Source organism: Lepeophtheirus salmonis, chromosome Z (assembly GCF_016086655.4).
Source record: "Lepeophtheirus salmonis chromosome Z, UVic_Lsal_1.4, whole genome shotgun sequence".
Lineage (NCBI taxonomy): Eukaryota > Metazoa > Arthropoda > Copepoda > Siphonostomatoida > Caligidae > Lepeophtheirus > Lepeophtheirus salmonis.
Window position 1 is genome coordinate 15,490,882 of NC_092584.1, and position 72,089 is coordinate 15,562,970.

The window sequence follows — 72,089 nt, forward strand, 5'->3', positions numbered from 1 at the left end:
AACTCGCCAAATGCGCTCATTTCTCCTTCTCTAATAATAAGAATCCCATTACTCATTAGAGGAGATGGGATTTTTCAAGGTTGTCCCTTTAATGGCCTAGGGAATCGAACAGTTCAAGTGGTTTCGGTTCTTAAACTGCTAATACTGAAAACGACCAAGACGAACCAAGGCTGCAATCGGTCTAGGTGTTTGTACTTATTTCATTTTTTGTATTTTTTGGTATATTTATAAACTTTTAATATTCCATCTACATAATTTTATGTAAATGAAACACATCGTTACCTCACTTGTATCACGCAACCTTTCCCCCCAAAAATGTTGAATCATTTTGTAGTTAGCCAAATAAGTCAACCATCTTCCTCCACTACCCCCCATCGACCTAGCCTACCTTCACGTCCACATTTTGAAAACCATTGTCTTAAGCAACCTGGTTAAGTTTTCGGGACTCCTGCCGGAACTTAGGGCACTTTGCACTCTGCGTATAAGGTAGTTGCAGCCCTATATGTATTTAATATAATATCCTGGGCCTGAATTTTCTTACACCGCTCCTTGTTTCAAGTGCCTCTTACCAATCCGTGCCTTGTATAAAAAATAACCGAGACCGGAGTCGAGACCGATAAAGCTGAAACGAAACCAAGACAAAAACTGTTGAAATGAAAGAACCGAGATCCGGACCGATATAACTGCTTAATCTGAATCAGGCTCAACCTCGGATTTTTCTAAGAGTGTATTGAGAAGGTGGGAGTGAGACATTTAGTATCACTAAATTAAGACCCCTGTAAATATTTACAGCTGTCTGTTATAGGGAGAAAATGAATTATTGTCATAAAAAAAGACAACCTTTTACATTTAAAGTAGGTTGAGGCGAGGGAAAACATTGTAATTAAATTTAAATTCACATATATTTTTTTTATTGCGGATTTTTAAATCAATTTACATCAAAAATAGGCGAGAATTCTTCTTTTAGAGGGAGATATTAACACATACACGAATTATTTAGTTAGAATGAGACATGCATCAACTGTTTTTCCTTAGTTTCTTCTTTACATCGATCCATTCTGAACTCATTAAATACTCATGAGGGTGGTTCGAAAAATTTCCAACCTAACAAAGATACAAGAAGTTTTTTATGAATTTCAACAGAGTAACTGTAGACACTTCAACCAGCGATGCTTCCATCTCTGTAAACCTTCCAAAATAGTACGCAGTGTTTGTCCGGGAGTCTTTTTTTGTTTTTGGGCCAATTACTCCAAGTTTGATTGACTTAGACGTGTCAAATTTTAACACAACAAGCTTTTATATGTCCGGTTTTGTTTGAATCTATTACAAGGCTACATATTCATAAAAAATATTGAATGAAAGCTGGAACTTTAATTTTGTACATTTTCTTTAAAAAAAACTCAGATCAACTCACTCAAACAACTGTAAAATAACAACTCCACGTTCAAACTGAATGGATAGGAATAGATTTTAGTTACGAGGCCTCCTATTTTCTCATTCAGGTTGGAGACTTTTCAGATATATATTCCTCGTAAATACAGCATCTTTTAGATGAGCTCAGTATCCCGTACTCACCAAAGCACCCTAATTTATAACCCCATATCTAAGTTTATAGCCTTGTCTTTCATCCAATGAGTGCAATAAAATATATCAGGCCGTTATGCAAAAAATGGCATGTCTATGCTTTAATTACTCAACATGCATATTTTATTCCGATAAAAGAATTGTTTTTCAATATTTGATAGCTCAGGTTATTTTCTTTTATATCAAATAATAAAATAATCCGGAATAAAGTATTATTTTATATTCTATTAATGATATATTTTTTATACAATATTTTATGTAATATATAGTTTATGGATGTATTTAGTTTCAATATCTAGTTCTACTTATAGAAATCATTTTTTGGGCCACTTTTATGATTAATCTACAGGGACTTCATTCTTTTTAAGTATAAAGAACATCAAATATGTAGACTGTGAAGGATGTGAAAGTTGATAAGGATCAACACTTATTATTTTTGACCTATTTAAGGCATTAAGGGTCTTTTTCTTTCCTTTTTTTTTTGCTTCAATCATCAAGTATTTTTTTTAAAAATTCATATTCCTACATTTTTGGTATTATCTCTTCCCCCAATACTTGTAATATTTATTAAGAACTGGCAGAGTACTTGGCATTGCTCAGAGTCAATGAACAGTGAAACAGACAGCCACAGTTTGCTTTATAAATATAAATAAGTACTGGTGTTAGATTTCAGTTCGACAATCCGAAACCAGTCTGTACTGTTATGACTTTTAGTGGACTGAAATATAGCTTTAAACCAAGTAGCGAAATGAGGACCAAGTGGTCAATATCTGAAAAATATCTTGGTGTACAAATACTTTATCTGTCCACTAGACGGGCTGTTTAGGGATTATTTAGAGATATAAATAGGAGTTATGATGTCATCTAAAAGAAAGTGTTGTTCAAAAAATCATGTGACTTTACAAATTTTGCGGGCAACGTACATTTGGTATACTCAATTTTTTTATTTTTTTTATGTTATGACACTCACGACGAACATATATTTGCTGTTTCAGCTATCTAATAGGTTTAGTTTCTTATTGAAAGGCATAACCGTTAAAAGTATTTTTGAGTGTTCTGCGATTTTTTGCTATTGTAAAGTATGGATGATGTAATTTGCGACAGATTTTGTGTAAAAACGAAATTTAGTGCTTCAAAACACTTGATATATTGATAGTGGCATATGGTGAAACTGTTTTGCGTAAAAAAAAAATTAGTATAAGTGGTAAAAAACTCTTCCAAGATGGCTGGGAAGATTCAATGACATGCCTCACTCTAAATGCCCAAGCACATTGAAAACGTTGAAGCATTGAATATATTTTTTTTGTGAAATAGTCATATGGCTATCAGAGAAGTTGCTGAAGATATTGACATAAAATCATGACATAAAATTTTTTCGAAAGTTTTGGGCATGACACGATTGTCAGCAATGTAAACTGCTTTTTTTTTACCAAAAAACTAAGCCCCCTGCCCTCTCCAAAAAAATGTATATATAATCCTGCGGACACCCCTGACGTATGTAACACAAAAGTCAGCCATATTCCTTTTCTTTACGAAATTGAGTTTAGATTACGAATATATAAAACTGGTCTAAAAAACCTGGTAAATTTTAATTAATTCGTTGTAACTTTGGTCTAGATTTGTCTCTTTGTAAAATTCGATCAAAAAAAATCCATCTTGATCTAGTTCAACGTGATTTTTATTTTTTTCAAAGAAAAGGAAAGAAAAACATTTTAGACCTTTTTTTATGGAGAAACGGAGGAAAAAAATAATCACAATACCGTACTAAAAAAAGGAAAAAAGATCTTGGACAGGGTCTCAACAATCGATACATACTAGTGTTGGTCTAACCACTGGTCTGAGATAGTTATGTATATATGGTTTTTTTTGGACCGAACAAATTCAGCGGAACTAAAAGCTCGGTCTCGTCCGGTCTCGTAGAAAAATTCGGTCTAAATTGGTCAAAAGAAAAAAGTTCGATCTAAATCGGCCCAAAGGAAAAAATCGCTCTAGTTTAGTTGCAAAAACATCGATCACGACCAACTTTATTGATAAATTCTTTATAAAATGATATGATATATATTTTCAAGTACAACGACGCTATTGTCTTCGAAATGGTTGATCAAGTTAGGTATATCTTGCTTTGACTCCTCACTATTTGAGTATATAGAAGTCCAATTAATAATAAAACAAACTAATGCGCGATGAAACAAATACAAATTACTTAGACGACTTATTACGTATTACTCAACTGATTTGCTTTTATAATCAAATGAATAAATTTAAATTATTAGTAGAGAGCATTTGTTCTGGATAATATCTTGTAGTTTTGAGATTTTTTTGAAAAAATCTTGATCTAGAAAAACAAAAGAGAAATATGGACCAACATAATATATGAGACCGGAAAAAATATGTCCATAAAGTGTGAACTTAAAAAAATTGGTTTACAAAGTGAGACCGTGGTCAGAAACAAAAAGTCGGTCCAAATCGCTATTAAAAAAATCACTTAAGACCGAACCGAAAGAAAATTGGGTAAGGGACCGAGTCTCAACACTAATATATACCTTTAGATGATAAATGTAAATTATTCTAATTTATAACCCTGAGTTTTAATCATGGCTCTATTCAAAACAGGCTTTGCTATTTTTTAAATTAGATGGGATTAGAAAATAAATACTACAATCACAAATTTGAATGGGACGTCATACATTTAAAAAAAAAACATGGCTCTGAAATACTTAAAATACAAAGGTATACATTTAATTTGTATAATCATTTGATTACAATTTTTCAATTCTATATATATTTATAAATATGTAGGATTATAAGATAATTTATATTACAAACTATTTCCCGAAATTAATTCAGATATTCAAAAATAATTTCCTCTAATATGACGGGGTATAGTGTGAAGTCAATCATTCAAAACAACCATGTACAGCTTCAACCACAGCCTCCAACCAGGCCCTGAACCTGATGAGGAAATCATTGTGCCTGTTATCCATTGTCACGAGAATAGAAGCCCCCAATGGGTTTAGATTCGACAAGCTAAGAGATCATATATCATGTAATATTAGTCAACAATGTTCTGAATGTCACATTAGTTTTTGGAATATATGTATATTTCTTTTTTCATTCTTTCACTTAGTTTTTAAGATATTAAACACATAATCAAAAATAAGTCTCACAAACTTTGCTTTATTAATGGAGAGAACATTTTTATTTAAAGGTGATTGCAAAATAAGGAGCTTTATATTACAAATATGGTCATGATACCAAAATAATGATTTATTATTGCAATGCCTAGGAAACATAAAATCATGATTATTGCAATAAATCATTCAACAATATTCATAACCATGGTTATAAACTATGTATTGTATGAAGAATTATTTTAGATTACATCATTAAATTGAAACGACAGGCTCTTGGGGGGGCATAAAAAATTAATATAGTTATGCATAGAGATGTGAAAATAGCTAGAATCCAGGTGAGCGTAATAACTAAGCCTGAGATAATGGAGTGGTGTCCGCAGGATTATATTTGGAGGAGGACTTGCTTTTGGAATTTGTTTTTTTGGAAAAAAAATCCAAACATTTCAATATAATAAAAAAATCCAACCATTTCAATTTAAAAAAACGTTCCAAACATTTCAATTTAAAAAAAAAATCCAAAATCTATATCTACAGCTATACACAAAAAATTAGATGCAAATATTAAATTTTTGGGAAAAAAATTTCAAAAAATTTCTACCAAGAGAAAATTATTTTTTTTTTAGAAATTTTTTTCAAAAAACTCCAATTATTTACACAAAAAATAAATGAAATTTTAAAAAAATTTCAAAAACTTACAACTATTTACACAAAAAATAAATTTTTTTGAAAAAAAATCAAAATCCATAGCTTTTCAGAAAAAATTAAACTTTTGGGGGAAAAAGATTTTAAATATTAAATTTTTTTGGAAAAAAAATCTATAGCTACTGACCGAAAATTAATTGTTTTGGAAATAAATTTGAAAAATTAATTTTTTTTGGAAAAAGATTTCAAAAAACACTACTATTTACACAAAAATGATTGTTATTATTTTTTTTTTTTTAAATCAAAATCCATAGATATTCAGAAGAAATTATTTTTTTTTTTAATAAAATTTCAATTATTAAATTTTTTGGAAAAACAATTCAAGTAATAAACAAAATTCTTCCAGCCCTCCCCTGCAGACGGCTCTAGAAATGTGAAGATTGTCTAAATCCTTGTGGGCACAAATAAATGTTTCTGTTGCTAACTTTGAGAGATGACATACTCGTATCACTACACAAACGAGAATGTATCAGTCCCAAAATTTCAACGTCCTTTCAGTACTAAGAAAGCAATCGAATTGAATGCAAAACCAGTCCCATAGAGCAGTAGTTCCTAAACTTTTTTGAGTTTGAACATTAAATTATGCACAAAAACAATGTGGTACCCCTTCACCTATCATTGAGTTATGAATGTAATTTTAGTTTATGCATATAGATAGCTTAAAGGCCATATCAACTCTATAAAGTTGAACCTAGAGGCAAATAAAACTACAAGCTTGTGGATGAACAAATACCTTTATAAACGAATGAAGGTCTTAATGCGACCTATGTGCACTGTGAATTGTACAAAGCAGGTCCATTTGATGTTTAATTTTGGCCACAGCAACTCGAACATCATCCTCCACGTTGTGCCACAATGTGTAGTTATTTTTTATATAAGTTAATAGGGAAAACGTCTTCTCATTAGTGATAGGAGGATTCCTGAAAAAATCCCACCTCCCGATTCTGATGCGATTCTAAAAGAAAATCAAGTTCCCTCTTTAATATTTTAAATTATAGTTTTACAACAACATAATCCTATCATAAGTTCCCCAAGGATTTTATTTTGGGGAGGTAATTGGTTTTTGGAATTTAAAAAAATCTAAAAATTAAATTTTTTGGAAAAAGATTTCAAATATACAATTTTATATTCAAAAAATTTTCAAAAATTCACTACTATTCGAAGAAAATAAATTTTTTCGAAATAGTTTCAAAAACCCTTGGACATTCTACAAAAAATTATTTTTTTGCACTAAAAATTCAAAAAACACCAGCTGTTTATCAAAATTAAATTTTAAAAATCAACAGTTGTTCTCAAAAAATAATTTTTTTACAACAAAATTTCAAAAATTCTAATATATCATTTTTTGAAAAGAATTTCAATCATGAAATTTTTTGGGGAAAAAATTTCAAATATTATAGTAATAAGCAAAAAAAAAAAACCTTACTCAACCGTCCACCAATCATATAGGTATGTAAATATAGATGAATTAAGTCATAATTAATTATTAAAATCTATTATATATATGTAACTTATGACTATAGTTGATAATATTGTAGAGAAAAACGCGTGCAGAGGAGGAGGGAGGAAAAAAGACATATGGTATCATTGTTTAAAATACTGATGTGATTATCATCTGCCTGCTTTATTATGATTTTTGAGGGTATAACGAATGTATTTATTAGCAAAATGTTTAATGAAGATATACTACGTATAATTGACTTCGACGTTTTTATCCGTTACAGTAGATTTGAAAACGTCACACTCCATGAAATTGTAATTCATTATGAACCTTATTCTCAGAATAATAGCTAATGAAACGACAAAGTAGAGTATTTGAAATATATTTGAAGCTCAAAGTTTAAAAAAGAAGGCTTTAATTAAATATAATCTACATACTAAAAAATAAACCATTAAACATTTAAGTTAAATATACAAAATTAAACAATTAAAATCATATAACTATTAATAATAACAAATTATAAATACAGAATATTGAAATAATAGATTGGAGACGTGGAGTTTAATCAAAAAGATAATCACCCCTCTTCTTCATGTGGAAGTTGCTATATACAATTGTGCACAGGATAGATATATCTCTACCAATGAGATCTAACTAATTATTAATAATAAAGTAAATGTCAAAATCATAAAATTAGACAATAAATATACTAAAAAAAAATTTTATAAATAAATTCATCGTAAAGATTTAGAGCAAAAGCTAATTATGTAGTAATGTCCGGCGATATTACTCCCTATTAAGAGCATCAAAAAAGATGTTTCCCCGTTATTTAGGTATGCTTATATAACAACATACTATTATCATGATGGATATACACAATTGTTAATTATAATGCAACACCCAATGTAACTACCCTCGTTGTTGTGACCATTTAAACAGTTGTTTTTGCCTTTTATGAGTTTTCTGAACACCATTTCTTGGAGCCCATCAACCATAGCTAAGCCTTTTGTGACTAAAAAGTAATATTTATTGACTATGTAATATTGGAAAACCTAATTATCATACCAAAGTCTTAAAGCGAAGTAAGTAGTCTCAGACAAACTAGTTGCAAACCATCCAAAGCTACTACCCCGTTGTTGTGACCATTTAAGCAGTTGTTTTTGCCCTTTACTGAGTTGTGTATCATAATTCTTGATATGTTTAGCTAAAATAGAATCATATTTTATGGTTAGATTAAAAAAAAAAATTGAATACTTACTGTGAGATAGTACAAAATTCAGAGTTCCATTTCGATATTCGTAAATACTTTTTACTGATAACTTGATCATCATTTGGTGTGGATGACTCAAAACATTTTATATGTATTTCTATACATGACATCAGTACCAACATCCTCTATTAATTTAATGATGGTTCCTCGGGAACCAATATGTTTACCCTTGTATTTCTCCATAAATTTTTTGAACGTAGATGATTACCAATGGATAAGGTTATATTAGATGCAATAAGCATCGTTGTGAGATCAAAGTTAAAGTCTGACTTGATGTATTCATTGTCAAATTGATTTTATAGATTAATATCCATACTCTTGTTATGAGATGAGGATAATGAGTGGCGTGTAATTCTAGACAGGGGACTAAAGGCACATTTATATCGACAAATCCGACAAACCATCTGTTTCTCTTCCGGTAAGTATTTTCCAAATTCCTGGGCCTCCATTTTCATAAATCCAGACAGAAGGCGACGTCATTTTGGGGATTTTATTCAGTTCTCTATCGACTATCACCATCTCATATTATATTAATATTGAATAATAAAGGCGGGAATGATAACGTTCATGATTGATAGAAGAAGATGTATATTATTTAATCAATGATGCCATAAGTAATTCTTCTTTTCTCCTCGCACGCTTTTCTATTCTTACCAAAATTATCACCCTTAGTTATGACCAACTCATAATAGTACTGAGTCATTATAATAAAGTTACATATTTGTAGCCCGTCCACCCAAAAGGAGCTAGATAATTTTTCTCAAAATTGAACATGGAATACATTTTCCAACAAATTATAGTTCATTTAAATGAAAAAATGATTCTGATTAATCCTTTGGAGGCACCACAAATTGTACTTAAAGTAGCCAAAATTCACCGGCACATTTATAGAATTAGTAAATTAATAAATTATATCTCTAAGACAATATTGGGGCCAAATTAAGTCAGATAGATAAAACGGAGGCTTTAAACTACAGTTAACACTCTCGGGTATCTCAATTAATTGCAGAAATTTGAATTCAAATCCTGTAATTTACCGTAATATCTCTTTCAAATATTGCCTGTCATTTTATAAATATAAATGATTGAACGTTTGAATATAAAACGCGTTTTCCGCTTCCTGTGATACATTTCTGATAATTAATAAATTACTGCAATTATTTCAAGACTACTTTACAGCCAAAAATAAAAAACAAAGACGCACACAACATTTTCCGTATGGATCTAAAGTACTTCACATTGAGTGGATATTTGAGTTAGATATTACGTTTAACGTTACTGGTTGCAAATGTGAAGTACTTTACAGCAAAAAAAAAAAAAAAAAAAAGACGCACACAAAATTTTTCGTATGGAGTACTCTTGAAATATTTAAGAGCGTGAGAATTTGTTTCATTGAATACAAGATAAATTAAATTATTACTACTTAAAAGGGACATAAATAATAGTTATGTACTTTTAGAGTGGATTGTTGCAGTAATTTATTAATTATCAGAAATGTATCACGGGAAGTGGAAAACGCATTTTAACAGAGAGTTGGTGATTTGTTCTATCTGTCAGAAGGAAATACAGAAGGACAACTTTAATGATCACAAAGTTAAACTCCATAAGAATGACCCCAGCTGCAAGTATCAAGTGAAAATTGTCATAAGAAGCAGAAAACATTGAACTTTGCTGTTAAGAAAACTTCCTCTGCTACATCCTCATCCTCAGTCACTGCCTCCTCCTGTCCCGATGACCCTGCTCCAGTTGAGGCCTTACTGCCTGAACCAAGATCTGAAAAGTCCGTTTCTGCTGAAGAGAAAGTTACTGCAGACACAGAAAATAATGGCGACTCATCAAATTACCCCAGCGGACGGATTTCTCATGGAATAAGACTTTCTAATCTCGATATCGGACCAATCTTCTCTCCCGAGCAGCTCTCTGTAGTCAACAACAACAATATTCCCTCTGCAGAGGACTCTGAGACTAGCGACAATGTCCAGGGAGGTGAGAAGAGCAAGACTGAGGAGATGGAGTTTGTGGACGGAGGCCCAGAGTACCCTGTCGTCTTCACGAGCCAGCTGGGTGACCCGATACTTACCGGGCGGGAGCCAAAGCGGAAGGACATCCAGACCAGAACCAGAGTGGAGACTGAGCGGGAAACTGTGCCTAAAGTCGAGAGAGATCATCCTCTACAGCCCAAGTTACAAACATACAGTCCTCAGATAGATGACAAATACTCCAGAGACTTTCAATATGATTGGTTCCGTAAGTTCCCGTGGCTAGAATATGACGAGGTTGAAAAGTCAGCCAAGTGTTTCGCCTGTTCCAAATTTTCCATTTCCAACCTTGGGAAATTTGAGTTCAAAACATGGAAAAACAGTTCCTCGTTGAAAGTTCATTCTAACAACAAAAACACAAACTGTCGATGGAAAAGTGGATCAATTTCCTCACATCAAAGAGAAAGAATACCTCGGTTCTCGGCCATGTTCAGTCTCAACATGCTGAGGAAGTCGTGAAGTGGCGAGCTTATTTGAGGTATCTTTTCCAAACTGTTGGGTTCCTCGCAAAGCAAGGATTGGCTTTTAGGGGCGATTCCGAAACAAGAGAAAAGTTGACGGAATCTAATGAAAACAATCGAGGAAACTTCTTGGAGCTTTTGTCCCTGCGTTCACACGACAATCATATTCTCAAAGATAAACTGGAGGCCGAAGTCAAAAAATTTGGTTCAGCTGGGGCAGGTTTTGCCAAATGGACTTCACCTGACATCCAAAATGAGCTGATAGAGATTATAGCATCCAAAGTGACGGAAAATATAATTGAAGATGTCAAGACTTGTGCCGGCGATGATGACTACTGGTTCTCTGTGATTGTTGATGAGACATCAGATATGTCAAACACGGAGCAGTTCAGTCTGTCACTGGGATATCTGACGAGTGAAGGCATCAAGAAAGAGAGCTTCCTCAAGTTTGTAAAAGTTACCCAGACTGACGGCAAATATTTGTTTGAGAAGCTTCACGAGGCTGTCAAGGATCTCGGCCTTAACCCCCCGCACTGTCTCCCTGGCCGCGGACGGTGCCTCCAACATATCCGGCATCAAGAAGGGTCTTGCCGCCAGGTGGAAGGAAGCAGCCCCACTGTGTGTCTACATCCACTGCTACGCCCATGTCCTCAATCTTGTAGTCAAGGATCTTCTCTCAGATATAACCCTGTTGAGAAATACAATGGGGACAGTACAAATTTTATACAACTTCATTGAAGGGTCACCAAAGAGGTCAGCAATCTACAAGTCGGTGAAGATAACAAGTAAAGATGAGGAGCATGCCAAGGTGATGACCCTGAAGAACCAGTCTGCTACCCGCTGGAGTCTCCGCTACGATGCTGTACACGCTGTATCTCTAGGGATGGTCAGAATCATGAAGACCCTCATAATAATGAGAAAAGATAAAGATACATTGTCGAGTTCAACAGCAACTTCTCTGCTCAACAGCATCTTTAGTCACGAATTTGTTTTCGGCATTGAACTGTTGACGACACTCCTCAGACACACATCTAGCTTGTCAGATGAACTTCAAGGCAGAAAGGTTGACCTAACAAAGGCCCGGAAACACGTCAACCTAGTGATTAGGACTCTTGAAGATCTTAAGAATGAGAAAATCTTTGAATCAATCTGGAAACTTGCTGAGTTGAAGTCGTCTGAGATGAAATCAGTATTTGACCAGGAGGACTCAATTGATTTGGAATTCAAGGAGGCGAAGATTCCAAGGAGAATAAAGTGGAAAGGAACAACTGAATCCTACTTCCGTGAAACACATTTCGGTGTTGCAATCAATAAGATTGTATTAGAGCTTGAGAGCAGATTTGCCACCGACGATACAAACATCACAATGGATCTCATTGCAATCGTCATTGACAGTGAAGTGGAGACCTGTGTCATTGAGCATGTCGCCAAGCACTACAGACTTGAACTCGAGCAGCTCCAGTCAGACCATACAATCTTCCAGCAATTCAAGGTTAATATTATAATGTTTCAATTCGCATTATATGTTTAAAATGTATGTTTCTCTAGGCAGATATTGACACAGAAGACATGGTTTCGTCACAAATTGCTGCGGGAGTGTTCCACCTGATGACGGAGCTATACAAGGTGATCGTTATCATGGCCTCAATGCCCATCAGCAGCTGTGAAGCGGAGCGGTCATTCTCCTGTCTCAGAAGGCTCAAGAACCACATGACGACCACCATGGACCAGGAGAGGCTCTCCTCCCTCACCCTCTTGAACATGGACAGGGTGATGGTGGACAAAGTGCTCCATGAAGACATGGCCAGTTTGATTGACACCTTTGCGTCAAGGAAAGAGAGGATAAACTCTTTCTTCTAATCATGATAAAGAACACATGCATTTTTTTCATCATTTTTTTCAAACACATCACCACGTATACATGCGAGTTAAGAACATCAAGACTTGTGAACATAATTTATTTTCTGTCGATGTAACCGTTTCATGGTATATTATAATCTCGTTCATTATCTTCATCCGTTATTATTTTAAAAATATTTAAGGAGGTTTAAATTGTTTGACTTAATTGTATAGTTCAAAAATTTTCTCTCATTCTTGCACCGTGCATTTTATACTCCATTATACTCCTTCCTTTATGAATAGGTCGGCATTGACTTTCTGTCTAGAGTTTTTCCTTTTCATTTTATTTTTCCCAATGTTTGCCTGAAGAAAATAATGGTCAGACAGTCCATTGGACGATATTCTTGCAAGATTTAATCTATGCTGTAGCATTTGCCCTGTTTAAATATCCCACGTTCACCACTGAAAATCAACCGTTCACCCTTGTAAAGCGGACCGAAAAATCTTCCTGACATACGGCACTGTCTTCCATATCTGACGACAGAAGATTAGTTGTGCCTAAAAAAAAGGGAGGGGGGTGATTCTACCTAGTTATGTTTGGTGCTCTGTGACATACTTTTCAAAATGATCCAGAATAGACTGATAAAAAATATAAAATCCTCAATATATGTCTGCGGATTAGTTACGAGTGAGTGAGCTCATGGGAAAGGAAAAGTAATACTGAGGATCTTGGGGAGCTATCTTCTATATTATTCAAGCACATTTTTGTACTTTGGCCTGCGGCTAACAACTGCAAATGGGACTATTAATATGAATCGGAAAATTGGGGGTTTCTTTTCTGTAATCGAAATCGGGATTGGCCTTTGGAAAGTAATTCTTAATTTGCGATTCCAATTCTTAATTATTTTAGTCCAATTCTTAATTATTTTAGTCCAATTCTTAATTATTTTAGCCAGTTGTATATCATTTCAACACTGATATTCACTAAAGTATTGTGTTAACAAATCTTGAAACGTAGTAATCAAATGAGAACTCCGTCACACTATCAAAGGGGAAGTTGCAATTTGATGTCGTACAGTGTGCATCGTAATACCTTATGATTGGAACGCGGAAACGAACGGAAATAATGGCTGAACGCTGAACGAAATAAAATTATCTTAATATGACTTTTTAATGAAGAATCGAATAAATACTTAAAGTGTCCAGTTATATAAATAAACATGTTGCTAATTGGTATTTTTAATTTATAAAGTTAATTGAATGAGGGAACAAGTGATATAGAAATGGTGTTTTCTTAATTGATTCCGAAAAAATACTTGAGAAAGTATTATGTCAAAATTACTCTCTACACGGTTAATTTAATTTAACGATAAATAGATTGTATGAACATAAAGTTGTAAATATTTACGTAAATTCATCTCCACTAATAATGATCACCATCATGGATCTTTGTATTTATTGATGCTTTGTCTAAGAAATCATTTAATAAAAGTCTAAACTTTTTTTCATTAGATATGATAATATCAAAAACCAAAGACATACATATGTCCTCTATCGATGGAATATTTCGGATAGTTTGAGAATAGCAATTATGTTTGAATTAATTGAAAGGTTTGATGGGGAATAACAACTAGGATAACTCAAGGATTTATCTTTTTCAAATCAAGATAATGTTCCTTCATTTTAAGCACTAATTTATTGTATCAAATTTTGTGGATGTTACTAAAAGGAGGAAAGTATCAAGGACCTGATCGTTTTTCAGTGTCTGAAGTATTTAGCCTAGAATTAGTTCTTCTTCAAAATAAAAACTATGGATTATATTCGTACGTATCGCTAGAGAAAGGGAACTTTCATGAAACTTTTAAAATTCAGTAAAATAACTTTAAAATCCAAAATTTTGAAGTTTAGCAACATAACTTTAGAAATGAAACTTGTAAATCCCTGTACAAATAGACAATGTCGTTAAAAAAAGTCATTTTTAAATGGCTATAGAGTAAAAAAAAACTTTATAAACATGACTTTTTATTAAAATAAAACAGAAGATCGAATTAGCTGTTAACCCCCTAAAAATAGGATAGGGAAAATAGGATTATTTGACTATAATAAAAATTTGGGAGGTGTTGACCTTTTTTGTGACCTTTGACCTTTTTGTGACCTTAAAGCTGTATTTTATTACCTCAAAATGTTATATAAGGATTGCTTTAAACATAAAACGGCTTTAATGACCACGAAATTTTGATAGTTTTTACTTATTACATTGAAAATTAAAAAATTATCAGAAATTAAAAATTTGATTCTAACACCCCGCCTCCTTACTATATGCCCAATTCTTGACGGGGGTAAAAATTAATCAAAAAGTTTATTTATACTTTTTGAAGACAAAAATGAAGCCCTGGATTGAAACAGCATTTCTGCGTCAAGAGGTTTGCTTCCCTCAGGATTCAGCTCCAGCAGGTGTCAAAAGAGGTCTCTCCACCCTTACAATTACAATTACATTCAAGTGTTATTTTCTCGACTTGTACATAAGCTGGTGAGGTCATCTTTGTTGTGTTTTGTAACTAATTGCTTATGTGTTAATAAAATGGTTCTCAAATGGGAGTACGCGTACCCCCTGGGATACTTGAAGGCACTACAGGGCGTACTTGAGATTTTTTAATAATTTTTACAAGTGGTACATAACTCAGGGGCGTCTGCAGGAGGTGGGTTGGAGAGGCTGTAGTCCCTCCAAGTTAAGAATTTTTTTTTTGTACTAGAAAATTTAATATTTGAATTTTTCTTCCAAAAAATTTGAGATTTAACTTTTTTTGTGAACTGCTTTGGATTTTGTTTTTGTTTTTTCGCAAAAACTTAATTTTTTGAGAAAAGATATGGATGCTTGATTTTTTTAATAGTTGCAGATTTTGAAATTAAGTTTTTTTTTTAAATGTTTTTTCAAAAAAAAAAGTAATTTTTGGATTTCTATTTAGAATATATTCCAAAAACCAAGCCCTCCACCTAAAAAAATAAAAGGAATCTTGCGGACGTGCTGGTACTTGTTTTAAATAAATATTTTACAAGTGGTACATCACTAAAAAAATTTTTGAGAATCTCTGACTTAGATAAATGAATGCATTTTCAATAACTTATGTTCTTCTTAAAATGAGTGCAACACAATGTTTTTCTTTTTTCTTGCTGATAAGATTTATCATAAATACAATAGGTAAAAAATGATTTTACTATAATAAAAATTTAGGTGTTCAAATTTATCTTATATATCATATACATAACAAAGTTGAATTGTTGAAATGTTTCCATTTAAGTCCGTGGAAAAATAGGTCAAATCTATTTTTTTATTATTGAACCAGTAATAACCATATATCCAAATGGTTGACGCCAGATAAATTAATTTATATAGTACATGTTATTAATGACATATTTTTTTATGTGGTATCTTTAATATATGAACAGGGGTGTCCGCAGGGGTTGGGCTGGAGAGGCTGTAATAACCCCAAAATTAAGGAAATTTTTGCATTTCACCAAAAATATCTAATATTGGAAAAAAATATTTAATATTTGAATTTAAAAAAAAAAAATTAAAATGAATAGCTATGGATTTTTTTAATTTTTATCCATCAATTTAATATTTGATTTTTTTTTTCAAAAAATTTTATATTCAATAAATAATTGTGGAAATTTTTTTCCACAAAATTTAATTTTTATCAAAAAACTTAACTTTTTTTTTAACATTTGTAAATTTTTGTCCATAAACATTAATTTTTTGTGAATAACTGGGTATTTTGAAATTTTTTTCCAAAAAAATTATTATTTGAAATTTTTTTCCAAAAAAATTATTATCTGAAATTTAATATATGTAATTTTTCCAAAATGTTTAATTTTTTGTGAACAACTGTAAATGTTTGAAAAAAAAATGACAAAATTTGAAGTAAATTATGGAGTAGAGGAATTTTTCCCAAAATGGGGTGGGAAAGATTAATTTTTTATGGATTTATAAAAAAAATCCAAAAATTTAAATAATTTGAGGAAAAAAAATTCAAAAATTAATATTCAAATATTAAATTTTTTGGGAAAAAATTTCAAAAACCACAGCTGACCAAAAAATTTTCAGAAATTAAACTTTAGATATTTAGAAAACAAAGACTAATTGTTTGGAAAAATTTATAAAAATCTATAGCTATTCACATAAAATTAAATTTTTTGGCAGAAAATAAAATGCTCCTGACGCTATTATTTCATTTGACCCTTCTCCTCACTTGCAAATACATTCCAGCGCGGGTGGTGGGAAGGTTGGGCAATGACTAAGATTTTGACATAATGTTTTTTAATGAAAGTCAAATTTGATAACAAACTTTTTGTGTAATTTTTTTTTTTTTTGAAGAGTAACCTAATTTTAATATTTAATATTATTTCACAAGAGGAAATTATATTACCCCTATGGTTAGTGCCCCACAGACTGGAGAAAATGTTACATGAACGTATTCAAATGAAGAACTCCCTCACTAATAAAATTCTGGAATGTTTTCCATTTTGTTTACCACTTATAAATATTAATTGGTAGCCCTTTTTTAAACTATAATTTATATTATCCACATATTTCAAAAGTTTTTTTAATATAGCATACCATAAAAGTTCTTTAGAAAATGGCTATTATAATTCATAGACGTTGCTCAAAAATCCACCTTGCATTTTTTGACTAAATCCACCTTGCATTTTTTGACTATTTAAAATTATTAGTTATTTAGTTAATTTTTTCTACTACATATGCCTTTCCGTATTGAGAACAAAGGCTACTAAACTCTTCTATAAAAATAAAGGTTATGCGATATATTATAATAATAAAAAAATATGTAGAGTCTGAGAAGTAACTGCTAATATAATAAAGGTTTGAATACCTGTCTATTTTAAATACAACAAATAATATATTACCGTTTCTACAGACACTATTATGAATATATATGAAGAAGAAAAGCTGAAGGAGGAGGGACCTGGAAAAGTTGAATTGGGCAGAGAACACTCAAAATGAATATGGAATTCAATCTTCTTCTGGCGTGCGCTTATTTTGACTCAAGTGCAAATAGTTACCTCATATTTATACAGTAAATCCAGGAAATTAAAACTTTATCAGCTCAATTCTTTGACATTTTTTATAATAATCTAATTTAGTTATAAACAAGTTTAACTATTTCACAATTGTCATTTCAATGACCTAGAATATTTTTTATAATTTATATATGTAATTTAACCCAATGTGTATAATGTAAACCTAGAGCGTTGCTGGCATTCATCACTTGAGGGGCTTAGCCCCAAAAATTGGCAACAACTTTAAATAATAACTTATATGGCTAGGTTTATTATATATATATAAGCAGAGGGTGCCTGTGTTAAAGATTGCCGGGCTGAATTGAAACAAAGAATGAAGGTAGAATAATAGAGACAGTAGATGAGACAGGAGAAATATAGATAGGAAAGGAAAATGATGTTTATTTCGGTCAAAAAGAGCCTCTTAAAGACCCCACCCATAATATTTTAGACCCATGGTCCATGGAATAAATACAAAATACCAACTCAAAATTTATTTCAATCAAACTCCATTAAAATTCTTTAATATCTAAGCTCAAAATTGTGTTTCTGAAGAGGATAGCAAGCTTTATGCAAATAAGAAAAAGGTAAAGTGTTTCAAACAATGTTTCAATTTGTTTGCTCAAAAAGTTTGATTGAGTTGTGAATTCCCCTCATTTTATATTCAGTTGTAAAAGTCTGTGAAAATACGTTTTTCATTATTATAAAAATTGGAATGAATTAAAATATATATATAATTCCTTGGTTATCGACAAAAACTCCTTGATTTGAGGGGAGGGGGCAAGGTTTTACATGTCATGATAATAGTTAAACTTTAAAGCTTGAAATTAAAGTATTTACTTTATGAATATGAGAAAATTAGGCTGCACTCCCGTCAAGCACAAAAAGGAGCATGTTTCATATTCCTTTCTTGGTTTATGGGCCGGCCCTTGAAGATTGGAGAAAAGAGAGAAAGAAAGAGAAGAAGAAGAAGGAAGAAATGTAGAAGTAACCAAGAAGTTACCACCAAAGATATTATTTATAAAAATTGTTTCAACTTGAGGAAGTTCGTTGTCTGCTTCTTCCCTCCCTTATGAAGGATAATTGAACATTTGATTGAAAGGATGAAGCGATGATTGCCCTCATACTCCTTCTCATTGGAGTCGCGTCTTCGAGTCGTGAGATTCAACATGGAAAGTGTGAGGCCATTGGGATGCCTCTTTGCCGGGATCTTCCCTACTATAACTCCACCATTTTCCCCAATTTACTCAATCATGCGACTCAAGATGAGGCGAGTGAGTCCATTCGGCCATACGGACCCATCGTGAAACTCAAGTGCTCATCTGATTTCCAGCTTTTCCTCTGCAGTCTCTACACTCCTCTCTGCACAATACTCAGTCATCCCATTCCACCCTGCAAAGGTTCACACATTACATTCATAGAGCGTTTGTATTTGTCGTCCGCATTGTTCATATCCGACATTTTGGGGCATACACGGCCAAGTTTCTGATTAATATTAAGGAAAACAATTAACTATCCCATGTCTAAATGGGACACACACAAATAAAATGACTTAAACCTTTACTCTCCACATATCGATTACCCCTGTATTGCATAGTTTTATTATATAAATGATCCTTCTATATATTGAAAATATGATGTAACATCGTTATACAATCCTATCATATTTTAGTTAATCAATTAGCTATTAAGATGGAAAGACTAAGATATTTTCCAACAATTATACTACTACTGCTATCATCCCTAATCGATCAAAAAAAAGTATAATTATACCATGGATATCGTTGTTTGTGGATTTTGTAGAGTATGATTTAATATTTCTACTTGATCTCTTTGCCACATACTCCACCAAAAATCGACCTAAAGACTCAACTATGCAAACAAAATAGGCGCAGTTCTACATTCCCTGTTTCCCCACCAAAAATCAACCAATAACCTTGATTATATTCAAATATCACTCTTTATCATTGGCATCAATTTGTATTTAATGCAAGTTTATTCATAAAGCCATTTGATGGAATTTCATTCAGATTTATTTGAAGTTTGTTCGCTTTATGCAGTAAAAATACCAACTACGACCCCCCCAAAATGTCATCCCCTTCAATTATGAATCAATTTAAGTCGTCAGTGAAAACGCTCTATTATCCATCTCCATTAACGACACTTCTTTATTAATATTTCAATCTATTGGACGACTCTTTCAGGTCTTTGTTTGAGTGCTAAACTCGGATGTGAGGATCTTATGAAGGAATTTGATCTACCGTGGCATAGGGAATTCTCTTGTGATCATTTACCGGTTGAAGGGAGCCTCTGTATTGGAAGAGAGAGAACGGATTTTTCTATGACGGATCTTGCATCATATAAAGAGAATGAACAAAAGAAAGACTCTTCGGTGAATAACGGGAGTGGAGAATTCATTTGTCCTGCACAGTTGAAAATCCCTACAGAAAGAGAATATGTTCTTAGACTAGGTAGCCCTCCCCATCCGAGTAAAATTATTTCAATCCATACCCTTTTTATTACATATACTTACAGGTGATGTCCAACGTGTGAAAAACTGTGGAGCGCCCTGTCGTAAAATGTTTTTTAACGAGAAAGAAATAGCATTTGCGAACAATTGGATTGGCTTATGGAGTGTACTTTGCTTGCTTTCCACATCTTTTACTCTTCTAACATTCGCTGTAGATCCTGGAAGGTTTCCCTATCCTGAGAGGCCTATTATATACCTCAGCATATGTTATTTCATGATATCCCTAACGTACATTATTGGCTACGCAAGTGATGACTCCATTGCTTGTAATAAAGCATTTGATAATGATCCGTCCATTAATGTCAGAGCTGAAAGAACAATCAAACAGGGGAGCTTGGATGACGATTGGCGCTGTACTCTCTTAGCCATGATATTATATTTCTTCACAATTGCTTCTGGGCTTTGGTGGGTTATATTAACAATATCATGGTTCCTGAGTGCTGGACTGAAGTGGGGTGTTGAAGCTATAGATATCAAAAGCCATTGGTTTCATTCTATTGCATGGATACCACCCTCTTTTTTGACTGTCGCTATTCTTGTAACGAAAAGAATTGATGGTAAGTTGGAACTATCATATCATTCATGGCTCTTTCCCACCCCAAGCTTAAATTATTTAATAGAAGATGATCAGTAGACTACTTAAAATTTGCGAGATATCTTTTAATTGCTTACTTTGACCTTTTTGGGAAAAAATGGTCATTTAGGCCCTTTTTTTTGTGGGAAAATTGTTCATTTTTCTAAACTAGCATGAAATCAATTGATAAAATTTAGATTACACATCCACTTTTGATAATATTTTTCGAGGGAAAATCCACCTGCAAAAACCTTCCTTCATTAGGCTCTTTTTGGAGGTAAAACTTTATATATGCCTTAATCAGGGGCATGATTAAATGATCGGATATGTGACGGAGCCAGATTCTGACAACAGGCAATTAGAGGAGGGGGAAATTTGGCAGAAAATAGACTGATGAATATTCCCTCCTCGCAGGAAGAAATAAGTCCTTTTGTGCTGCCAAATTGAGAAATCTTGATTTGTCCATATAATACTGCAAAATTTATCAATAAATATAAAGCAACACTAATTACTTTAAATTATCATTATAAAACTGTTTTTTTATTGATTTAATATAAATAATACTATTTGTGTATTTTGAGTCTTAATCTTTCAAAAATTTTGGGGCTCTTCTATTACTCAATCTCCATTGCTACTCTAGAATAGAAGCTCCTATCCAGCTACTATCCCTCCCGCTTTCAAAAAAGGTGTGAGGAGCCTACTTATACTCACTTTTTTCTATTTGTATTAATGCTGGACTTTGTATTACAATTTTAATTAATACTTTTTAGGTGATGTACTCTCTGGAGTTTGTTTTGTTGGACTCTGGGACGTTGGGAGCCTTCGATATTTTATATTAACACCTATATTCTCTTGTTTGGTTGTTGGAACTTTCTTCTTGATAATTGGAATGGGCTCTCTCGTTAAAATAAGAACAATTATGAAGCTGGACGGTGGAAAAACGGACAAATTGGAAAGACTTATTGCAAGAATAGGTATGTCATTGCATTTAGAAAATTTCATATTATGTTAGTAGTTCAAGAATGATTTATGTAATCTTTTAAAATTCCAGGAACATTTTTCCTCCTTTATACCATACCAGCTATCATTGTGATCTCGTGTTTGTTCTATGAACAACATCATTTCTCCGATTGGATGATATTATGGCAAGAGCGTATATGCCGAGACAAAGACTCAGTTATAAATTGGCAAATACCATGTCGATATAGAAAAAATGAAATCCCTATTACAACAAAGCCTAATTTTTATATATTCATGACTAAATATCTCATGTTCTTAATGACTGGGATATTTTCTGGTTTCTGGGTTTGGTCCGCCAAGACGGTTGTTACATGGAAGAATTTTTATAGAAAACTTGTGGGATCCAACCCGGATTCAGCATACGTTTGAAATGAGATATAAACTTTTGAATATTTCTTTGATTTATGGACATTCCTTTGTTTTACTTACTCTAAATGGTATATTTTGTGTTGTACAGTATGTCTTCAAAGCAAGTTGCTGCTTACATTTGTTTTTACCTTGATTATTATTTTGATCATTAATATTTTCTTGCACAAAAGTCTGATTTTAAGCCATTTTTACTTTCCATATTATACACAAACAATATTATTTGATATTTCAGCATTTACTCAAAGTGTAGTTTGAATTTATACTATTCCTTTTTTGTTTTTAATTATACAGTTATTGTATTGAAAAGAAGAAGAAAAGGTTGAACATAATTTTTACTTAGAATTGATATAAAGTATTTTCCAACTATATACATATATATATAGTGTGATTTACTCATTAATAATTTTACACACTTTTAAAGATCCTGACTTAGACTGACTTCAAATATTGTTTTACAAACTAACACAGATATTTTTCTCATTTTGTTATATATATGCGTCTATTGAGTACATATCAGTTCAATTTTAAAAAAATTTATGTATTAATAAATATTTCTTTTTCCCCATGAATAATTATTTATTTATTATAGTTCTTCCTTCAAATGAGTTGTCTCGCAAGAACAATGCTGCATATGAAAATAATCATCCTTTGGCTGGGGGATATGCTCCATTGAGGATTTTATCTCAATCCTATCCTTATTCATCAGCCTTCTTCTCCATTCAGATAAAACTTGAGCATGGTAACAGAATATTTTGTGAGGGAGTAGATTATGATTTACAAAGTCCCTTGCCTCATTTGATATTTTACGAACAATGTCATCGTTATTTCTAGCCCATTCTATTTTGTCAATAATATTGGATAGATTTTTTTGAAGGGGAATGTAATGAATATTTGGAATAAGCTTGCTGTAGTAATGCTCATAATATTCCGAGTTTTGTTTGAGTACAACTGAATTCCCTGAGAGGAGATATGGGAGCCGATACGCGGCCACAGTTCCATCCACCGTGATCAAATATTTGTACTGTCAAAAATATGAGTAATCAATAATATGAAGCTTATCAGATCTGAATAATAACAAACCTTAAAGAAATCGAAAAATGGAACATGTTCCTTCACTCCTAATTCTTTTTCTTCTTCCTTAAAGAAAAAATACCTGGTTATCCCAACGTTCAAGTGTTTTGGATGCCTTAAACCAAGTTGTATGAGCTTTAAACGTTCAACATTGGAGTCTCTGCCCCGCCAGTACCCTTGATTAATTTTATTTTCCCATACAGTATTTTTAGAGTGATCTCTTGAGGAGAAAATATGAAGCTCTTGGCGTCCCATACATTCCAAGGAGGATTGTGTCAAGTCGTAGGTAGGCCAAAGTATATCGGAGAACTCACTACTTTTGCACCATGAAATAATGGGGAGGGAAGGACTCGTCTCTTTTCTTGTTAAAGGCCAATCTCCCAAATTGATGAAGAACTCTACATCGGGCAACTCAACTATTCTCATTAGATAATGAAGTATACTATCCACAAACATGTTAAAGCCGACATGCTCGCCAAAACACTCACGGTACACCTCATTGTCTTTCAATAGATAATGGCAATAACTTTGAGATCGAGGATTACTAAAATGTTCCTTTAGCTTATCAAGAATAATAGATACATTCCAGGGGATGTCCTAGGAGAACAAGAAAAACCCAAATTTCATAGCTAGTCCTGAGGATCAACAAAATTATTGATTATTACCTCAGGGAAAAATGCAAAGTCCTTTATTATTTGTGGATCTAGAGTTTCACCGCAAGTTCTTAGTAACCATCTATTGAAATCCCCTTCAGGACAAATACATTTATGTGAATAAATTCGCTCTTTAATCGTAACTGGACTCCCATTGATATCCTCTCCAGTGACGTTGGAAAATACTCTAATTTCGAGTGAATCAATTTGAGGAGGAATCTGGTAATGAACAATGAATGAGTCTTTGGTAGATCTGAAAATACGATGATGAATGAGGTAGCGTCGTTCATCGATGAGGCCCTGGATTGTCACGGAGATATCATCACTGGGTGATTCATGTATATGAAAATATTGACAAGGAAGTCGAAAATGTTGAGGCTTCAAACCTGGTCCTGTAATATAAGTTCCTCTCTCTGGAGTAGGATAACTAAGAGTAAAAAAGAGAGTTAGGAATATAGCCAAAGGTAATAATGATTTCATATTTTCATAATTCAGCAAGGAAAAACACTGAGCCAGAGAAATCTTCTTCATTTCATCTTCATATGATTATGTATTTTCTTAATAAAACTCAAAATAACGCCCTCTTTTTTATTTTGTAAACGAGACTTTTGTGCTCATATTCCCGCATCTGGCATGAATAAATGTAAATAATATGATAATGGAGGGTGAACTGGCTTTTTGAAATAGAGCTATGAATTGGTGTTTCTTTATTTTCCGAAGCTGGTATCATTATTCTGTTATTCTTGCAGAGAGTACATTAATCAATCTGGTAAATAATTAAGACGAAGAATACTACTAAGGATTTGTTGTATTGTTATAAGTTGTTTGGCTCGGTGTAGAATTAAGGATCGAAATCGAATTAATTCCTCTTTATATCATTCCTATATACGCAATAACACTTCGTGTTTATTTCATTCTTATCGTGGCTGGTTGCAGCCAATCTAATAAAACGTCATGAGGTCTAAAATGCTCTAAATACCAATCGTTTTTACTTTTATAATCTGAATACTGTTCATTTTTTCTACTTTTTCCCCATCCCAATACATGTATTGTACTGAGGCATAGTTCTACATTCCTTGTTGCCCCACCAAAAATCAACCAAAAACTTTGATTATATTCAAATATCAATCTTTATCATTGGCATCAATTTGTATTTAATGCAAGTTTATTCATAAAGCTATTTGATGGAATTTCATCCAGATTTATTTGAAGTTTGTTCACTTTATGCAGTAAAAATACCAACTATGACCCCCTAAAATGTCATCTCCTTCAATTATGATGCAATATATGACGTTGGTGAATTTTTTGGAATGGATTTTACTTACATTGCAACACTTCCTGTATGTTTTCGCCATCATATTGAGTTAAAGGTTGCATATAAATAAATATAAGAAGGTAGTCTGAGTCTATGCATGGGGCATCATACCTGCCATAATATAACTTATTTCTAAGATTCTATCAATCTACGTGATTAATTGTTTATCATAAACCTAGTCATGTTGAGGTCAGATGCAATAGAAGATTCTAATATACCAACAATTCCTGAGGAATCATTACCAAACATCACTTTGGAGCAAGCCAAGAAGATTGATGGACGCATAAATTACTTTGACAATATATCTGCCATTTTTCTACTCTTGGACAATTATGGACAAGCCTACTCATTGTGTATGGATTTAGAGAATGGAAAAAATCCTTTTGGACAATATCCTGGTTTTATTTCCGTGTTAGTTGATCATATCCATCAAACAAAAATGGCAAATGGATACAACAAAATTTATTGCGTTTTATATCTATTAAATCGTTTCAAAACATCAAAAGAAGTTCTTGGAGTACAAAAAAACCAATTAATTCACTTTTTCAAGGACAGAGAGTATCATTACGTTCCATCCATTCGGTTTTCATTATTCAAGCTTTGTCAAAGGTAAACTCCATACATAGATATCTAAAGTAGAGATAGACCTATGTGGCTGATATTCATTCGGAATTAAGATGAAAATATTGGCATATCAATTTTGAATCATAGAAACTACGAAACTTGTGTAACTTTTTTCAAATGTCATTTATGTACCTATAATTCTTCTTAAAAGTATTACAAAAATCACAATTACTAAGTTATTTCAACTGTAAAAAGAAGGCCATTATGTACGACCTAAATATCGAATATCGGCGTCAATCATTGGTCTTTCCCTATTATTCTTACAGTTAGTTTTAAAAAATAACCGTATGCATCTGGTTATAGATGGACAAAACAACAGTGGTCAGGCATTGTAAAGAAAATTCGAAGTTTATATTCCCTCAAATCCGAAGAACTTTGTTGCAAAGAGTTTGAAACTAACTTGATACAGATGTTCCTGAAGAATATCATAGTTAATGATGGTCCTAATTTGAAATTCAAGTCATCTGTTGAACATATTTCTCCAGAGCTTTTACACTTTTGGATCGATGTAGTGCCTCCAACAATTTCCTTTGGTTGTGATGAGAAATACGAGACATCACGAGGAGGTTTCGTTCTAGTAATCAACAATGAAAACTATCGAACTTCAGAGTTTTCAGTTAGAAACGGATCAAAAAATGACGTAAAGTCCATCGAAGAGACATTTAGTAGATTTGGATGCAAAGTAACTGTCAAGTCGGATCTCGATATTAACGGACTTTATGAAGTCGTCTCAAAATACTCAAAGAAAACCAACTATGAGTCTTATGACTATTTCATTCTATTTATTTTGGCACATGGAACGTGCATTCAAGGAGCCGTGGACGTGATATACGGTGTAGATGGGAAACCCTTGAATTTAAACTTTATTCGTGATTCTTTCATAAAAGTAAATAATTGTGGATCTCTCGTTGGTAAACCAAAGATATTTTTTATTCAAGCATGTAGAGGAAATGAATCCATGCGATCTTTACCAGTCATATCCCCAGACTCCAAAGTCCTGGGTCATGTAGCTGAAATCGAAGGATGTTTGGTCTTTAAGTCTACTTGGGAGGGCTATGTGTCCTATAGACATGACCTCTACGGCACTTTCTTTGTTCAATATCTCTGTAAAGAGATTAAAGAGTTTGGAGGTAAAAAGACGTTATCGGATCATTGTAATGCTGTTCAAGATCATCTTCGCTCCTTTAATAAACAATATGCTCAAATCGCAAGCTACGATTACTCTCTGGGTAAAAAAAGTTTTTATTTTACAATTAAATCCAGAGTTCATGAATGAATTTTTTGCTCTGTTCTATAACATTGCTAATGAATCCATTAATTAATTATTTATGTATATTTTCTATTTTTATCTATTTCATAAGTTGTTCCTATGATTAATCAAATATAACTTGTTTATCTGACGAGATGTTCATATCTTATCAAAAGTATTTCCTTGATACTCAAATTATCCAAGTTGTTACATATATATTATATTTATCAGAGGTATATCTGAAATACCAAATAAAGTATAGATTAAAATTATGGTGCGTCAACATAAAAACAATCTTAAACAAAAATCAAGAAAAAGAGCAAATCCCAAAATATTTTTTTACTCCATATACTCAGGATGGGTTATATATATATTATCCTTGGGACACCCCTGATACTATAAATACAAACCAATATTTCATAGACATATTTGAGCCCATTATATATAGCCAGTCTTTGTGTTGACGGTCATATATATTCAATCATGGAATTATAATTCATATCGAAAGTCACGTGGTTCAACATAATATGTGCAGTCAAAAGCAAGCTAGAATGGATTTCTAAAAAAATTGAACCTCGATTACATTTGTAAATATTTTTCAACAAATTATCATCAATTTCTATCTACAAATTATAGGGGGATCCGCAAAGGGGTGTGCTGGAGGGGCTGTAGTCCCCTCCGAATTAAGGAATTTTTGATTTTTATTAGAAAACTTAATTTAATTATTTAATCCCTGAGTAATGAAAATCCGTTAATAGATTCAATTATATTATAAACCTGACTAAACAATCATGTATGGTCATAACAGAAGAAACGTAACCCTGAGGATTTGTTGTGGTGTTATAATTGTAAGTTCTTGTTGAACTCAGAGTAGAATTGTGGATCCACATCGGAGTAATTCTTTCCAATTTCTTTGTTTATTTCCTTTTATCCTTTCTCCCTTGTTACAGCTGATTGTAGCTGATTTAATAAAACGTCATGAGCATTATTCTTTCTCTCCTCCCAAAAAAATCTTCAAATTATCATGGTTACTATGTTGATTTTCGGTTTTTTTGTTTTAAACATGCCTATTGTACACAGGATTTCCACACTATTTATAAGATTCTCAGACAGGTCTATGATTTCTAGAGTGAAAACCAACATTCATAGATAAAAAGCAAATTCTTCCCAATAATGGAAGGATTATTTTTCCTTTAATAGGAGGGAATCATTTACAGCTTGACAAAAATTTAACATATTGTTGATCAGAACACAATGAAGTAAGAAAAAAGGTGGTATCATTATTCTTGCATTCTTGAGGAGAAAAAATCTAGGTATAAAGTGTATCCAATTCTTTCCTATTTATATGCAGTATGTATACAGAGTAGAACTTGGTTTTATTTCCTTTTTCTTCCAGTTGATCGCTGCTAATTTAATGAAACGTCATGCCTAGTGATGTTCAAATAATTCATAAAATGGAGCTAAATATCAAAATAAAAATATATTAATACAAAGTTAAAAAAATGCAATTAAAATGCAGAAAAAGGCCAAAAATGGAAATAAATCTTGTTAAAAAATAATTGTATTTTGGTAAAAAACAAATAAATAATTAAAATTTATTAATCAAGCAGGTCCTTGTTCCATTGGATTATCATATGGTGATGCTGGGTAACGTCTTCTTAGACTACTTCTCCAAGAAGTCTTTGAACTCCCGTTATTGATTTTGGCAAGGAGGATATTAGCAGAGACCAAGGCCTTCACTAGGTCAGTATTGAAGACGCCATAGCATTTTCGTTGGAAGGGATGGCGTTGAGCGCCTTCTTTGTAGCTTTGTCTCCCTTTTTGTTTAAATCTACATTGTTTTTGAGCCTGGCGCACTGTCCATGCTGTTCTAGGGCATACTTCCTGTTTGATATAGCATTAAAGTTCATAGCAAACACTTTGCCACAAGACCAAATATTGGTGACACCAAGGTCCTTATGAGCACTGAGGGGCTAACTATATATTTGGAATTGTCAATTTAAAAAGATGGTCTTTCACTTCGAATGAATGTAAATATATTGAAAATAAATTTTATTGGATGTATCTTTATATTTATAGAGAAAAAATGGACTCTAAAAAATTTAAATAGCTTTGGTGGCAAATGGATATAATATGTTGTTGAATATCCCAGCACTTTTCCCTTTATAATTCATGGCGGCAGTGGATTCATCCATTCTTATTCTTCTCTTCCTCCTCCAATACTCGCACTCAATCAAGGTAACTATATATAAAGGTGAGGCAAAAAAGATCTTCTAAGGCAGTCTGACGTAATGACATAATTGTTGCTACAGTTCAGATAGTTTCATTAAAGTGAAGTGCACTAGTTTGGATCCGCTTGGGAAAAAATGGCATCATCTTAAGGGTCAGATCGTGTTTGTGCTTGCTGACCCAATACAAAAAAATGATACTTCAGTGTCTTTGGATTTCAGTCTGCAGGGAAAAATACTTAATTAATATTAAAAATGTAGTGTTCCACGAACGTTATTTAAAATACGAAAGTAACAGATCGGAGGCAAAGTAAAAAAAGGAGACGATTGGATTGGTGGTACAATAATAGACGTAACTATATTTGTAAGGGATTACTCATTTAAAAGGATGTACATGGACTCTGATAATGAAATAAATATACAAGATGACATGGTCTATTGCTAAAAAAATGCCAAGAGAGGCATTGTAGGTCCAATGATTTAGAGCAGAATCTCAAAGCTGAGCTTCTTGACTTATAGACCAGGAAGAAATTAAATAATGATGCAGTCCTCTCACTACATATTTCTTTTGCTTCTCCCAGATCAAATGAACCCAAATTATCCAGAGATATTCGTAATGAAACCTGAGAAAGGAAAGAGCATGTCAAACGACTATTAGATAGTTAATTATTATTAAAATAGATTCTATGCAATCTTTTCAATGTTTTCAATAATTTTAAAATGATTACTTTGCAATTTATAAGACAGGCTGCTATGTGTATCAACAGTGACGTCATTAACATTTCCTTCTTCTCTTAATAAAGAAAAAAAAAAACAAGCTTAGAATTTCCTTGCTATCTCAGCTTTATATGTAGCAAAGACTACTCGAGAGAAGGACCTGAGGTCCAAGATCTTGCCCCTAAATTCTGCAATAGGAGAAGCTTTTCGGTCCGAGACCTCCAACAAATGACAGTGCAAAAGATCTGAGATCTTGGAGCTTAATTCCTCCTGAGGTAATAGTTGTCGATCCTAGACCTTCAAAAAATAAATACGCAAAAGATCCCAGATTTTGTTGCTAAATTGCCTAAAGGCGAGGGTTGTTATTCTGAGATCTTCAACAAATAACTGAGTAAATTGGAAGAGTGAGACCAGCGTTTGATTACGCCCCACTCTTTCAGAGAAACCTTCAGTTAGATTAATAAAAGGAAAATTTCGATGACCCTTTCAATCCAGAAATACAAATCTACTCCGAGAGCGAGAAAGATATATCATGGTGGGAAGAACTAAGAATAGGCTGTACACCAGTGAAAAAAAATGTAATCCAACGTTGGAAGGTTTTAAGGATGCTTCCTTACCAGGTTATAGTATTTCGTTATCATACACCTCCTTTGAACAGGGTCGGTTGACAGGGAATGATCGAAATCTACATATTTACAAGCTCGGAATGTGAGCAGTAGAGAAAGCGTTACTTCGATTTCATATCACTCACAGATGATTAGTTCATGTGGATAATACAACTACTCTTTATAAAAAAGGTTGATTCCAAGTTGAAACGTCTAAACGATATCGCTGTCAGAACATAGAAGCGCTTGATGAAATGAAGTTATTCTCTTGAATTCAGTGTGTGTACGTTCGCGCCTAGGTGATTCCTAGAGAAAGAAATATACTTTATATATATAGATTTCACCAAAAGATTCCTACTTTGGATGAAGTAAATGTAATACCATAATGTTTACTTATACTTAATCATTGCAACTCCATCTAACCAATTAAGGAAACATTAAAATAAAAAAAGTAATTTTTTACGATTTCAAGCTCCGACTGGAAAGGGTCGTAGTTTGTCTTTTAAATATGGAAGAATATTTATTATTCAGATCTTGTAACAAAAATACAATGTGATCGAGGAAGTATTCAACCAAATAACCTCCCATTTCTTCCAACCCGAGGTGGATTTCTTTTTGACAAGAGATTTACACGTGAAGTCAAATACCATATCTTAGATGAGAGACGATCAAGTGGAAGCTTTAGATTTTTGAAACGGTTTATAATGTCTAACTGGCAACACCTAGGGACCAATAGCCGAAAGTCTCATTTCATAGGCGCATAACTAGTATTGCAGCTTATTTAGTATTGAATTCTTATTAATTGTTCTATTATGAAGAACTATCTGTAGACTTTAACGTATACAATCTGTATTGGAAACCCGTATTAATATATTTTTATTAAAAAAAAATTACATATGCGTGAACTTCTTCTAAGCCATCCATGGAGCACCCGTTTTCTTATCTGTTGTCCAGGTGCTTGAGATGTCCAAGACTTAGTTGATGTTACAGCTATCAGCAGAAAGAGGATGATGTAAGAGAATTAACACATGTCGTAGAGGGTGTGAGATTCAGTGTGACCAGATTCTTATTGTAAAGTTTTGATATCTGTTTATAAAATTGCTAGGGTAGAACGCTATAGTATAGAATTACAAAAGTATAGATACGCTTTTAATAAAATATGACATTAATACAGTAGACTTAGTTCATGTCTACAATTAATTATTATTAAGCAAAACAAAAAATATCTAATTTGATTATTTTAAATAGTCAAGCAATAAAAAAAAAAAAAAAGGTGAGTATCATAGTATAGACAAACCTAGATTTAATACAAGGACTTCCTACCTATAGGGGCCCTGGTTTAAATTATTATTAGTCCAATAATAATACTTACAACTGCATAATAAAATTCAGATCCATCCATTGAAAATGAAAGTTTATTCATTAGTAAGGAACAGATTTTTTTTTAAATATGAATAATTACTAATTATTTACAACTAATTAGGATTGATGTATTTATATCTTTTCTTGCCTAGCCCTAATTAATAAAAAGTTAAACATCGAAAAGATAATCATTTTTTTAGTTGTTTATGTAATTCCTTTATACATAATATTAATCAAGCATTGGTATCCTTCATAAAGATGGCATCGGAATTGGCGTCAATTTTAGTATTAGTACAACTCTAGTAAGAACCTAATAAGTTTTTTTATTTTTTTATATATGAAATGTGTGATGTTTCTTATCTAAAATGGAAATATACTATCCCAAAAAGTAAATCTTGACTCATCTCTAAAAACCTATGAAGGACTCGAATTCAGAAATGAAGACAATGATAAAATTTCGCAAGTAGCAACAAAAATAACACCGTAAGATTATTACAGGATTTGAATAATAAATAGATTAATATTCTCCCGTATTTAAAAGACAAACTACGACCCTCTCTAGTCGGGGCTAAAAATGGTAAAAAAGTACTTTTTTACAGATCATGAAAAATACATCTATAATTTATGAATTTTTATTGAATATTCATTGTCTTCCATTATATGCATCCTACAAAGTTCCGATTATAAATAAACTATACTCTTAGTTAATTAAATAATTTTAAAAACCATTAGTTTTTGAAGATTTTTTTCCAACCAAATTATATATGTAATGTAATTTTCGTTTTACAATAAGAATCTGGTCGCCCTGAATCTCACACCTTCTACTACATCGATTCAAGATCGTGTGATAGAGAGCATAAAATGTTCCGATATACCCTACTCAAATAACGAAGATATTTGTGAATTAAAATGGTCAAAGTCTACGTGAGCAAACATTCAAAAAAGTATACATTGGTTACCTACAAGATATGAGTGCTCTTATTAAGTATTTACCATATTTTGAAAATTCAAACTTAATGGGTGAGCGAAGTGCAATATATGTAGTTGTTTGTGATCTTTAGGCAATGACGAAGTCAATGATAATCTCCCGTTAAAAAGTATAAGATAGAATGGTCAAATTCCCAGAGGCGGGAAATTGAACTCGATATGTCAAATCATGTATACATGTGTGCGCGTCTAAAACTGAACACTCTGAAATTTTTAAAAATGGTAAAATAATTATGTAATTTTTAAAGTGGTGGACGAGTTAATTTATTTTACATGAAAGATGAGAGTCTTAGACACATGTCTATTCAATATGGCCACCCATGTTCTCCACTACCAACTCCAGCCTGGACCGGAACTTGCTGCATGACTTGGCGATGAAGCTCTGGTCGAGGTTGGCTCAGGCATTCTTGAGAGCAGACTTCAGCTGGTCCTTGGACTTGTATTGGACTCCCGATAGCATCCCCTTTAAACGCCCAAACACTGCGAAGTCAAGCGGCGAACAATTAGGCGAGTGAGACGGCCAAGAATTCCGATCGAAGTAGGTTGGAGTCTCGATCTGAAGGAACTCTTGGGTAAATTTGCTAGTGTGGCAGCTGGCACTGTCCTACTGTCACCACCACTTGTCCCCATAAGTAGCCCTGGCCCAAGGGAACACTTTGTCCTTCAAGTATTGGCAGTACGTCTCGGAGTTAAGCCTCTCGGGGTCCTCCAAGAGGATGAGATCACATTTTTGACCGTCAGACGCAACAAAAACCATTACCTGGAGGTTGGCGAAGTTCCATTCCTTACCCATATACACCACGTCATCATCCCTAGCACCGAGAGACTCCTCCAGATAAAATTTGGTGTCGTTGGCCACCATCTCGCCTAGGCTGAAGGGCGTCTCATCATTGAACAAAACGACGACATCGGGTGGCTTTTTCTTATGCTTGTTGAGAAGAATCTTCGATCTTGCGAGGCGTTTTTCCTTGTCTACAGGGTTGAGGGCTTGACGAGGGGTTCTCTTGTAGACCTTAAGGTCAAGATCTTTCTTAACTAGCGGTTCCTGGCCCTTTTGCTGGCGTTGAACTCCCCGGAGAGGCCGCTGACGGTGACCTTGCCTCTCTTGTCCTCGACAGACTTTTTCCCGGCAGAAACCACCTTCGAGGCCTCGACTTAGATCTTGTGGTCACCTCAGGAGTCCCTTTGGCTACCACGCTGTAAACGGTGGTGCGGGTGCAGTTCAGAACCTTGGCAATTTCAGTGGGAGTTTTCCTCCGTGCGGAAAGTTCCAAAATTGCAACTCGACGTCTCCCCATATTATCGCCTGTTGTTTCACTGTTGCTATTTAGATTTTGCTGTGGAGTTTTGTTTAAAACTAGTCAAGACCCTTGCCTCGAAGTATAAACTGGTTCCAACTCATTAAAATCACGAATATATGGATGGCGTAAAATGTAATGGAGTGTTCAGTCTTAGACGTGCACACCTGTATACCGTTTTATATACGACTTGTTATCCTAAGAATGATTTGATAGAAGAAATTTAAAAGAAGTACCTGAATCCCTATACTTTTGCCACATGAAGAATCTTAAAAGAAATTGTTTAGTGTTTTTTAGCTGGCCCGTTAATTTGTAATTGGTAGTGTAAAGAATGAATTTTCTTTTCCTTAGCAGTGGTCATTATTATTTAGTGAACATCATTTCCTAAATAGATTCAATTATATTCAAAACATGTTAGAACGAAAGCATTGAGCCAAGTAGTGCATCGAGCACCGTTCTAGCAGAATGTATGGTCAATATTTGTCATAATATTTTCGCAAGACGTCGCTTCTCTATGACGTCAATCATTTATTTATTGTACGCTTGGATTTAAACTTTAGGATCTAATAAAGAGGGATGAAGCACGCCTCACACTCTAAAATTGCTGTAGGGAAAAAATTAATTATTTTGTTCATAGATTTTCTTCTTTTTTTGAATAACCACTAAGGTGAAGAAGTGTTTTCAATTATACATGCATATATGATTTTATAAATGTTATCATTTATTATAATAATCGACGTATATTTTAAGATAGAATGGTCAACTATTCCCAGAGGCGGGAAATTGAACTCGATACTTGCGACTTTAATTATATTTATAAATCTCAAATGGAGCCCAATTGCTTCTTCATATGGAGATTTATCCTCAAGACTAACAGCAAATTTTAATTTTCTCGAACAAATTAAATCATACCATTTTCTTAATGTATCCATAAGCCAAGCAGTGACTAAAAGATTTTTACAACATTCATTCTCTAGCACAATATATCTAAATGACTCTCTTTAATCATGAAATCAAAAATTTAAAGCAGGCCTATCCTTCATTTTATCATATTTACTGACTTTTGTTTCAGATTTGTCAAATTTACAAACGGGTTTTAAAGCAAAGTCTTTTTGAAAATCTGCGACAATTTGAAAATGACTTAGGTAACAATTCCCTCCGATAAAATAATATCATTAGAAAGAAGAAGATTTCTCCAATTTTTCATCAGATGGGAAAGGTCAGCATGAAAGTGAATTTTTCAATTTCGTTAGCTGAATAATTAATTTTATTGTTAAATTAGATTTAACTCCACAATTTATACAAAATCATCGCCACATAGCTACATTTTGAGAACCCATACGAGTTGAAATAATTTAACTATTTAAGAAGAGTTGTACGTGTGTATGTCGAGCTATGATGAGTTTTATGATGCAAGTTTCCTAAATGATTTTTTTTGTCTTCTCCTGAACACCTTTAATATCCATGTCCAAGTCATCAAAGGCTGTAGAACAAGTACAGAACATTTGATTTTTATAATAATTCTTTTCTTAAAACTAAGATGTCAAAATTGGAACACAAAACTGAATTGACTAAAAAGCATATATATTAAATATTAAAGATCTAATATATATAAGGTGTGTCAATAAGAGATTTCTTTGCTTATGTTGACAATTGTACGGGCTATTTTGATGACGTCACAGAGGAGTCAATTGAGAAGGAAATTCAAATTTATATAACTAATTGTATTTATACATCATACAATAGTATTTCATTTACATATGAGACAATTCTATTGGTGTAAATTTCCCATGATTACTGTAGTTAAATTAATTTTTTTTTAAATAGATTAAAAGTTATTTTTAATAATAATAATAATAAATAAAAGTCAAAATATTCATTTTTAAATAAATATAACCATCAGTATAGTGAAGAAATTAATAATGTATTAAGAATAAATGGACAAAATTTGAAAAACTCATTTCAAAAAACATAAACTAACAATAAGATCTTAATTTTTCATTTATTTTTAATGTAATAAAAATATAGTCAATGTAATTATCTTGCTAACATAACCGAATATGATACCTTAAGATTTTGACCATTCCCTCTAGATAAATATATATTAATAATACTAGGGAAATCAAGTTATAATTTTGGTACATTTTAACTAACCATTATCTTCAATCAAGCAACTATTACACATTATTTTTAAAGTCCTAGAACAATCTTCCACTTGTTTTCTATCACAAAAGGCACTCACAAGTAATAAAGAAATCACTAATCAGGGGTTAGGCTTAAAGTGTGCAGGTTATATAATGATCCATATAGACCAGACATTTCTGCATTATATGCATAAAGAAAATGAATGAAATAGTTTTTTTAGAGTAGAAGACGAAGCAGAGTTGCCTTAAGGACAAAATGACTCAAAAACTTCAACTAAGGAGCAGTGGATGGAGAATGAGAACTATCCATGTTCCTTTCTGGATATTCCAGTTGATTATTCTGTCGTTTTATGGAGCTCCATAGTTCTTATATGTAGAAGTATACGATGATCTCGTAAAATATTTGGAGGAATTTATGTATTCTTGAGCATTGAGGCAATGATTCGATAGGTCAGAAGTCATTATCATAGACCTTGATGTGAGTCGCATTTGCACAATGTAGGATTCTTCCATTAAAGGAGATGATATCCACCGGATGAGGTGCACAGAGGAGAGATCCCTTTAACATGAAGTTGAAAAGAGAAGAGGTATTGTATATCTAAATAGAAAAAAAAATATGAATTCCCAAGAGGGGAAAGGATGGGTTGATGCAGATGAATATATCCAAAGATCCATCCAAATCACTATGAATTAAATGTATTTCCACGCAGTTCAGAACTTTTTTTATCGCCCTTCGGCTTCTAGTATTTATCAGTAGTGAGTAAGACTGAACTTGAGTCCCTTGTGACGTCATCAAAAAAGTGATAATAAAAAGTAAACAAAAACGATGTTCACATGAAATTTGTTCAGGATTCACGTAACCTCAATAAAAAAATATAAACACCCTCCGTAGATCATAGGTGATTATGGTTATGTATTTTTGTTTAAAATTAACTTTTATCAATTTTATTAAAAGGGTTTTATTAAGTGTTTTAAAAATGGATTATTGTGTTTATATGTAAAATAATAGTAATCCAATGACTGCTTAACAAAATGTTGGGGGATATTCTCTTCCAAAATTACATTTTGGATTTAATTTGTAAAATGTAATTATCTATTCAAATATTTCAATGATTATTCCATAAAAAATAAATAAGTATATGAGAAGATAATAGCAAAATAATAATATAACAATTGTTTGGAGAAAAAGGGATTCAGAATATGGTAATAGTGTACCAATGAAACGAGTTAATAAAAATCGTAATCAAAAATTGCAAGAAGTAATATAATTCCAATGAAAAATTAAAACTTCTGAAAGCAATATCATGGAATTTACATTCTTTTTAATTCATATTATATTATAGGCATATAATTATGCAAATAATTAATTATTAAATAAAACAAAATGTTAGTATATACACACTTAAATGAAAATAATTTCACCTATTATTAACCAACAAACGAATTTAATAATTTATTCAAGCCATTTGTACATAATTTGTAGCCACGAGTGTATGTGCTCATGAATTATGGATATTAACGCTGAGGAGTTATAACTTATATGCTTATAGCTTAGCTATGGTTGATGGGCTCCAAGAAGTGGTCTTCAGAAAACTCATAAAAGACAAAACAACTGTTTAAATGGTCACAACAACGAGGGTAGTTACATTGGGTGTTGCATTATAATTAACAATTGTATATATCCTTCATGATAATAGTATGTTGTTATATAAGCATACCTAAATAACGGGGGAAAATCTTTTTTGATGCTCTTAATAGGGAGTAATATCGCCGGACATTACTACATAATTAGCTTTTGCTCTAAATCTTTACGATGAATTTATTTCTAACATTTTTTTATTAATATATTTATTGCCTAATTTTATGATTTTGACATTTACTTTATTATTAATAATTAGTTAGATGTCATCGGTAGAGATATATCTATCCTGTGCACAATTGTATATAGCAACTTCCACATGAAGAAGAGGGGTGATTATCTTTTTGATTAAACTCCACGTCTCGCTTGTGTATTGCAACCTAAAGTTATGACATATTTAACTGAATTCTGATGTTAGAACAAGAAAAAATTATCTGGATCAATCTATTATTTCAATATTCTGTATTTATAATTTATTATTATTAATAGTTATATGATTTTAATTGTTTAATTATGTATATTTAACTTAAATGTTTAATGGTTTATTTTTCAGTATGTAGATTATATTTAATTAAAGCCTTCTTTTTTAAACTTTGAGCTTCAAATATATTTCAAATACTCTACTTTGTCGTTTCATTAGCTATTATTCTGAGAATAAGGTTCATAATGAATTACAATTTCATGGAGTGTGACGTTTTCAAATCTACTGTAACGGATAAAAAACGTCGAAGTCAATTATACGTAGTACATCTTCATTAAACATTTTGCTAACAAATACATTCGTTATACCCTCAAAAATCATAATAAAGCAGGCAGATGATAATCACATCAGTATTTTAAACAATGATACCATATGTCTTTTTTCCCCCCTCCTCCTTGCACACGTTTTTCTCTACAATATTATCAACTATAGTTATAAGCAAGGTTGTGCCCGGTTCAGGTTCAGCGGTTCTATCAGTCCCAGTCTCAGTTCTTTCATTTCAACGGGTTTGGTTACGCTTTATCAGCCTAGGTTCCGGGGTTCACTCTCAGTTCCTTTTTATACAGGCTCAGTCTGGTAACATGTATTTAAAACAAGGGGTGTCGCTAGAAAATTCGGCCCCAGGAAATGATGTTAGAGACAAATAGAGCCGGAGTTACCTTATACTCAGAGTTCGTAGGACCCCAAGTACCAACAATGGCGCCGAAAATTAAGGTTGCTTAAGATATAAGTTTTCAAAGTGGGGGCTGTGAGGGGGGATGTGTGCAGAAAGATGGAGAATTGAGGATTGCTTTCAGTCTACAGAATCATAGTACAAATGTTTTGTATTACGGGGACCTCAGGTAAAAATGTATAAGTGTATGGTGTAGGGGGCCTTCACCTATTAAAGTTTGGGAAACCCCGGCTTAAGAAATATTAAATTTATCATATTATAGGGGGCTAAGAATCTTAGTAGCGCACCTGGATTTTTATATTTCTATTTGGAGGAAAGGTTGCGTAATACCATACAACTTATGACGTGTATCATTTATATAAAATTATGTAGATTATCCAGATTATCGTAGCTATGAAAAGTCATTACAGATAAACTGTTCTCCTCTGAAACATTCTTCAAATTGTTCACAGTAAAATTACCTAGAAAAAATAAGAAAGAGTGCAATTGTAAAAAGTAAGATTCGTAATACAAATTTAACTAAAGAGAGAAGAAAATAATCAAGAGAGCTGTATTGAAACACAATCAAATAAAACTCTAGGTATTATGTAATATTATAAGTCGTAGCATGTTTCCATTTTGTAAGAATTCAAGTATGACCTTGTTTTTTTCTATATTCTCGTAATCTATCAAATGTGTGATAGATGGGGTAAGTTTTTGCTTTATCATTCTATACAATATATGGGATCGCAAAATATACATGGTAATATGAATATATTTCGAGGGATGTGCGTTGTTATTTATTAGGTTTTTTTACCTTCCTTGCGTTTATAATTGTCTATTAGTATTTTATTTGTTTATTACGACAGCTTATTATAGTTGTACCATCTTGCAGACATTAATTTATACTAATTAGTATAATTACTTACATATGTACCGGGTAGAAACTTGAAACTTAGACACTTGGCAAGGGTAAAAAAGAAAATAGATTGCCATTCTTTAACTATACATTAAACAAAAATCTTTATTAATCTTTTCCCATGAAATCGATTTATTCTATTCGGCCGTCAGTGGCCTCACAGATGGATACAAACCTCTTGTGAAAAGAGTTATAAGTATTGCGAATGAAGTTCGGATACTTTTTACCAGGTCGTCCATTAGTTTTAATTCTCAACAAGATATAATTTATTAATTAGCAATAGAGTTTCAACAAATTAATTATATAAATAGATGTGTGTCTGAGCTTTCTTCCTCATTAACGTAGCCGCCCTTAGAACTAATTATGGTTTCCAGGTGGCGTTGGAAGGTCTGGAATCCGCTATGGATTTTGCCCTCTGTCATAATGTTCCAGTGCTGCTGACAGTGGCTTTGAGGGCATCGGTGTTTGGAAGGTGGATACTGCAGTCCTTCCCCTCGAAGTGCATCTTAAAGGAGTAGTTGAGGGGATTGACATCAGGGATGTAGGGAGGGTGCAAAAGTGTCAAAAAATATTTCAAAAGAGGTCTCTCCACCCTCACAAGGCTCATTCCAGCCACTTTTTTGATAGCTCTCTGTACAGTCTAGTGTGAAACCCAAAGATCTCCTGTATGATCCCTTCTTCCTTTCCAACTTTTTGGACTTACTAATGGCGTAGACAGGGTTCTTGGAGACGCCAAACTGCTTTGGATGCATTAATGAAAATTTGTCAATTACACTAAAGTTCCTTTTCTCGACTTGTAAGTAAGCTACAGAACTCAGGTTTTTTTTTTTTTTTCTAATATATTGAAATATGAATTAAATTAAATTCATCAACCTTCATTAATTATCGAGTGAGTAGGTGTTCAGATTTCCATGGACTTCACCTTTCCTATAACTTGTATTAGAAATATGTCATTCCATCGTTATAGAATCTTATTTCCGTATTGTAGTTAAAAAGTAACTATTAATTAAAAATAATTGGATGTTTTTCTGAAATCAACCTAATTTTCTGTGCCTTTGATTATATTAAAATATAAATGTTTATCATTGTTATTAAGTAGTACTCGATGCAGGATTTAAGTCTTTTTTTATTTTGAAAGCCATTTGATGAAGCTTCATCCAGATTTATTGCAAATTTGTTCATTTTATATACTTAAAGTATCAAGTTTCTGTCCACAAAATGGCGTCTCATTCAATTATGATCCAATTAATGACGTCAATAAAAAACAACCTATAAATAGATGTAAAATCTCCCAAAAATGATAATTAACAGTTAATAATTTATTATGTCATATTGTCACAAACCGGTCATCAAATAATGAAATGCTTATAACTAGTGTTCAGTCGGCCTTTATTTATTCGGTCTAGTCTAGTCTTAGGACCGTCAGTCCTTGGGACCTGTCCTTATGACTGTCTGTTCTTGTGACCAATTCTTAGGACTATGAGTCCTTGTGACCGGTCCTTAGGACTCTCGGTCCTTGGAATTTTTCATAAATATATCGATGGTTTATTAAGGAAAAATATTTGTAATATGTATATGTAATAAGATTATTGCACATATCTTGCAAAAATATTATATTTTCATGATAATACAATTATGAAACCAAGATTTCATATTGTTATACTTGATGCTATTACATAACAGAATAATTACAAGGAGGAAAAACACCTTTATTGACGTCAAGAGGAACCAGTTTTACTTTCTTTAAGGACCGATTGGATTAGATGGGACTGAACTGTACTGGATTGCGGTCCTAAATAAGGAGACACAACACTACGTATGACTCCTTCACCATTGTACAAAGATCAAAAATAAACTGGATCCTTTTTGATGGCGCTATCTAATAACATGCAATATATGTATAACTATAATATTTTTTTGTTGATTGATTTAATCAGGCCCATTATATTAGTGTTTTAAACCTGAATTTGCTTTTGTCAACTTAATTATATTTCCTGCATTTAAATGAAGATTAGCTCAACAGTTGGACCTAACTAGTTATACACCGTAGGATTTCGGGTCTTATACACCCTCCCCTATTTATGTAGAAAAGGTTGATAGATAAATTAAAAATTACAGGTGAATTATGATGGGGAGTGATGTCTGTTGAAAAAAAAAAATGAAGAGGTTTCCAAATTGTTTTAATTCAATAATAGATGGAAAAACTAGATGGTTGTTGAGATAGAACGGGTCTTGGAGCTAGATCCGAAGTGGATGGGTACGTTAAAAGTTGTATCAGGGGCGTCTGCAGGGGGTTGGACTGGAGGCTTGTAGCTCCCCCCCATCAAGGAATTTTTACTTTTACTACAAAATTAAATATTTGAATGTTTTTCTTAGAAAATAGGGATGTAAATTTTTTTACACCAAATTTCATATTGGAATTTTTTTTCTATTAAATACAATTTTATGGGATTTGGTATGTATTTTTGAAATATTTTACGAAAAAATTAAATATAAAATATTTTACGAAAAAATTAAATATAAAATATTTTACGAAAAAAATTAAATATAAAATTTTACGAAAAAATTAAATATAAAATATTTTACGAAAAAATTAAATATAACATTTTTTCCAAAAAAACTTGTTATATGAATTTTTTTTCTTCAAAAAAATGAATAATGGAATTTATATTTTGACTTATTTTCCAAAAAAATGAATTTGTGGGTATTTTTTTCCAAAAAAACTGTTATTTGATTATTTTTTTTTCAAAAAATTGAATAATGGAATTTATATTTTGAACTTTTTTCCAAAAAATGTAATATATTAAATGTTTTTCCAAAAAAAATTGTTATTTGAAGTCTTTGTTTTCTGTCTGAAAATCCTAAGCCGGTCTGAGACCATTGTATTTTTTGTTTGACCGAAGTAATTTGGTCCAACAAAAAAACTAGGTATGGACCGGATTTATAGAAAAGTTTGGTCTAGATCGGTCCAAAAGAAAAATTTGGTCTTGTTCCATCCCAAAAAAATCGGTCTATACCGATTTGACAGATAAATGGTTTATGAGATGACATCATATGTATTTTGCAGTACAATGTCGTCATACGATGTTTTAATCAAGATAGAGGGAATGAATTTTAATCCCATCGTCTCTCGTGCAATATGGAATTCTAAATTCCAACATCTCTTCACATGGATGATCAAGGTAGAATTATATTCCTTTGATCCTAACTCTTGGAGAACATAGAAGTCCACTTCTTCCAATCTTAACGAATTAAGATTGATCTTAGGGCTTAAAAATTGTGGATATTGTATACTTTTGAGATCTTTTTGAAAAAAATCATTGACGGTTGATTTAGAAAAAAAAATAAAATTGGTCTATTGTAATATAAGAGAGAGAGATAAAATTGGTCCATAAAGTGAAAGCGAAAAAAAATCGGTACAAATCGATTTAGAAAAAATAACTTAAGACCGAACCGAAAAAAAAAAAATCCGTGCTGGACCAAGTCTCAACACTAATTAAAACCTTTTTTTATATATATTGATACCAAGAAAAACAGTGATCTACAAGTATTGGATGTCAAAATGTGACGCACTTACAAAAGTACTCAAATTTTTACCCCCTATAAAAAATATATTCGTCTATTCCCAAGCATTATTAAATATCTAACCCTAAAAAGTATTTATCATTGACATAAAGTAGTATTCAATGCAGATTTCAATTCCTTTTTAATTCTTAACGCCATTTGATGAAGTTTCAGGAAGATGTATTAGAATGAGGTTCATTTTATCTGGTATAACTATCAACTTAAATGTATTTCTCAAAATCGTGTCTCCTTCAAGTAGGATGCAAGTTATAACGTCAGTGGAAATGCTCTAAACTTATATTTTTGTCCGCTAGGACAGGGAACACTACATACATTGAGTATGGACTATCTATGTTAATCTTTTATCCAATCAAACGCCTCGTAGATATGCTAAGGATGACGGTTTATGTCAACCTATGTATGAAGTGCACTCTCTATCTACATAGTGCTCCCTGGCTAGGAGGAGCGTTGAACATTACTCAATTCCTAACCAATGTTCCTCCTGTTTACTGAATTCCCAAGGTAAAAGTTGTATACGTCATAAGGGAAAATGAAATAGTAGTGTCGTCATCTCTGGTATCACAACTCTTACATCCCAACCATTTATCATCTCCTTAAGCTAACAGGCGTGCACTGAAGAAGCTTTAGGTATAACAAAAGAGATATCTTGTAGATCCGCCAATATGATTCATTATTTAAAAACTTGACTTGCTTAGATTTGACTTTTTGGTTTACTGCATTTTTTATTATATATCTATGCCTAGATACATATCTTTGTATACTTCTTCTAAATAAGAGAATGTAACCGGTTTAAAAATATACAGAGAGAAAGGGGACTCCACCTTTCAAATCAAGGACAAAATACGTACTATTTCTAAGAGCGCAAACATATATTTATCATGTTCTTGCTAAATCTGGAATTGTAGAATATATGCGATTTTTCATGTGCAGTGCGTTTTGATAATGATGCAGCAAACGGGGACTGGCATCACTCGTCAATGATAATAATAATAATTAAAAAAAAAGAATTAACAATAAGTACACTTAGGAACAATTATTATACATATTGAATACATTTTGAAGAAAAAAAAGACCTCAAGGGCTGTAGTCCTTGTAGGGAGAGAATGCGTGAATGAAAGGAAGGGATTAGCATAATTAGAGTTATTTTTTCAATGAAAATCCTTTTCCTGTAGGATCCAGAACCCATGGGTAGTTGTCAGGGCAGGACATACAAGTATGAAGACGGTGGACTTCGCCAGGAAGTTCTCGTGTTGTCAAAGGACAAGGATTAGGCAAGGAGCAAAGGGGCTGTCCTCCAACCTTGCAAGCTGTTTTCCATTCTTCAAATTCTCGAAGACTCGTCACTGTTGTTGGGTTTTGCATCCATTGAATTACTTGGATCTAAAAATGAGTAAAGTGTCAGTTTTGTAATTAAAAAATAATGAATCAGCCAACTTACTTGAGAAACGAAGTACACATCATTTTTCTCAGATAGGGTCTCATCCATCCACTTTGTGAGAGTATTAACGAATCCCTTTTTACTTTGAAGCCACGAAGCATCAAAACTCAAACTCAATGGGGCACGGTTTGAGGAGTAATGACGGTTAAAATTATGTTGGAGCAACCGCTTGAATTGATCCTTCAAATTAAAATAAAAACGAGGATTAGGGAAAACTGATTTATACAAATAAAGAGGTCATTACGGCTTCATAGATATTAGAGCAAGAGGAGACCAAGGAGCACCCAGTTAGAATTTCATCGAAATCTGGGTCATCTCGTCTGTCCAACTCATTGATAGGAAGTTCCCAAATGGGATAGGCTCTGGATGGGCAGTGTCCACTTCCAGTACAGGCATGAGGGATACGATAATGAAGAGTATAAGGCCAAATAGGCACATTGGACAATGGTGCTGTGATGGAGGAGTCATAGGCAAAGAATTGATCCGCCATTACTTCAAATTGAGTGTTCCCTCCCGTGAATAAGTAAGGACAGCGAACTCCGACCACACTTCCTGATACGAGAACAAATGATTTGATTCTTTAAATGCTAAAGTACATTCATATATATTATACGTTTGAATATATTTACCGTCAGTAATATTAGAAAAACTCTCAATAATGAGACGACCTCCAGCCATTTCAGAGAGCCAGTCGTCATATTCAGGCTCAGTCCAATATTTTGTATTATCTTTATTTGAGATAGAAAAGACACCAATGTCATGACCTCTTCTGTGGAGCTCTTGCACAGCTGAATAATTTGTAAATTTATGTGAGACGAAGAAGGTTCCTTTGACTGAGCATCCATTGGGGTTCACTCTCTCTTCGTTGAAAATTTTGTCGTAGATTCCAGCATTGATCCCTGTGACTGCACCATTGAAACTCAATACAATCATTTGAGGTGTTTGGTTTACATCTGTGGCATCTTCCTCCCCAGTATTTCCAGGGATCCGAGTTCCGTCAGCAGAGCAGTAACAGTCTGGGAGAACACATTGAGAGAGGTCACACTCTGCAACTTTATTAGGATCCTCATTAAAGGAGCATACATTTTCGTCAGATCCATCGTTGCAATCTGGAGTTCCATCGCAGTAAGCTGTCTTAATTTTACATTCCCCTGATCCACATTGGATATAATCCTCTCCCTCTGAACAAAGAGGTTCCAGAGTTACTAGTTTGGGTTTGCTCAATCGAGGCTTTGACAATTGATCACAATCGTACACATTATTTTTCCAGTCGCATGTTTGTCGACCAATGTCAAAAGAAAGACCTGAAGGGCATTTGACCTCAGCCAGTCTTACTTCACTTCCACCAACGCCATGGGAATCACATCGATAGACAGCCCGACAATCTCCATCAGTGGATAAACGGAAATATTCTGAGGATGGGCGTCCTGAGCAGAGCTCTTCTATTGCCTCTTCTGATGAAGGAACATTATTATTCGCACCAACGATAAACTCAAATGATAAGGCTAGGATTAAGAACCTAGCAAACATTTTCATGATGGAATTATTAAGTTAATAACTCCTATCGACAGTTGTCTATAGAAGACTAAAAAGAAGATACAGAATGAATTCACATAAAAGAATATTGTTGTTGTTGTTGTTTTAAAGGTCGAATACTCGTGGAAACCATCGGGGAGATGGATAAATGAGCGCGCCCTTTCATTGAATCATAAACGTCCCATCATTTTTATAATATTATCTACATAACCAATAGAAGTAAAACGCCTTTTCCTTTACAACGCCTTAAAATTTCAATTTTTGATAATTTCATTTGTAGAAAAAAGTATATTCAAAAATTGTCCATCAATTTCCATAAATAAATCTTTACCCTCATGTCACGTCGTCTAATTTTTTTTGTAAATAACTGTGATAAATCATCCAACACACACCTCTCAAGGATCAAAAATCAGTAGGAATTATTTAGCCAATTCTTCCTAAATATGAAAATATTATTCAATCACCGTTGATAGGAATTGTTCACAGATTAAAAGGAGATGATTCTAATTCAAACAATCAACGTTCAAAGCATTGATTATTAGGGAAAGGAAGAATCATTTCATCATCATCTGACAACAACATGCACTGCATATTTGTGCCTTAAGAAGGTAACGTCGTGATGTTCCATATACATATTTTCCTTGATCCAAACTGGACTCATCTGTTAGCTCAAATACACTTCCGCATAAATTATAAAACCATTTTCACACTTCCTTCAATTCCTGTAGGAAGGAAAAGGAACTTGCTTCTTTTGCACGACCTAAAATACCATAACATAAAAATGCCAGTTTTCAAATTTTTAAATATACGATCTCCTTTTAACGGCCCATAATTATACTTTTTGATAACTTTAACCATTCTCTTCATCTTTCATGATTTTTGTAACTTCATTTCTTTGAACAAATTACTTTTTTTAGGACTTTTTGTCAAGCCTTGTTAGGGTGAGGTAATTGGTATCCGTGTGTTTCAATTCTCTATATTTAATATTTTAAGGAAAAATATTTCATGTTGGTTAGCTATATATGTTTAATCTTCCAGAATTAATAAACGTCCTTGATGATTGTAGACTCATAGAAATTGATGTGCCTTCCTCATTTTTATTTGTGTATTAAATTAGCAATATTAGAGCTATCCAACAAAATACTTACATATTAGTGATGGGAGGATTAATCAGAATTGGGAATTAGAGAATCAGTACTATAATGTTTAATTTGCAAAAAAAAAAAAATAAAGGAATTTTTACTTTTGAATAGAAAATTTGATTAAATTTTTCAATTTTTTTTCCAAAAAATTTAATTTGCAATAAACAACTATGTATTCTTGAATTTTTCCTCCCAAACAATTTATATTTGAAATTTTTTTCAAAATTTTTTGTCAATAGCTATGAATTTTTTAACCACTTTCAGAAAAAAAAACCAATTTTGTATAAATTACTAAGTATTTTTTAACTTTTTCTGCAAAAAATGTAATATTTGAATTTTTTTTCAAAAAATGCTTTACTAGAAATTTAATTTTTGAAATTTTTTCTCAATAATTTTATTTATTGTAATTGTTTTTGTTAAAAAAATAATTTTCCATAAACGATTATGTATTTTTTCTACAAAAAAGTTAATATTTAAGTTGTTTTTCAAAAGAAATTTAATTTAAGTTTTTGTGAACAACTGTGGAATTTGGAAATTTGTCTACAAGAAATTTAATTTTTTGTCAATAGCTTTGAATTTTTGAATTATTTTTGAAAAAATAATTATTTTTTTGGATTTTGAAATTCTTAAAATATCAATTTGTATATTTGAAACTTTTAAAAAAAAAATAACATTTGAAATGTAATTTTAGAATTCTTTATAAAAAAATTTCAATAACCAAGCTCTCAAATCCCTCATAAAATGTAATATTCTGGACGCCCCTAATAGCAAAATTGTATTTATTAATTATTATTTAAAATATTAAAGAATAAGAATTGCTAATTTTTATGAAAATTGCATCGGAATCGGTATGAGGAATTTTTATTTGTCCCATCACTAATACATATAAACAAATTATTCCAGTCAAAGAAAGTAAAATTAATTCAAAATGTTTGTACAGATTGTCTAAGATGCAAATCCACATTCTATGAGGAAAAATCCATGTATGCTTCACAGATGATTTGAACTATTGGTGGGACGATACCAAAAAAATCACGAAGCCCATTCCGATGCGATTCTTGTAAAAATTCCCCATATCGATTTTTTAATATTTTAAATAAACGTTAACAAAAATATTTCAATATCAGGGGCGTCCACAGGATGATATTTATATTTTATTTGTAAGGGGATTTTTTGGAAAAAACCCCATTGTAAATATTGAATATTTTGGAAAAAAAAAAATCAAAAATTAATTTTTTTTTAATTTAAAAATAAATGAAGTATTAAATTTTTTAGGAGACATTTTTTACAAATACACAGAAAATATAATTTTGTAGAAAAATTCTAATATTAAATTTTTAGGAAAAAAATTTCAAAAATTTAATTTCCAATATCAGATTTTTTGGAAGATAAAAAATACATAGATACTGACAGAATTTTTCTGAGAATCCAAAAATATACAAATATTAAAATTTTTCTTGGAAAAATTTCAAAAAATTAAATTTCTGATATAAGATCTTTTGAAAAAAAAAAATCCATTCTTACATTTTTTGGAGAAAAATTTCAAAAATAAATTGTTATTCAAAAAAAATTTATTTATTTTTGTGAAAAAAACACAATAAGGGTAACAGCGTGCTCAACGTCAACTTTTAGAGGACTATAATCCGCTCAATCCCACTTCTCTAAAAATATACATTTGATTTTATTGTCAGATGTCGATTTTTCTACCTTTTAGCAACGTACTGTACATTCATTTGTTGAACTCGATATAATTAAGTAGGCCTCCCCCCGCCCCCCCACACTAAAAAAATTAATTTAAGGGTTTCTTTAATAAAAAAAAAAGTCATTTTTTGGGGGGGAAAAAACCCAGCCCAATATATTTATACATATTTGAGCCAATTTTAGACTTATTATTCAAATTTTTGCTTTGAATTAAGGTACTAAAGAATGTTAACTATAGTTTAGAACCTTTATTTGATTTAACAGACTTATATTCCCCCGAGAGGGCCTCTTTCTAATATAATCTGTCAATTTATTGTGCTATCAATTTGCAGCTCAAACAATAGGCTAACAAAATAATTTGTTGATAGAAATCCACGATTATTCGTCGAAAAATATAAATTTAATGTACACTCCATTTTGAAAATAAAATTAAATAACAATTCTAACTTATTTGTATGTTGACAGTCCTCATATTTAAATTTCAGGTGAGGCCTACTATTTACTGGACTATAAAGCATATATAGATGTTTGTTTCATCTCAAGGAAATATATTACCTATTTGATATTCTGAACTTCTTGGCAAGCTTAGTTATGGGGATGTATTTAAGCATAAAATGCTCGATTTCATCATACATTATATTTGTGAAATTCATAGGTGATACAAGGTGTATATATATATATATATGTACAGCCTTGATCTCCATCTTGATCCTTACTTGGAAGATAATAACACTCATATTATTATTCTTTGGTATTAGAGAGTAAAAAAATAAAATAATAACAAGGTCAATCACAGTTTGAAATAGTCTTTCATATTATGTTTTTGTTTTGAACTGAGGGTGAAGAGAAGAAATATTTTCTCAATATATACATTTTCAAGCCTCCTCTCCATAAATCATACTCATGGACCCTGTCTACTGGGTGGATCCTTTTCATGAAAAAAAATAATTAAAGGCCAAAGAAACTACAGGGTAGTCAAGAGGAATATATAACAAGGAGTCCGGTGTACTTAGAAACTTACAACCTAGTGTTGAGTCTCCGGACATAACCGGAATTTTCCTCGGTTTAATCGTTCTCAATATGTGGACCGATTTTTTTCCCTTTCTCAATCCATGGACTTATTCATGAGCTCTACAAATATGATTTATAATGGCACAAGTATTGCTTCGTACAGGGGAGTCCGCAGGATTATGTATATATATATATTTTTTAGGGGGGGGAGAGGCTTTTCGGAAGAGAAAAAATTAAAAATATACAGTGATGCACAAAAATTAAATTTTTGAAAAAAAAATTCAAAAATCCCCAGCTGTTATCAAAAAATTTCAAAAATCCATAACTAATCACAGATAATTAAATTTTAGAGGAAAAATTCAAAAAATCCATAGCAGTTCACAAGAAAAATTATCTTTTTTAAAAAATATTCAAAATTAAATTTTAAATATTAGATTTTTTTTGAGAAAAATATCAAAAATCCATAGGTATTCACAGCAAATTAAATTTTTTGGAAAATAATTTGAAAAAATTTCTAAGATCTATAGTTATATACAAAAAACTAAATTTTCGAAATTGACAGCTCTTCAAAAAAAATTAAATTTTTTGGTAAAAATATTTTTCAAATCCATAGATGTTGACGAAAAATTAAATTTTTAGTCAAAAATTCGAAAAATTATAATAAATTTTAAAAAAAAATGCTTCATGTGACATTATTGTAATTCAATGTTCATCATTTTGAAACAAAACTGACGACATCAACAATTTATCACGTATTATGACGTAGTTTTTATTTGGGACCAATTTAAACCGATTTTGAATAGTTTTCAAATGACAGGGGGGTCCTTAGGAGGTGGCCTTAAGATGCTGTAGCCCTTCCAAATATCCAAATTTCCAAAAAAATGTATACTTATAATTTAATTTTTCAAATTAATTTACAAAAAACTCTATGTTGTGTGTACACCTCTGAATTTTTGATTTTTGACGTACTTTTGTCTCTAGATGCCTCACTAAAAAAACACACACCTGGTCTCCTTTATGCTACATACAAAACGCCTACGAGAGTTAATTCATGTTTACATACAAGCCTTTATCGTATTCAAATCTTAACATATACTGAAAATACATATAAAATATGACATATAAGAGGGTCGTTTGAAAAGTCCATGCAAAGTCCAAAAGATGGGACTGCTGCCACGTATCGAGATTATGTTTAGTTAGTTGCATCTCTTGGGAGAAGTCACACCAACTTTCACACAAATCGGTATCTTTCTTTCTGGTTGGAATTCATTTTAATCGAAGAATTGGAAGGAATAATCCTCATCGACTATCTGGATAAGGGTAAAACTATTACAGGTGGATATTATTCATCGTTATTGGAAGCCCATTGAAAAGTGAGCTGCAAGAAAAACGCCCACGATTTGCCCACAAATAAGTCCTTTTCCATCACGAGAATGCACGAGCTCACACCTCAGATGTTGTGGTGGCAAAATTAATGGAAAAAGGATTCCAACTCGAGATACCCACAGCACTAGCAATTTCATACACCTTTATTCTTCTTTCATCCATCACCATATCATAGACTTTTATCAATAATTTCTGGAATAGAAAAAAAAGCAATTAGTCTTATAAACAAGGAACGAATTAAACTCGTTTGTCACATTATTACAACACATTCAAATATATCAGCTCATTACTAACTAAATTCAGCAATACTATGTTTAGTTTGGATTCGATGAGTCCGGGCATTTCATTTCAACACTTTTATATGGATATCTAATAATGGCAAATCACATGTTTGTGAGTCTTGCCTTGTGGGACTTGTAAATTTAATTTTTTGAAAAAAAAAATTAAAAATATAAAACTATTCTCAAAAAATTTAATTTTTTGAAAAGAAAATTCAAAAATCCAAACTCCTGTTTGAATGTTTGAACGGCTGAGCTCACAAAAAATTACATTTTGGGCAAACAAATTTAAAAATATTAAATTTTTGGGAGAAAATGTTCAAAATCCATAGCTATTCACAGAAAAAGAATATATATATCTTAGTTCAAGATTGTTTTTACCTTGACGCATCACATTTGAATTTTTCGAAGAATTATCGTCAATTTCTGTAAAATAATCTGTCTTATTAAACCTGTATGTGTACTGGAAATTGATTATCACAATAAAAGTATAAGACATTTTTTTAATCGAATAAAGGTTCTAAAGTAGAGCTGTCATTCTAGTGTATCTAAATTCATCCCACAAAATAATTAAATACATATCCTATAATTCACTCACATATGTCTATGAATATTGGTCTGACTGTATATTAAATGTAAATAATAAATTGGGATTTACTTATTTTCTTGATTGACGAGTGATTACAGTGGCGTCCGCAAGGGGGATGACTGGAAGGGCTAAATTTTAGGAATTTTTGCTTTTAACTAGAAAATGAAATGTTTCAAATCTTTTTCTATGGATTTTTTAAAAAAGATTCTAGACAATGTAGTATTTTAATTTGTTTCCAAAAAAAATTATATTTGAATTATAATTTTTGAAATTGTTTCCATAAATTTAATTTTCTTTGAATAGATGTGGATTTTTGATTTTTTTTTTTCAAAAAAGTGAATATTTGGATTTTTTTTAAAATTTAGTTAAGCCTTCCCAAAAATAAAACATGCAAACGCCCCCGAATCGCCGATTTATATCAATTAATAAACCTTCGTGTGTGTCGCAAATTCATAATCACGACAAAAAAATAAGAAATCAATGTAATTCTGTTATATCAAATAAATTTTATAAATTATAAAATATTGGTATATACGAGGGCCGTTTGAAAAGTGCGAGCAAAGTCCAAGAGATGGCAAGTATCGAGGGTTTGTTTAGTTAGTAGCTTCTCTTAAAAGAACGCACACAAACTTTCAGCCAGATTGGTCTATTTTTCCCTGTTTGCCATTCGTTTGAATAAAAAAAGTGGAGTGATTTTTAAAAACTGAAAGACAAATAATTTCGTGTGTTGATTAAACATTTCTTTATGAAGGACAAACCCATCAGGTGACTAAAAAGAAGCTTGATAAACATTATGGGGACTCTACACTTTTGATTAGAACAGTATATATGTGGCTTCAAAATTTCCAGACTGTAGATATGGGTATAAGTGACACTGAACGTTCTGGTCACCCTGTTGAGGTTCCTACTACAGAACTCATTGATCAAATCCATAATTTGGTGATGGATGACAGAAGAGTGAAGGTGCCTGTGATTGCTAGTGCTCTGGGTATCTCGAGTTGGAATTCTATTCCACTAATTTTGCAAACCCAACTGCTGAGGTGTGAACTGGTGCATTCTCGTGATGGAAAATGACTTTTTTGTAGGCAAATCGTGGACGTTTTTCTTGCAGCTCAGTTTTCAATGGGTTTCCAATAACGATGAATAATATCCACCTGTATAGTTGTACTTTTTTTTTAGATAGTTAATGAAGATTATTCCTTGCAAATCCAAAAGACAGTTGTCATAATCTTTCCGGCTGATTCCTCAAATCAAACCAATACCAAACAGAAAGAAATAGACTGATCTGGCTAAAAAGTTTGTGACTTCTTCCAAGAGATACTACTAACTAAACATAATCTCGATACGCACCAGCTATCGGACTTTGCACGGACTTTTCAAACAACTCTCGTAGGTCCTGATCGGTTCAATTTATAGAAAAGTTAAAAAATTATTTAGATCCACCATTTCAATTTAATTTCCGCCCACGCTGTTAATTTCGGTCGAGACCGATTTAGTATAGATCCCCTAAGACTAAACCGGGGCGAAAAATCGATCGAACTACAATACTAATATTTACCTAGTATTAGAAAAACTAGTTTTGTTGCAAGTTAGTTCATATATATATATATATATAAACGAGTGAATTTAATACCCTATCGAATGTTGAAGACATCATTTAATATATTAATATCAAGGGCATTTTATAATAATTGTATAAATACATTTTTATCAAGCATGATGATGTTTAAAATCCAATTCTTTTAAGATACAAAAACATCTGCAATAGTTTGTCAATGTGACGCATAATTGGATACCCAAAATGTCGAAAGAACATTTGTCAATAATGATTACACATCCATCATCAAAACAAAAATAGAATACATATATATATAAGAGTTATTTTTGGAAATGCCAAAGTCAATTGAAAACCATGATTTAAGTTTGTCGTTTTGTTAATAATTTAGACTTCATCCCAGAAATGGACTATTCAAAATGATAAAAAAAAAGAATTTATTTTTAATACAAAGAAATAAATAAATATTAAACTCAAACGTTTATTAGCAATCACAAAAAATATAAGATCACTCGACATGACAATACAATTAATATAGTATTAAAGTATAAAGGGATGCTTAAGACCTTCTGCACTTCCTGATGCCGATTCCAATGCGATTTTAGTCAAAATTCCAAAAGCCGATTCCTTGATATTTTAAATAATAGTTAAAAATTACCGTTTCGCTGTCAGGGACGTCCACGAAATTATATTTTCAGTATATATGGAGGGTGGGTTAGGTGCTTGGTTTTTAAAATGTTTTTTTTTTTTAAATCCAAAATTTAAAATTTTTGAAACATAATTCAAAAATTAAAAATTATATTATACAATTTGATATTTTAATTTTTTTTAAATCCACAACTATTCTCCAAAAATTAAATTTTTCGGAAACAAATTTCAAAAATCCACAGTTCTCAAAAAAATATATTTTTGAAAAAAAAATTCCAAAACTAACCTATAAAATCTACAAATTTGTACAATATACAGGACCATATCAACCCAGAAGCAATTAATATAAGTTATTTGAAGGTATTGATCAAAATGAAAGATTTTAATTCCACATATATTCTGTCAAAAAGTCCCGGAATTGTTAATTTAAATTGCCCGCGTTGAAGGGATTTAAAAACATTTTTTTCTCTAGGTCGACAGCACTGTCTCTCATTATCATGTCAAGTTTAAGGCGTGCTCTGAGGACTGAGATGCTTGCAACCGCAAGATAAATTAGTCTACCTTACTAGTGTTCCACGATTTTGGGTTCAGCTCGTTTTTTTCTCCATTCTGATGACTATTTGCTTGTTTGCATGTCATACTTTTAGACCCACGTCTCATCACCAGTCATGATTCGTTCCATGAACATTGTGTCGGAATTCATGCGATCAAGCATGTCCAAAGATACTTGCTCATAGTACTATTTTCGCTGAAAATTCAGCTCTTTTAGTACAAGCCATACAGCGACTCGTCTCATTCCCAAATTTTCAGCCAGAGTGGGCTGAACTGTCCCATGAGAGATGCGTCGATGTTCAGTTCGGTGGTAGAGGACGAAGGTCGTCCAGAACGTGTATTCGACGATCTCACGGCCCTCCTTGAACGGTTTGTACCACACATATGCACGGATTTTTGGTCAAACTGATTCACCAAAAGCTTTTTCTAAAAATTATAACACGTCAGCACATGAAATTTCATTAGCAACACAAATTTCAAGGGCAACTCTTTCTTGAATAATTTCGTTTATTGTAAAAATCGTGGAACACTAGTGAGGTAAACTGACTTATCCAGCTGTTGCAAGCAAACTGATTTACAGATCACCCTCAAACTCGTTATTATAATGAAAAGAACTAAGGCTGACCTAGAAAAAAATATTTTTAAATCCTTCACTGTGGTAAATTTTAAGTAACAATTCCTGTTACTTTTTTGACTGAATGAATATTGAAAATCTAATAAAAAATAAGAAATACAACGGAAAAATAATCTGCCCGTACGTAAAGTCAAAACCCTGCACCATCTGTCACCTGAAACTCGCCACACTGAAAGCCTATGAGTACTGGGAGGGGATGAACAAGGAGACTATCTGGAAGAGGAGTGCAGCCTTTACATACAGGGAGTGGGGATCATATTGTCGCCTACTTTAAACCTTGATAACTTGAAGACGACATTATCAAATAAAAAACCTGTTACCAAATAGGAAAGCTATTCCTGTCAGCTGACAATACGGTGTTCAGTTAGCATCATGCCGTCATCATATGAGGAGATAAAGAGCTATAAGTGGAACGAGGAGCTTTCGAGGTCCGCTGTGGTCATGGCATTGGTTAATAATGGGTGTGAAATCTCCAATTCAACGATTGCTTCAACCTTAGGAATGAATTTACGGACTGTTCAGCGTATCCGTAAGAAGCTAGAGGACGCCTGGGATGTTGATGCTACCATAAAGAGGGCACCCAAGGAGGAGGGCGCCGACAGGAAGGTCAGGGACACCGACTTTGTCGACAAGGTGAAGAAGATGGTTGAGGATGACCCTACCAGGTCCATGAAGGCCGGAGACAGGCCCTGCATGTGGCAACAGGACTCAGCACCCTGCCATGTGTCCAAAATCTCCATGCAGTGGTTAACCGAGAACTGTTATGACGTCGTAACCAAGGATTTGTGCCCTCCTAATTCTCCTGGCCCTAATCCTTTGGACTATTTTGTCTGGGGCTATGTCTCTCGACATACCCCAGACATCCCCATAGTACCAAGACCAGCCTGATGGACTTCATCAAGGAGGTGTTCGGCAACATGGACAATGAGATGGTCAGAAGAGCCTGCGGCCGGTTCAGAAGCCGTATTGAGGCCGTTATTGATGCCAACGGTAATTATATCAAATGAATGGCTACTCTATACCTATATGCTCGTCATAGTTTTGATTTTCAATAAAAAAGTTAAAAAATGTATATTTTGTGTTGTTTTTTTGTAGAAAAATATTTTGTCGACAATTTGATCCCCGCTCCCTGTATATACCACCTAAAAGCCATCATTAAGAGTAATTAGTCTCAAGGAGTATGTAAATAATATTGTAAAATAGAGCTAAAGCTCTCCCTATTTTTTATAGAAATTTATGCTATTGAAATAGTAATAGAAAAGTGTCATAATTTATAAGCAGAACCTGGTCTATTTCAGTGCTACCTTTTCTTTTAATGAATTTCGTGTTTCGAACAAATAAAAGAGAGGAAAAAAAAGCATGGTTATCAATGCTAAAGACCGTAGTAACACCGATTTGTATTACAAATCCTTATAAAACACAAATATACCTCAAATTGATATATATTTGCAATTTTGTAATTGGGTTTATATATTGGGTATATTGATAGTTGTTTTTCTATCAAGGTCATCAAGTTCCATTTACTTCAAATCAAAGGGATTCTAAGGAAAGAACCGACAAGAATATGAATAGAAGAAGAAAAAATTACCTTGGATTTTGTTAGGGTTAAACTTTTTATACCGTACTAACTTCTTTCTTCGACTCACGTCATTGTTATAGTGGGGTTTTTGTTTTAGTCAATTTGCACTCTACAAATGTTCCATTCTTAGTCAATGTTGCTTTATTTTTACCTCTGTCAACGAAGTTGAAGTGAAATTATTTTTTCGTCCCCTTTTTGTTTGTTTGTCAGCAAAAATTAGGGAAAAAGCTACAAACCAATTTTTAATATTATATTGTAAAAAGACTATAAATTTTTAACCATAAGAGGCACTAAAATTTTGAGGATGTTTATTAATTATAAAATTGAAATAACTAACTCAAATTAGTGTCCTTTTGTAGACTTATTCTAAAGGTCAAAGGTTACACTAAAGTTAAAAAAAGTTCAACATTTCAGAGTTTTTGTAGGACGGTGAAATATGTTAAGCTTAGGATCCCATTAAATATGACACTAAATCTTATTTTTTGATTTTAAAGTAGGATTACATTTAAATTTACAATTAGATTATGGTTGAACTTTATAGGGCATTATATATGTTAACTTTATGAGATCCTTAAATTTTGAGAGTGAAAGGTCACACAACATGTAAAAAATGCAAAATTGACCATATCTTTTAAACAAATTAAGATACATAACTCAAATTCAAAAAGGTGAAGAGCTGTGGATTTTTGAATTTTTTTTCTAAATAATTAAATTGACTGTAAATAGCAATGGATTTTTGAATTTTTTTTCCAAAAAATTAAATTTGTCTTAAATAGCAATAGAATTTGAAAAAAAAATTCAAAAATTTTTGTTTTTTTGTGAACAACTCTGAAATTTTATACAAAAAAATTAATATTTGAAATTTAAACTTTCTATTTTTTTACAAAATAATTTAATTTTTCTAATTTTTTTACTAAAAATGTAATTTTCTGTAAATATCTATGGTTTTTTGGATTTTTTTTTGTAAAAAATCTATGGATTTTTAAAATTTTTCTCCAAAAACTTGAATATTTGACATTTTTTTCAAAAACTTAAATATTTGAAATTTAATTTCTGATTTTTTTTTTTTTTTTTTCAAAAAATTTAATTTTTTGTGAACTGTGGATTTTTGAAATTTTTATACCCAAATTTTTATATTTTAAATTTAGTTTTTTTGTGAACAACTGTGGATTTTTGAAATTTTTATAGCAAAAAAAATATTATTTTCCAAATTTAATTTTTTAATTTTTCTCAGAAAAATCAAAATATATGGATCTAAAAAATAAATAAATAGAATCCTACGTACGCTCCTGGTTCTAGTTTCTAAATTAAGGTTTCGTTAATGGGTTAATATAATTTTGGTACATGCGTTTTGTTACGTTATTATTTCAAATGTCTTGTCGCCTCGTTTCTTACAGCTTCTGAACTTTAAATCAACTTTAACTCCTCCACATTTATGAAATATTATTATAAATCTCTAGATATACAGTCATACTTAGAGATTGAGTACATGCTCTCCATTCTTTTTTTAGCAGCCGAACGCCTCAATTCCATGAATTCATAAAGTGAAATCTGCAAACTGTAGAGAAGGAAAATGCTTATGTGACGAGGAAAAATGAAAGTAAAATCATATATGGCAGGCATTTTCAACCTTTTTTTTAGTCATGTACCACTTTTAAAATATTTATTTGACCCAAATACCAGCACAAGGCAATTTTAGCTTCAATGACAGGATTGTATTTATGAAAGGGATCATGGTTTTTGGATTTTTTTAAAAAAATAAATCCAAAAATTAAAATATTTTGGAAAAATTTTTAAAAATTAAACTTTTCGGACAAGAAATTCAAAAATCCACAGTGATTCACAAAAAACATATTTTTTTTGAAAAAAAAATTCATATCTATTCTCGAAAAGTTAAGTTTTTTTTTGGAAAAAAAAACTCAACAACGTAGCTGTTCACAAACAATTTTACTTCTAAAATTTTCTGAAAAAAACTAAATACCGCAGCTGTTCACAAAAATTTCAATTATAAAATTTTCTGAAGAAAAGTTTAAAAATTCATAGCTATTTACAGAAAATTAAATTTCACAAATCAAGTTTTTTGAAAACAAAAATGGAAATATAAGTTTTTAAAAAATATATATATATATATTACATTTTCTAGTAAAAAACAAAAATTCCTTAATTGGCAAGAGGCAGAACCCCTCTAGCCCACGCCCTGCAGAATCCCCTGAGTTATGTACCACTCGTAAAATATTCTTTCGAAATCCCAAGTACCTCCTGGAGTGCCTTTAAGTACCCCAATGGGTACGGGTACCCCATTTTGGAACCACAGATCTGCGTTACTTCAAAAGTGACATCTTTGTTGTGAACAAATTTGCCTGAAAATCGATCACGTTGTCATCGTTTCGCTTATAAAAAAAGATAGACAGATGAGGTCATAAGTGTGAACGGATCCAAAATTTAATTAATTAATAATTGAATTAATTACTCCCACGTTTAATTACAATATACACGAGATGACCTCGAATCCTTAATCTGATGACTTGAAGTACAATATTCCAAAATACTGAAGGAATTGAGACTTTGAGATCGAGACCTTTGACTTGTAAAAAATAGTATTTTCGACCATAAAAATTACTGTTTTCAATATATCAGAAAATATTTCTGGATACTTTCTTTTTCTTTGAAATAGCAAGTTTGTGAAGAATGTAATTTATATCCAATCCCTCTATTTACCTGACCTCTTTTTAACAACTTCTTATCAAATAAAACTTTCTCAAAAAAAGGTAATGACAAATGTTTTTTTATCTCGAATGAGGAGGCAACTTTCTAAAGTTTGTTATTTTGTCAATGTGGACCTTGTTTCTTGATCAATTCTACATTCTCCTCGTGGTTGTTAAAACAAGCATTCATGCTCAAAGTAACGCCAGAAAATATGATCCGGACTTATTACTTTTTTTAAAATAAGTGTTAGAAGGCAGGAGTGAGACATAAGGTAGATCTGAATTAAACCCCTTGTTGTTGGTACGGACAGCTGCCTGTCCTATGATTTTGTGGGGATAAAATGACTTACTTCCCTAAAAAGGAGAACCTTTTACATTTCAAACCTGCTTCAGGGGCGGGTAAAATATCGTAATTATGTTTAAACTTATATATATATTTTGAAAACAATCTACACAAAAGACACATAGGTGAGAATGCTTACGACTTTTGTAACACTCAACAACCATTTGAATAATGAACAACAGTTTTTACTTTTTTAATTTCTAAACATAGATTTTTCATTACTAAAATGACATCCTTTGCATTTGTGACTATGAGAGGTGGAGAAAGGGAATATACACAAGTTCCACTCCGTTTCTAGAAAAGATATAGGCAGGAATGACTACCATATCAATTCTCAATTCTACTCTGAGGTGAGCAAGGACTTAGATTAACCAATCCGCATGTGATTACATAGTTTTATGATAAAACATTATAGAATTTTCCAATAATTAATGACAAATAGAGCCACGTAGCTCAGTGGACAACGCTCACACAATAATTTATTCTCTCTAACTAACTGGCCTAGGTTCGATTTAGAGTCACTTCAAGAGAAGGAATTATATACTATGCATTTGGGACTTCAAAGAAAATTGCTAGAGCAGATGGCGTAATTGAAAATGTCATAATTTTGGGATTTTTATTTAAATTCTAAAAGTTATTAGTCATATTAGGCTTTGTTAAAAAAAAAAATTCTATTAATATTGTGTCAAAAAAAGATCAACACCCCGTCCTCCAAAGGCGATAACCACCAAAAACAAAAACTGCAGACGCCCCTGATGACGTCACCATTGTATAATTTGCCTTCCCCCATTTCAAATACTTTCTACGGCCTGTAGTTGGCATAGTACTTAAACAATGTTACCACATATTTATACACTCTCTCTGCACTCTTCGGGATTTCATGAATTTTTACATTTCTAATGATATCAGCTTTGGAAAATTAAATAAAAAACTATGAAAAAAAAAACATATTCTTCCATTATAGAACGCAGCATCATTCTCAGCCATTTGTCGTATAAAAAAATAGCTGAGGAACCGCTTCACTGAAGATCGTCTCATGCAATTTTGAACATTGAACGTGAAACCACAAAAAGATTAATAAGATGAAGGTGATAATCCACAAATTTGCAAAACAAATTGAGGCTCGCGAACATTTGCATCTTGATAATTCTTTATGTTTGTTGGTCGCATAATTTCTGAGTAAAAGATAATAAATTTTTTGATGATCACCCGGTATATGTATTGTCGGGCTTAAAATAGACTGTGACGTCACTAATATATGAGCTCCAGTACGTTTATGACCCTGGAAAATAATGACAAATGATTTCATCAAGGATCCTTTAGCAGAAGTGTTCTTTCTTTTGGAGGGAGTGGGCGAAGGGCTCTTCACTCCTTATAAAGAATAAATCCACTCTTTGTCATCTGGATACCCTTGCTCCTTGTTGCTGGATTTAAAATCGAGAATCCAGGACATATCTTCATATCCAAATGGACGAGTGACGTAATAAAAAACACTGCTCATGTTTTACTAAAAATTTCGCACATGAGTGTAAATGCTAGAGATATACAGTTCTAAATGTATAAGCCAGTGGTAGAGGCCTCCTCAGGATTATATTTGGGAGGGGCTAAGTTTTTAGAATTTTTTGAAAAAGATTTTGGAAATTTAATTTCCAATATTTAATTTCTTGAAAAAAAATTTAAAAAATCCACGGCTGCTCAAAATCAAATAAATTTTTTGGAAAAAATTGCACTTGCTAAATTTTTTGGAAAACATAATTTCAAATATTTGCTATGTTTTTTTCATAAAACTTCAAAAATATATAGCTGTTCCAAAAAAATAATTTTGAAAAAAAACTAAAAGATCCACATGTACTCATAAAAAATTAAGCTTTTTGGAAAAAAATCAAAAATTACATTTCAATTTAGAATTTTTTGGAATTTTTTTTTGAAATATTAAAAATTTTGAAGAAAAATTTCAAATATTAAAAATTTTGAAGAAAAATTTCAAATATTAAAAATTTTGAAGAAAAATTTCAAAAATCCACAGTTATTAACAGAAAATTAAATTTTTTGGAAAAAATTTCAAATATTAAGTTTTTTAGAGGAAAATTTCAAAAATCCATATTTATTCACATAAAATTTAATTTTTTGCTAAAAAATTTCAAATATTCAATTTTCTAGTTAAAAGTAAAAATTCCTTAATTTTTTTTTTTTTTTTTGGGGGGCAACTGCCACTCCAGCCCACCCCTCCAGACGCTTCTCAGTGAGGTAAAAACATCCTACACCAACTCAACATAATTACATTGAAAGCAGGAACTTTAAATCGTCACTAAATTTAAGCTGACTATATATTACATAATAAATTTAATAAGTATAATAAAAATAAGCTATTATTTCTAAATTTAAGTTCCACATAGAAGGCGTAGTGAATAATACTCTTCTCATCGAAGGTCATCATTATATTTATTTTCACCTGAATATTTATTTGAATACATAAAAAACTGTTTAAATATGTTTTTTCCTTCAACAATAATATACATACAGTATTGTTTAATTGGTGTGTTTGTTTACAAAACTCAAGTTCTTTGCACTATCCTGTGATTAAGAACATTTTGTTAGATTGTTCACGCCCTATTTTTTGGGTTGAAAGTACTCTCTGCTACATATCGAATGTATGTATCTTAGATTTTGAATTTTTCTACGTTAAGCCTTCTATTTTGACTATTATATGTTATACTTGGCATTAATTAACCACAGCTTTTTACTTTTAGGTTAAAAGAAGTATCACAAAGGGTCGTTACACATTTTTTAAACATGTATATGCCGAGTAGAATTTGGGGGGGCTTAATTTGGGAGGACGCTCCTGGAATGATATGGCATTTATTAAATATTTAAGGCTTGTTTTATTCGTAATATTCAAGTATTTCAAATTTGAAGACTCTAACTTGACAAAGCATAAGGATTTTATAGGGATTCAAAGTGAGAATGCACTTTCAGGAAGGATCTTTTTTTACTTTTCATTCCGTTAAGGCTTATATCTTTGTTGCATAGAGTCTTATTAGTTTAAAAAACCCCTATATAAATGAACAAAATCTCTGAGAAATTGTTACATTCATTTGACGAATCGACATGGAATGTCCTTGAAGCTTTTGACATTAAGATAATGGATATAAAAATTAAACTGCACTTGTTTTGAGGCCTTTGTAAGGAGGACAAGGTACTTTCAAATAAAGCACTAAGTCATAAAAGTAACAAATTTTTTGATTTTTTTCCAAAAAAGGTCATTTTCAGTGATTGTCTCTGATTTTTCGAATTTTTTTTGATAATAAATTTAATTTTTTGTGAACGGCTGTTGACTTTAAAAAAAAAAAAAAAACCCCAAAACTAAGCCCTCCCTCAGTTTTGATATTCTGGGTGTTCATTTTTGAAAAATGTATTTATGTTGCCATCCCAAGCTACATGATGTCACGTGACCTTGCAGATAATATATATTTTTTTGGCCTGCGCATGCTCTATTGAACACACTTTTTTAAATAAAGAATATAGAAATAGACAAAAAGTGTCTACGTGTACTTTGAATTCTAAATATTCTTCATTCCTGTTTTAAAAACAAGTTTAAGGTTCATTTTACGTGCCTTTAACAAAGAGTAAAGATTATATCTTGTGTACATATACAAGAAAAATAAGGGAGAATTCAATACAAAACAATTGGCTCGTCAACATGAAAACAATCTTAAAGTAATCTGAATCATTTGCTTATAGAAATTGAGGATAATTATTCGTGATTTTAAGAATACTATTATAATACAGCCTCAATATCGAGAAAAATCATTCTAAATTGCTTTTGTATTGAAGAATAATCAAGAAGAGGCGAAAATATTGTTATTAGGGCGTCCACAGGGTTATAATTATATTTGGAGGGACATTTTTTGAAGAAAAAAAAGCCCTCAGTACTGAATTTGATCTAAAATTTTTTAACCCTTGATTTGTGAAGGTTGAGGGGGGCCCTTGATCCTCCATCCCACCCCTTGGTGACAACCCTGGTTATATACATACAACCAGTACTCGAGTTACAGGAAGAAAAAGTCAGTACCTCCTACAATGAAAATGGTTTAAAATTATGCCCCTCTACAACAGGGATCAATGAGTATGGACACTGTTTTGCCCTATGTTAACACTTCCTTTAACTTTCATCAACATATTTTATGTAAAAATAAAAAAAGAATAGTGATGGAAACGCAGAGGGAGTAAAGCAGTGAATTTGGCTACATCTTGGGCCGGCATTAGGTACAAGGAGCCAGATTAGGGTGTGATTACCATACCAGGTGCCGAAATGACATTATACTTGCAGTCTCTTGGTTAAGGCACATGGCCAAAGAGTATCTGAACTCAAAACATCAGGCCATTCATTATTCACCCATTTACTCAATTTTTTACAATTACAATTGTTGCTATATTTGAAGTCATATAGACCTCTGATACAGTGGTACAGGACTCAAGGTTACAGAGAATATGATTTATACTTTTTCCCCATGTATTTGCGTACAACAAATAAAGTAGTATGTGTTATTATTCCTGTTATAAAAATATATACAAAAATATCTGATTGCTCGTGATATAGAATGATGCATTTTACAGAGAGATGTACTTCACATTTGGAACAACCTTGTGATGGCCTGGACTTGCATGCTTTCAGTGTACAGTTCCATTAGTGTTGAGACTCGGTCAAGCTCATAATTTTTAGTTCGGTTCGGTGTTAAGTGATTTTTTATACACCGATTTTTCGGTCCAAACCGCGGACCAATTTTTTTCGGTCTCACTTTGTAGAACGATTTTGATTCAGTCTCAATTTATGGACCGATTTTTTTCGGGCTCATATATTATGAGAGGCCATTTTGCTTTTCTAGATCAACCGTCATTATACTTGAAAAACATATGATGTCATGTAACAAACAATTTAACTAGACATAATTTTTCCTTTGGACCGATCTACACCGAACTTTTCCCTTGGACCAATCTAGAACAAATTTTTATATCAGACTGGTGGAGACAGGGATTTTTTGTTGGACCGAATTAGTTTGTTCAAACAAAAAATACAACGGTCTCAGACGGTCTAGGATTTTCAGACCGAATCCCATCACTAATTTCCATCCTTATTTGAAAATAGGGAAATGTCCAATATTATCAAAACGAACGTTACTGATTACTGAATGAAAAATCCGAGGTCTACCTGACTCTTGCTTAACAAAACTTAACGCAATTTCTCTCCACAATTGTAACAATGGTATATCTTTATGTGCATAATTCAAGTGTTTTGAATTGTTACGTCAGTCATCTAGCTAAAAATTCCCCACCACCACTTTTTCGATATTATATTTATCCGTTAACCCGTTAAGTTTTTGTGCATCCAATCAGTCCCATCCAAATATATTTTATATTCATGAATTGCATCTGATTGAGTTACTTGAACACTCTTCTTTTCTTTGGATGACCAACTGTTTATATTCACTGTTGGATTGAGGCTATAAATATTAGATGCAACAGTAAAAACACCATTATCAGTCCTGCGAACGAGACAAACCTTGTTATTGCTATTTAATCTTATTTTAGAATTGGATATATACTATTTAATATAAATATCATACAAATAGTATAATATCATTACACATTAAAATAATTATATTCAATCAAAATGATTTATAATTACAGAACTAAAGTAAAGTATTAATATCTTTTTCGTTTGTCATTTAAAAGATTCTACTCTCATACGAATGATAATTATTATCTGCCAATTTAACATAATTTTATGTGAACAATGAACTATAAATTAGATATGCACTGAATATCTTAGAAATAGAACAAAACATTTGCATTTTTTAGTAACTTCTTTCTGCGCGTCATCTTCACTCCCATAATTCTTGAGGCAAACTAACAACTTCAAGGTTAATATCGGACTCCCAAACAACATATAAATCTCAAACATGTTTAGAACGTAGTATAGTATGATGTGCCCTAATAAGTCAATAATTATACAACGGGAGAATGGAATTTCCTCTGAAAGGTTATATTTGAGAAAAATATGTCTTTATTGATATTATATATTTTAATAATAGGCGATATATATTCACAAATTTCGTTCAAATTACACTTTAATCAGGGGAGTCCGAAAGGGTGGGATTTAGCGGCTGTAGCCCTCCCCCCCCCAAAAAAAAAAAAAGAGTTTTTGCTTTTTACAACATCATTTAATATTTGAAATTCTTTCAGAAAAAATGTCATTTTTTGGAAATAACTGTTAATTTTTTTTTTTTTCCAAAAAATTTTCAAATTTGAAACTTAATTTTTAAATTTTTTTCTACAAAATTTAATTTTCTGTAAATAGCTATAAAGTTATAAAATCCCAAAAATTTCATATTTGAAATTTTTTTCCAAAAAATGTAATTCTTTGTAAACAGCTGTGGACTTATTTTAATTTTTTGGAAACCGCTGTGGATTTAAAAAAAAAAAAATATATTTTTTCTTCCAAAAAATTCCAAAAACCCATAAAAATATAATCCTGTTGACGCCCCTGTTAATCAAATGTATTTTCATTATCCATCGGTGACCCTTTATGTCCAATATTTTATTGACATATTGGAGTCCATCAAGGTTATTATTAACCTTGGGAGTCCATTATATACTTTTACTTTAAGTTTGTGAGATGAGTTTAGATAAACCAAGAATTTTAGCGATAGTTAGCAACCTTTATTTGGCTTAAGATACTTTTTTCACTCCTAAAAATGTCTAATTTTGTGCCTACAAACTATCATTGATGTGCGGAAAGAAAAACGCTTTTCAAGCCCATCAAATAATTGTGGAAGCTTACGGTGATATCTGGTTTGCAGCCAGAAACAAACGTTTATTTTGAAAAGGCATCCATAAATTGCATGAAAGATAGGAAAAATGTGCGGTTACCGAAGGCGCATACTTTGAAAATTAAATTTGTAACCATTTTTTCACGATAAACGTTCAATTTATAAAAAAAAGTCTCATTTCATAGGCGCATATCTGGTATTTAGTGCGTTATTCACAAATGATTAATAAGAGTAATTTGTTGATAGAAATTAATGATAATTAATTTGACGAAGAATGTAGTCTCCATTTTGAGAAACCTCATTCTAGCTTGCCTTTGTGTTGACAAGCCATAAATGCATAAAGATTGAACGGTTCTTTGTTAAAAGCTTTGTTTCAGGTTTATTTCTCATAGTTGTGTTAGGAGTTAGGACGTGTATTTTAAATAATAATGATTCATCTGACCGAGATGATTAAATTAACGTTCATTTGTAATATTTCGAGGTTGTGTGTTTCATTAGTATTCCAGGCTCCGATAATTTAATATGGATTTGTTTTATCGTATCAAATATAATTTTCGAATATTTTTATCCTTATTTGTAGGATTGAGTCCATTTTTTGACTATGAAAAAATCAATTATCCGCCTAAAAATTGGTTTATTTTTTTGCAAAATAATATTTGAATTTCTCATATACGCTTGTATTTGATTTGCGATCATACAAGCTTCAAAAAATGGAATTTAAATGTTAAAAAGTAACTACATTTTAAGGGTTTTGTATAAAAAGGAATAACGCTTTGGTTTTTTAAATTGTAAATAAGGTCAAAGAAACTTATTTAAAGTATGAATAACTAGAGTTTTACGTACAAAAGAGTTCTAGAAGGCATCAAACTTATAAAAACGATAGCAATACTCAAAAAAATTGAAATAGAAAATTTTCGAAAACCTGGTTTTTATACGTAAAAAACAAATTAAAATTCGTGATACACTTGTATAGTACTACTTTAATTGAATATGGAATTCAAAAGTTTTTTGAGAAAGTCTAATTTTGTTGAGTTGTGTCGATATCATCGTCATTGTATTTTATTTCGTATTCAACACATGTACTATTGACTTCGTTGAACAACTGAATGTCTCCTTTTATACTATAAAAAATACCTTTCCTTAGGGTGTATTATTTTGTTGTTTGGGTATCATAATGACTTTAAGTGGTTAATATCTTAAATCCATACTTACCTTTGGACGCCAGCCCAAAGGTTTAATAATCAAAGAGAAGTTGTATATTTCCCCTCCATATACTTCTACAACGATTGTAGTAAAATGGACGGAAGGTTATTAAGAATAATAAAAGGGAGAAATTATGCGTGCTAAATGAGTGCGTAACCCACTTTTAATTAAAGAGTAATGATGAACTGATAACTTTAATCCCAGACACAAGTCTTCTTAACCCTCAAAGGTCCTTTGTGTAGAATAACATACAACATTTTGTAAGAATAAATTTTTAGTTCTAATTCAATTTTGAAAATTGATATTTAAATATTATGATACAAATTTATTACCTCCATTATGAACTTTGGACGACCCAAATCATCTTTGAAGCAAAAAAAAGAAGGAAATATGCATTTTAAATAATATATAGTTATAAATTGGAAAAATATATTATTTAATATTTTCCTACTCAGTCGTATGTAAAAATATATTTTACAATTTTGGAAAAGTTGCACGTATATATGTGAAGCGTAGCTTCTTTGTCTACTTATGATGAGCTGCATGATGGATCTGCAAGCTTTCCAAACATGTAAAAGTACAAAAGCAGGATCCACACTGGATTTTTTTAATATTCTCATGAACACTTTCAAGATGCTCCTTCAAGCTTCCGGATTGTGTAAAAAAACTGGGGCAGTAACTACATTGGAATTTTGTTATGATCTCATGAAAAGATTCAATATGCGTCTTCAAGCTTCTAGAGGATGTAAAAGATTTCGAGCAGTAATTACATTGATATTTCTTTATTTTTTCATGAACACTTTCAATATGTGTCTTCAAGCTTGCAGAGAATGTAAAAGATTTCGAACAGTCACTACAATGGAATTTTTTGATCTTCTTATGAACACCTTCAATATGCTTCTTCAAGTTTCCAGATAATGTAAAAGTACTTGAGCAGTCACTACATTGGTATTTCCTTATCTTCTCATGAACACATTCAATATGTGTCTTCAAGTTTCCAGAGAGTGTAAAAGATTTTGAGCAGTACCTACATTGATATTTCTTTATTTTTTCATGAACACCTTCAATATGTCTCTTCAAGTGTCCCGAGTTAGTAAAAGAACTGGAGCACTCACTACATTGGAATTTTTTTATCTTTTTATGAACACCTTCAATATGAATCTTCAAGTTTCCAGATTGTGTAAAAGAACTAGAGCAGTAAGTACATTGGAATTTTTTCTTCTTCTTATGAACACCTTTTATATCCATCTTCAAGTCTTCCAATCCTTTAAAAGAACTAGAGGGCATTAAAATTTATCATAACTACTAACTATTTGGTATGTTAAAGGTCTCCAAAGAAGTTAGATTTGAAGGCGATTATTAACTTAATTTGATGTAACTTTATATCCTGATTTCAGTCATGCATTTATTCGAAAGTAACTGAGTAATTTGAATTTTTCGACAGAAGTCCTTATTTCCTTTTTTCAACCTCTATAATTGTAGGTAGGTTACAAAATAACTGAATCCAGGACTTTAAATAGGTTCTTGCGATGTATATCGAGTGTAAATAGAAAAGTTTGTTCAACTCAAAATGTATTAAGTTATTACTTATTGCACATTATCAAAGTCGAAAATTGAATTTTCTTCTCATACCTCCTCAAAAAATGACGTCAGTTGTTGTTTTGAATACATAAGTCTGCTAGTATATTAAGTTTATTACTATCTAGAAGAGCACAAGCTCTAATCACGGAACCTGCTATGGTGAAAAAACATCATTTTCTTGATAAATTCGACTTTTTAAATTTATATGAACTTTGTAAAATTATTATATAGCTATAATGTTTGGAGTAGTTGTGATTTTATACCAACATACTATGATATTTTAAAGAACTCCTCCATTTTGGGCTAATATTTGAAATACTAAAAACTTGTGTGCAAAAAATGATGGATTGACTTAAGGTATACAACTCAAAATCAAAATAGATTAATGTTAAATGGTTTTCTAACTTAAATGTTGAAAAAATTATTAAATTAATTATTTAAACTGATGAATTTGTCCTTCTAAAATAATGCATTAACTTCAGTTCGGCATTAGACAAGTTTATTATATAGTAAGTTTCATTCAAATAATTAATTAATACTCTTTGATTAATCTTTCAATACTAATGAAATTAATTCCTAAAGTCGTTAGAGTCGATTGTATTTGCAGTAAAATAGATTTGGCATCGTAAAGTTCAAATTTTCGGACTCAAAGCCAAGATCACAAAATTTATTCAAAAGTATAAATTAGGAATAATTGATTTTTAGATTTAAATATTATAAATACATTCTTATGAATCTATTCGAATCATTCTCAAGATAAACAATTTAATTAAAACTACACATATCTAAGAATCAATTATTCTAAATTCATACTTTAGAATAATATTCAAAGTGAGGATACATGTCACAAAAAATCTTTTATTTCTTAAACTGTCATAAGCTTCACAATTTAAAAGATAATTCAACGTCCGGGCAACTTGACATAGGTACTTACCTAAGACAAATAATTACAAAGTATTATTGATGTAGTTCAATAATTAATAGTCATTTATTGGTGTTTTCGAAACTAACCAAAAGTAGGATACTTGATACACCAGGCGGGGACATGATACAGGGTAGGATTAAACATTTTACACCTGGAGGAAACATGTAAAAGTGTCATTTGTTATATTCAAGCATTTATTTGACTTTTTGTTACAGTTTGTCAGGATAAAGTAAATACTTATAATTACAAATATAAGATAACCAAATAAAACATTTACCGAAATAGAGTATAGTTAATTGATAATTAAAGTATATCATGAAATTACACAAAAACTAAACATTATTAAATATAATATATTTATATATATAGTACGAGTATATTTAACCAAAATGGGGTGTAACAAGTATCCTCCATAGTGTTGGAATTAGAATAAATGAAGTAAACTGTATATTGAAACTAATAATATATTACAAACATGTTAATTAATTGAACAATATGTTAGACTATGACATTTAATAAAATAAAATAAAAATATGATGCCTTATACTAGAAATATATATCAACAAACACCTACTTAAAATGTTTACTTTTAGTTCCACAAATTTCAACGTCGAAATTCTCTTTAACTGTAAACATTAGGCAACCAGGGTTTTATGTTGATTTGATTAACAAAGAAAGACATTCAACCGTATAAGAATACGGTGGTTAGATAACTTTACATTTTAAAGTTATTGGCAGTATAACATGGCTCCTCCTTAACAAGTATCCTCAATCTCCCTACATATATTCTATTTTAGAAACCGACTCCGTGAGTAAATACATGTGACTCTTCTGAATCCCGGCTCACTCGTCGTCCATCAATATTCTCATGAAGTAATACTTCAT

At 31.8% G+C, this 72,089-nt stretch overlaps 4 protein-coding genes and 2 long non-coding RNA genes across 6 annotated transcripts in view; 3 read left to right on the forward strand and 3 right to left on the reverse strand.

Moving 5' to 3' along the window:
- Positions 1–7,421: 7,421 nt before the first annotated feature.
- On the reverse strand, positions 7,422–8,798 carry LOC139907334 (uncharacterized). The gene is made up of 3 exons (XR_011783877.1): positions 8,120–8,798; positions 7,927–8,065; positions 7,422–7,864 (listed from the first exon to the last, which is right to left on the reverse strand). It is a non-coding gene; the product is annotated as an uncharacterized lncRNA (long non-coding RNA).
- Positions 8,799–18,482: 9,684 nt separating this feature from the next.
- LOC121130065 (frizzled-1) lies at positions 18,483–22,608 on the forward strand. The gene is made up of 5 exons (XM_040725765.2): positions 18,483–18,946; positions 19,751–20,017; positions 20,082–20,633; positions 21,421–21,624; positions 21,702–22,608. Exons 1-5 carry the CDS (start codon positions 18,658–18,660, stop codon positions 22,037–22,039), a joined length of 1,650 nt encoding a protein of 549 aa, XP_040581699.1. The 5' UTR covers positions 18,483–18,657; the 3' UTR covers positions 22,040–22,608.
- LOC121130066 (protein O-glucosyltransferase 2) lies at positions 22,591–24,671 on the reverse strand. The gene is made up of 3 exons (XM_040725766.2): positions 23,776–24,671; positions 23,120–23,707; positions 22,591–23,060 (listed from the first exon to the last, which is right to left on the reverse strand). The coding sequence occupies exons 1-3, from the start codon at positions 24,292–24,294 to the stop codon at positions 22,623–22,625; spliced, it is 1,545 nt and encodes a 514-aa protein (XP_040581700.1). The 5' UTR covers positions 24,295–24,671; the 3' UTR covers positions 22,591–22,622.
- Positions 24,672–25,138: 467 nt separating this feature from the next.
- On the forward strand, positions 25,139–27,223 carry LOC121130068 (caspase-8). Its single transcript, XM_040725767.2, has 2 exons — positions 25,139–25,687; positions 26,006–27,223. The coding sequence occupies exons 1-2, from the start codon at positions 25,260–25,262 to the stop codon at positions 26,976–26,978; spliced, it is 1,401 nt and encodes a 466-aa protein (XP_040581701.1). The 5' UTR covers positions 25,139–25,259; the 3' UTR covers positions 26,979–27,223.
- A 17,195-nt stretch (positions 27,224–44,418) lies between these two features.
- Positions 44,419–46,706, reverse strand: LOC121130115 (chitin deacetylase 1). The gene is made up of 4 exons (XM_040725828.2): positions 45,636–46,706; positions 45,251–45,558; positions 45,007–45,186; positions 44,419–44,948 (listed from the first exon to the last, which is right to left on the reverse strand). The coding sequence occupies exons 1-4, from the start codon at positions 46,540–46,542 to the stop codon at positions 44,709–44,711; spliced, it is 1,635 nt and encodes a 544-aa protein (XP_040581762.1). The 5' UTR covers positions 46,543–46,706; the 3' UTR covers positions 44,419–44,708.
- Positions 46,707–71,183: 24,477 nt separating this feature from the next.
- Positions 71,184–72,089, forward strand: part of LOC139907319 (uncharacterized) — a 3,644-nt gene continuing 2,738 nt past the window's right edge. Inside the window, exon 1 of the long non-coding RNA XR_011783836.1 lies at positions 71,184–72,089. This exon is cut by the window's right edge and continues 1,647 nt beyond it. This is a non-coding gene — a long non-coding RNA (uncharacterized lncRNA).

Bases quoted from the DNA above. Each gene is read 5' to 3' on its own strand.
- LOC121130065 (XM_040725765.2), top strand. From the start codon at position 18,658: ATGATTGCCCTCATACTCCTTCTCATTGGAGTCGCGTCTTCGAGTCGT. The intron at 20,018-20,081 runs GTAGCCCTCCCC...ATATACTTACAG, and splicing joins AGAATATGTTCTTAGACTAG to GTGATGTCCAACGTGTGAAA. The intron at 20,634-21,420 runs GTAAGTTGGAAC...AATACTTTTTAG, and splicing joins TGTAACGAAAAGAATTGATG to GTGATGTACTCTCTGGAGTT.
- LOC121130066 (XM_040725766.2), bottom strand. From the start codon at position 24,294: ATGAAGAAGATTTCTCTGGCTCAGTGTTTTTCCTTGCTGAATTATGAA. The intron at 23,708-23,775 runs GTAATAATCAAT...TTGTTCTCCTAG, and splicing joins ACTTTGCATTTTTCCCTGAG to GACATCCCCTGGAATGTATC. The intron at 23,061-23,119 runs GTTTGTTATTAT...TATTTTTGACAG, and splicing joins CATTTTTCGATTTCTTTAAG to TACAAATATTTGATCACGGT.
- LOC121130068 (XM_040725767.2), top strand. From the start codon at position 25,260: ATGTTGAGGTCAGATGCAATAGAAGATTCTAATATACCAACAATTCCT. The intron at 25,688-26,005 runs GTAAACTCCATA...ATCTGGTTATAG, and splicing joins TTATTCAAGCTTTGTCAAAG to ATGGACAAAACAACAGTGGT.
- LOC121130115 (XM_040725828.2), bottom strand. From the start codon at position 46,542: ATGAAAATGTTTGCTAGGTTCTTAATCCTAGCCTTATCATTTGAGTTT. The intron at 45,559-45,635 runs GTAAATATATTC...TTCTCGTATCAG, and splicing joins TTTTTCTAATATTACTGACG to GAAGTGTGGTCGGAGTTCGC. The intron at 45,187-45,250 runs GTAATGACCTCT...TTTAATTTGAAG, and splicing joins GCTCTAATATCTATGAAGCC to GATCAATTCAAGCGGTTGCT.